We start from the raw sequence: 63705 nt of genomic DNA on the forward strand, positions 1-63705 counted from the left end.
CAAAGAGAAAGGTGAAATTTAGCACAAAGATGGCAATATTACCCCACAAATTTATGTATTTGTTGACAAATTTCCTCTATATAGATACCAGTGTTTCACGGGAAACAAACTTCTTGGATTCCCACTTTTTCCAGATCACAATATATTTCTAAAAACAGACTGGCAATTTTAATGATGATGTTTATTAGGGGGTGCAGGAGGGTGTGCGTATTATTATCCTGGGGATATTATTGATGTGGATTGCATCACTGATTTCGTGACCCATGTTAAAATATTGATGGATGTTCGATGTTCAGTAGACAGCACAAAATGGGCCATTCCATTTAAACTCCACACTACCCTGTGGAAGATTTTATTAAAATCTTCCACAGAGGGAGTATAAGTTTCGAATCGAATAGAGAGTTGGGTAGCTTCCATTTGAAATACTCACTCCCGTTGTGGAAGATATAGGTAAAACCATAATGCAGGGGGAGTATGGGTTTTAAAATGATCAACTCTGACCAATTACATTTGAAAAACATACTCCCCCTGTGGCAGATATTTCCAAAATCTTCCACAGGGGTAGTGTGGAATTTAAATGGAATAGCCCAATGCACATCCCTGTTGAATGAATGGATTGAGTCTGATATTGGTACCAGGCTCTTACTAGTATTAGAAACACAATTGAACTAAGTTCGAGAGAGACCAAATTCTGAATGCAATCTGAACTGCACATTCACATATATTTGTTGATCTTTTGTACCTCCTATTAACTATTAACTCCGTCACCTTTGCAAGCACTATACCATCTCAGGAGGCTTCAGGCTAACCAGATTTCCCACCGGGCTACTCCATTTATTTACCAAATTCATCCCTCAAATAGCTTCAAATATAAAACAACTACTTGGGCAGATGTTCACCATGGAAAAATATATGACCTAAATTTAGCACCAGAAGCTGTGCAATGGTATACATTTTCTGGTTCAATTTCATCCGTATTTCCATGTTGTCAGCCAAACCAGTACTGCATCTGAGCTGGATTTGCACCTAGGGCAGAAATACCAGAGATTTGGCGAGGTAATTTTTTCAAGGGGGTTTAGTTCGTACCAGAGTAGGTTAAATACAGGTGGTGTTCTGGCTCCCAAAGGTCGTGAGAATCTTAGCTAGATCCTGCAAGATTTGTTAAATTGTGAATGAAATTTGTCAAATGAGTTCATCACAAAGGTTACTGAATTTGTGTGCCAGTTGTAATTCAGTAGGCTATAGTTTAGCTAGACCAAGTAGCAGTAGGGTGTTTGGTTGCTGCATAGTAATAGTATCTCCTGGGCCAGATGATCTCAAACATGTTCATGTATTGGGACATAGGCCTATTTCTTTTATAACCCCGATCCGATCCGATTGTACTGGCTACTCTTTTAATAAGGCAAATAACAAAAATTGAAGGTCCATTCAGTGATTTGCTCATCTGGAGGATCATAAAAATCATCAAAATTCAAATTTTGACACTTTTTTAGTGTCATGGACAGGCTAGTAGGCAGGATTTTTTGGGGGGGGGTGCTGATTTTGAAAAAGTGAACTTTTTTTCAATGGGAGGAGGGCAATTTTGTGAAAAGTGGACTTTCTTCCTAAATTCTGACTTTTTGACCAGAAAAGCTTTAAAACTCTGATTTTTTGGCTCCCTACACTTGCAAATTCTTACATAGGCCTAGGCGTAGATCCCGGGGGATGGGGGATTTATCCCCCCAATATTTTGCCAGGGGGGATGCTCCATACAATCATCCCCCCAATGTTGATGCCTGAATATAGGTTTCTGATCAAATTAACCTCATATTTGCCCATTTTAGCCCCAAAAGTGCACATTTTTTGTAACATAAACTGATTTTGTCGCCAAAAGGTGCTAGATTCATTATACTTCAAGAATTTTTTTCCAACCCCATCCCAACAAATGTCAAAAAGAAATCTATGCCACTGAATTCTTACATTTTGGGACTTTTTGTATACTTTGCAAATTGGGGGGGAGGGGGTGCATCGCTGGTATAGGACTGGAGGATTTTGTTATGTCAGAGAGGGGTTGTCATGGTCTCATACAGGCACTGAACAAGTGCTACATTTACTTTAAATAGTTCAAGCTTTTTTGTATCACACATAAAGGATTTGTCGCCAAAAGGTACTAGATTCACTATACTTCAAGAATTTTTTTTCCAACCCCATCCCCCCAATGTCAAAAAGAAATCTATGCCACTGAATTCTTACATTTTGGGACTTTTTGTATACTTTGCAAATTGGGGGGGGGGGGGGGGGTGCATCGCTGGTATAGGACTGGAGGATTTTGTTATGTCAGAGAGGGGTTGTCATGGTCTCATACAGGCACTGAACAAGTGCTACATTTACTTTAAATAGTTCAAGCTTTTTTGTATCACACATAAAGGATTTGTCGCCAAAAGGTGCTAGATTCACTATACTTCAAGAATTTTTTTCCAACCCCATCCCCCCCAATGTCAAAAAGAAATCTATGCCACTGAATTCTTACATTTTGGGACTTTTTGTATACTTTGCAAATTGGGGGGGTGCATGCATCGCTGGTATAGGACTGGAGGATTTTGTTATGTCAGAGAGGGGTTGTCATGGTCTCATACAGGCACTGAACAAGTGCTACATTTACTTTAAATAGTTCAAGCTTTTTTGTATCACACATAAAGGATTTAAAGGAGTACTGCTTTTTCTTCCAAGCATGTCCCTTATTAAGTTGTAGTCAAAATGAAAAAAAAAAATGCACTAGGAAAGCAGATAAAGTTGATTTTAAATAAGCTGACTGGTATATTAAGCGAGTAAGCGAGGTCTTAGCACACCTAGGCTTATATATAGCATGTAATTACACACAGAATCAATGTTGTAGATCAATACACCACACTGCGGGTCAGATTTGTCCCAGCTCTCAAGCCTGACTTCTAAGATTGACTGAGTTAGCTCACAAAGGCTTTATCAGCAATAGCTGCCCTATAGGCACCTGACTATTTCTGCATTCAATATTGTACACATTTGTCACCTGGCAGCTATTTCAGATAGGGCATTCTTGCTCTAAAGCATAACTAAAATAGCTCAAGGAAGCATTTTTGCAACATCACACCTTTAGTACTTCAAGAGTGAATCTTTCAATCTACAGTATAGACTGGTGTATAAAAAGAGTTTCATATCTTTAACATTTTTTCTGTGGTAACACTCTGATTTTTTGTACAATTTAATTTGTTTCTTGTAATTGCCTCTATTATTAACCCTCTATGCAGTTTAAATCAGGGGGGACTGGGGGAACGTTCGACAAAATGACCCATTTTTTGTTCTTTTCGGCCACTTTTTGACAGTTCAGGCTGATTGCCCCCCACACACACACACATTTCAAGCCGGATTTACGGCGCTAATGGTTGTATTGATGATTGATCAATGTGTGTGTGTGTTTTTAAATAAAAGTAATACTGTTCCATCACATGGCATCCCTTCTAGTTTTCTGGGTCAAAGTTATGGCTTCATAATAGAGAATAACACAAAACAAACTTGACATTGGACTTGGAGGTGGGGTACCACTCTAAGGAGTGTGAGTCCATGGGTCTTTTGTACTTCCCTTTTGTATGTAACCCACTTGGTTTAAATATGCCCCATTGTCATTTGTAGGACACCTTGAAAAGCAAGTAAGCAACATGTTGATGTAGGCCAAGATTGTGACAACAAGGGCACTCTTGTGGTGTGTTTAATACAGTTGCTATTTTGTAAATCAATTCAGTAATCTTACCCCAAGGTATCTAATTGGCTAACAGTTGCTCCACCTAATGTCCACTCTCTAGATACACTTTTACCAAACCTATTTATGTAAGTACATCAACCCCAACCAAATGATTGTGTTGGTAGAAGTGTACCTGCTGCCAAGCCCAAACCAGAGATTACCATTCAAGCATACATAATCCTGTAGTTCAGACAGGTTTATTAAAGTGAGCAATAGCTTGGTGTTTGCATCATTGAAAAAGAGTTTGTTTTTCTGTTCATATTGGAAGTTGTTCTTGTTCCTGCCTGCCAAACTTTGCTGCTTGCTTGTACAGGTATGTAATAGCTATAGTAGTTTCTTTCAGGCTCTGTTGCTTTACTTTAGTAAACTATCCAGAGAGTCCAGTCCTTCAGGTCCATGAGAGCCACAGACTGGGCACAGACCCTAGAAGGGTCTATGGATGGGTTTATAATAATAGTTATTGTAGACCTGTACTTTTAAGGCCTGGGTTTGATAGAATTGAAAAAGCCCCTAGGCTATATATACAGCAAGTAAGTAGGTCATTATAATGTTACTATTTGTAAGGGCTATAATTACCTAGCTGGGGGGTTTACACCCCCCAGCTAGGTATTGTAATCGTTCGGGTTCTTCCGCTGGCAACAAACCACTGTAATCTTCCCGTTTTCTTCCGCTGGCAACAAAGTGAAATTGCACATGTTTTTTACCTAGCTGGGGGTTTACACCCCAGCTAGGTATTGTAATCGTTCGGGTTCTTCCGCTGGAAACAAACCACTGTGAAACCCTGACTTGATGCTATGTAAGAATTATTTGACTTGTGAAGATATGGTTTGGCCTTTTTGAATCATTGTTTTTAGCTGCGGGTGTTAGCTGCGGGTAGCAGCTCTATTAATAAGTCACCATGTCTCTCCGTCTGTTAGTCCGTCCGTCCGTCCGTTAGTCCGTTAGTAACAAACGCTAAAAAATGCTGTTACGTCTACATTGTTTGTCGCATGGCTATGATACTTGGTGAGGGGAGGGCCTATACCGCCCCATACTGGAAAAGAGTTTCAGTCCGAAATTTGGGAAAATGAGGGAAATTGAGGGAAGTTAAGGGAAATTGAAGAGAATTAAGGGAAATTGGGATTTTTTGAAGAGAATGAAGGAAATAGAAATTTTTGTTCTTTTTTTCCGAAATTTTTTTTTTTTTTGAAATTGTTTTTTCCAAATTATTTTTTTTCCGAATTTTTTTTTTTTTTTTCCAAAATTTTTTTTTTGAAATTTTTTTTCCGAAAATTTTTTTTGTGAAATTTTTTTTTTTTTTCCAAAATTTTTTTTTTCCGAATTTTTTTTTTTTCCGAAATATTTTTTTTTGAAATTTTTTTTTTTTTTTGAAATTTTTTTTAAATTTTTTTTTTCAATTTTTTTTTCCGAAATTTTTTTTTTCGAATTTTTTTTTTTTTTCCGAAATTTTTTTTCCGAATTTTTTTTTTTTTTCCGAAATTTTTTTTCCGAATTTTTTCCGAAATTTTTTTCACATTTTTTTTTTTCCGAAATTTTTTTTTTCCGAATTTTTTTTTTTCCCGAATTTTTTTTATCAAACTCAGTGACAATAAACTTGATGAGAAGAGTAACATTTTGGAATATTTTGCATGGATCAGGTCAAAGGTCAGCTGGGGTCAAATCTTCGAATTTCAATATCTGGACATCTGTAAGGGTAGGGCTCAATCTCGGCGACAACCTCATGACCAGGGGAACATGTTGGAACATTTTGCAGGGGGCAGGTCAAAGGTCAGCTGGGGTCAAATCTTCGAATTTCAATATCTGGACATCTGTAAGGGGTACGGGGCTCAATCTCGGTGACAACCTCATGACCTGTGGAACATATTGGAACATTTTGCACGGGGCAGCTCAAAAGACATCATCTGGGGCCAAATCTTAGAATTGCGTTATCTGGACATCTGTAAGAGGTACAGGGCTCAAACTCGGTGACAACTCATGACCAGGGGTGAATTATGGAACATCTTGCAGAGGTCTGGTCAAAGGTCATCTGGGTCAAATCTTAGAATTGCATTTTCTGGACATCTGTGAGGAGTACCGGACTCAAAACTCGGTGACAACAAGCCTCATGACAGGGGAACATTTTTGGAACATTTTGCAGGGGTCAGATACCTCCACAACACCAACATGCCCCAGCTAGGTTTGTGGTCTATGACCACCATTTGCCTCTAGTTCTAGTTTGAATCAACCAGAAGTGACTGCATGTGTGGACGTTCTAACCTATATATCATTATAATCGTTTCATTAATTGGGTAATTACGACACAATGACATTTACTCTTGGTTATTCTAGCAAATTTTCATGTGATTTGCTCCACATGTAGCGACGCCCTCAATTTTTCTTGAATTTCTACTTTTTGCATGATTGTAATGCCCAATAGTGTACTAAAATAACAAAGACTAAGTGCTTTTTTTAATATTTTTTTTTATATTAAATCTGGAGATCTCTGGTTTTATTGCAAGTTCACCAATCGAATGATGGCTAACCCGTCTCATGCATGTATACATGCATCATTGAATCAGTGATGTATAAACTGTGTGCATATCGCTATTCATCTTATGTCTTATTTATACGTCCCAACTGTGTGAAGCTCCGCTCAGTAATACATATGATAGGTGAACTAATATGTACGCATTGTAGGCACTGGGAATGAAATTGTCTTCATTTTACCTGATTTATTTGGCTTGAAAAAGGGGGCGATGTGATCAGTGAAAACTAACATTTGAATAGGAATCTATTCTGTATTCAAATCATGTTGTATTGCTTATTATGCTCAGGACTGATGATTAATTTGCTTGTAAATGTAATAATGCTAACCATTTGTATACAAAAAGCCCAGGGGGTCACTCCCATTGTGGCCTGTACACCATCCGCGATAATGAAAACGCGTACAAAGGGTAGTTTTTTGTGGGTAGGCACGATACGCGCGTAACACGTTTAGGGTGTCAAAAACATGACAAATTGGAAAAAGGGTAGCAAAATTGCAATTGCTAATACGCTGAAATGAAATTTAGGGTATGAAATTTGATGCAAGGAATAAAATCCCTGTTTAGGGTGTGAAAACATCTGTTTAGGGTATTGTTTTAGCCAAGGGTTAAATCCTTGTTTAGGTGCTTTTCAAAAGTTGATTATCGCGGATGGTGTACAGGCCACAATGGGAGTGACCCCGGGACAAAAAAGCACAAGTGTTTGTTTTTAAAACTGTTTTAAGGCAGTTTATTACATGATTATTCCATGTTTTTAACCTGTCTTACACCATTAACTTTTGCAATAATGAAATTATGTCAAATAATGAAATATGAGAATAGTTGCCTCAGTTTCGGGCTGAAAAATGGGACAGGTTTGAGAATTGACTGTCAAAGGCTTTATAGCAGAAACTTCATGATTATACATGTAGGCCTATATGATATGAAGGTATAAATCCTATCCAAAGGGAAATCCTTGCCTTTTATTGATAAGGATAATGCAGTGATACATTTCATTTTAATCCCTGCCTTTTTAATGCTTCAATTGAGGAGAAAAATGCTCATTTTGAATCCGATTTCTCACACACAGAGAATTAGTATTTTGTTCTGTGAAAGGCACAAAAGATATTTTGCCCTTCCCAGAACCCTTTGCAACATGATACATAACATCATTTCATCAAATGACACTGTCATTACATTTTACATGTTCCATTTGTTGAGAATAGACTTGCCAAACTTGGGCCAATAGTAAAGAAAATAAACATAATGTACAAGATCTGGATGAGAATAATGTTCTGTTCATAGTAGTTTTTGTCAAAGACCTTGCGATCCATATCGAGGGGGGGGGCGTTCGCTGTGAGTGCGCCCCAACGGCGCGACAGCGATCACGCAAACTGGTTGCGCGAGTACAATAAGATAGATGGCACTTCCACTACAGGGCTCCAGGCAAAGCCTTCTTGAATATTCATTGAGGTACATTCTGTCAATATTGACTCGTGTTGTACTATAGCAAATCAGTACAGAAAATTGAAATGGGAGACATGCATTATGGGAAGTACAATATATCTACTCTGAGTGAAAAGCACACACTGGTTTGCAATGTATAAAGGTGGTATTATTATTTACAGATATCAAGAAATAAATCCATCAAAATAATAGGAATTTATCTGCAATAACATCTTAATCTGTTTCAGTCTGATATGTGCAGATATGTGGTACATACCATGTTTGAAATTTTTGCCAAACTTGAAATAAGCACAATGCTGAATGACCAGAAACTTGTGAATTTGGTATCACTTCAGCAGGAAACTCCAGTGCCAAAAGTGGAGCTCAGTAACATACTTTTGCGTAATTGTGATTATATGTGATATTTCTTTAAAAAACCCAAAGTGAACATCAATATTATTAATACTACCGTGAGCCAGGCCATAATATGTCAAAACCATACTGGTGCTCGTGGGTGTCAATCCAATCCATAACAACTTCTTCAACTTTTCAATTGGTGGTCCCCAGACCCTGGTCATAGCTATGAAACCCTCATTATAGTGTTAAATTGTTGTTGAGGAAGTTGCTAGTTAGTCTAATTCTTAACATATGATGTCTTTTGGGTAAAAAACTTTGGGAGTAGCCTTTGATAAAACAGAATGAGTGCTGAGAAAATAAGCCTGGGAGGCAGAATCTTTGCTGCTATTGACATAATGATGATGCTAGTATGCTAGGGATGTAACCATGGTAAAAAAATGACCTCAATAATCATTGAACTCAAATGTTGACCTTAAGTCAAGGTGTATGAGTTTTTGTATTCCATATAATTATTCAAATGTCATTTCTAATCTTTTCTGAACAAATATATTGGGGTTAAATCGTTGACCCAAAAAATGTGAATGCAATCACCATGGTTGTTTTGTTAGGTCAGATGGTCAGATGTACCGGGAGGCCTGAACTTACTGATAACCAAAAGTGTCCATCACCAAGATCGCTAGCCCTGGGGCTTGGACCATAAGGAAACCGTCTCAAGACAAGGGAAAACACATAGCATTCCAATGTGTGGGAAGCACTGTATGTTATCTTATGTGGCCCAGTTCTGGTGGGAGTTCTGGTCCAGTGGCCCAGTTCTAGCCATCAGCTGGCAGAGTCCTGATCCTATATACGAGTATCATTTTGCTACATAATCTACCTGGTGCGAGAGCCGCTCAACCAGCAATAAATGTCCTGTATATTAAACACAAATCCTAAAAAGGATTATAGAATTGTGATGACTGAATGCAGTTTCAGGTTTAAAATCTTCAAAATACAAATATTTTGGAGCAATATGCATTTTTTGGACAAAACATAATGGTGAAAATTAAGAGTATAAATGTTCAGGGTATTTTTATTTTGCAGAATTTGCCTTGAAACTTGATTGAAGTGTTTCAAATTATGGTCTAATGTATATTTTCTAGCCTCTATCTAATATGCATATTTGCATAACTAATAATCTTAATTTGCATAAATGTTAATTATGCAAATTAAGGCAACCAAATCTGAAACAAATATTCTGTTCAATAAACATGCATTATGAACATTTATGCATTGTTTTTTATCAAAATATAGGCAAAAATTACATATTTTATGTGACTTTCCAAATCATATTAGCTCATTAACTATATTGATTATTGATTAATACAATACAAAGAAATTTAATATGTTCGTATTAAGTAAAATGTATGTCCGATTAGCTTCAAACAAAGGCACAATTGATCAGTGTATTTTGCCCTACTCAATAAATCTGTTTTTAAAAACATGCTTAGAGTATTTCAAAATGTCTTGTATTCCACAAACAAAATGCTTCTAACAATATGTAGGCCTACTTTTCCCCACATGAATAAATCAATTAAAAACATATGTGATGTGATCAAGCAAAATCAGTCGGAACTTGGAAATATTAAATTTTCAGTTTCTTATAGGATAGTAAAAGGCATTTACAAAGCTGCATTTTGCAGAAAACCCTATTGAAATTGAACAACCAGTTCCAAAGATATGAGCAATTAAAGAGTTTCCAAAACAAAAGGAAACAAAAGGATATATTTCCTTTGTTTGGCTATATCTCAAAATCAATATTTCAGAGTTGCGACTGATTTTGCTTGATCGCATCACATATCAAGAGTACAGCCCAGCCCAATTGAATTGGATAGCCAAGTTAGTGAATTAGGTTTGATTGAAACTGAATAACAAGTGGGCCATTATTACTCCCTGTATTACTGTTTAATTGGTCATATTATCCGGAGTTATACTTACTATATTTCCTTTGCAATTCTCTCTTCCTTCCTGTACATGTGTTCGCCAGTTTAACTTGCAATATTAATTCCATCAGCCTATAATGTATCAACATATCTAGCTGTTACATTATGTGTTGTGATGACCAAAATAAGTCACATAGTCATACCAACCATATTCAAATAACTTTCTATATATTTCATTGTACATTGTGTACATTATATGTAGATAAAACAACACATCAAAATATAATCTGTTTGGGTCAAAAATTGCTCTTAAAGAGCAAAATGTTGCCAATTTTTTTAAAACTTGGGCAGCACACCCCTTCAAATATTATTCAAATATCCTCCTCCACCACCCCCATGAACACACCAGATTGGGAAGTACACAATACTGCATGTTTCTTTGAATTCACAATTCACACAATATTGGACTTACATTCTCTTCCAGCAACTATATAATAGTAGTATTATAGTGAACAAATATACATTGTAGTCCGGCACACTGGGAAGATGAGGAGGCGCATTAATCAGTCTATAATATCGAATTGATTAATTCGAATTAAACAATTCGTTGATGTTAGCACTGGGTAGTAGCCATTACTACCAGTAGACAGGAAGTCTAGAAAGTTGACCTCAACGCTGTAGGTGGTCTTCCTGTACTTTTGAATGGGACAGCAGTAACCTTGGGCATGTTTTAGACCAAAATTTTGGATTTTTCAGATTTTTTTCTAAGTTTGTGAGAGCATAACAAGACTATCCGTCGATGGATTTTTATTTCCGTCGGTAAATATTTTTAAAATTAAGTTTTTCATAACATATTAAAAAGGCAGAGACCCCTGATGTATAATAAATTAGCTAGGTAAGTTTTGAGTAACCTTGATGAAAATTATCTAAAAAGTGCCTATTCAATTGTGTGGGTACGGTCCATCACCTGTCACTTGGTAGTCTTGTAACATGTCTAATGACGCTGTCCATGGCCACTCGATGAATTGTTTAATTCGAATTAATCAATTCGATATTATAGACTGTTAATGCACATTGTCTGTGATAACATCATTGCTCCTTAGACTTATCACACTTTCTATAATGGTGTACTAAGTGACTTCGCTTACTATGTATTAAACATTAAGCTGTGTATATGACCAAAGAGAAATTGTCACAATAAAGCATTGGCTCTGCTTTTTTTTGAGTGCACAATAATTGTGACAATTTCATTGCAATGGATCTATAAAGAAGATGTGACATATATGGTGCTAAAATTAACTTATTTTATGTTCAACATCAAAAATTAGCATATCACTAAAATTGTTTGTGGGGATGCATGGAAAATGTTAAACTTGTTTTAATGTTCAGTATGAAATATTAACATGTCATTCTAAGGAAGCATTTATTGAAGTTGATGGAGCTTTCAACATATTGCACATAGGGCAAGAACGTGAAATTAAAAAAGGAACATTGATTATCGCATGACACAAATGGCTCATGTGTGATCCTGTGATGAATGTATATGCTAATTCTACAGCGGGTTTGAAATCGATGACATTGTTAGTTTGTTTGGTGCAAACTTTGACTGACCCACATTTAGCAGCAATGCTTCCATTTGGTGTGTATTCAGTTCACAAATCTATGCCAAGGGTCAAATTCAAAGAGATCTAAGATGAATTAACAATAAAATGGTTACACTGGTTCATAAAATGAGCTCAACTTATTTGATTTAGTCATAATGGTCCATATAGTTCATGCAGGATATCAAAGAAAAATACAGCACTCATTTTTTTAATATTTGAAAACAATTAGTCTGTTTTTCACCAAAGTTCAATCATGATCCTTTTTTCAGCGAACTGGAAATAAAGTTTCTATTGCAGAGTTACAGGTTGTTTCTATTGAGCAAACTGTTGACGATGAATGTGATGTAATTTTCGGTGATTCAAGGGTAATATGGGGTTTTATGAGTAAACCTCACCATCAATGATCTTTTGAGGTGGTTAAAACTTAGTGGTAAATATAACTATGTTCGATGTAGAAATGATTCAGGTGACATCGGAAGTCACTGCATCACAAGCTATCAAAATCTGACTTTGAAGGTCATAAAAATATTTTCTGGACTTCCGCCCTCCCCACTAAATATGTTAGTGAACTCGTTACACTGTATTTGCAGCGCATAGAAACGACCCGGTTGATGGTGAGAGAATTAAAAATGCAGTGAAATATAAAAGCACAATAATGTCAGTGCCCAGTACACACCTGCAAGTTACATTGGACTGATAAATTATATGATTTCTTTTATGCAATATGCAAACCATTATGCATCAAAAATTCAATTAAAAAAATCTACTCTGTATTGAAAATATTTATGACTGGTCCATAAACCCTCTTGAATTCATTAAATAGGCCCTACTGCCATGTATATTATAATGCAGGTGATATTGCTGATGCAAATCCCATTAGGCCAAGTAAAATAGACCAGTTTCTTGTCCTCAACCTCTTTGCAACATTTTTAGGCAATTGCTATATTCCTCATTATAATTTCAAGTAGCCTATAAGTAACATTAAGAGAGCAACCCCGCTCATGTATCACTGTTTTCAGATGGGAACAGTTCTCATTATGAACTGGTAATATTATCTTGAAATGAGCTAATCTAGTGGTATATGAATTTGAAAAATGGGCTATGAAGTATGATAAGGCTTGATGTGACTAGCCTATACCTTAAAAAATTGTTAACCTATATACTAAAATGTTATAACCACTATATAGATATAAAAGCCCCTGGAAAATATTTACATGCCATTACTTTGTGATATATGAATATATTTAAATTGGTTTCTGAAACTTTTTTTTTACTTTTTTATTATTTTGTATTCATTCATATATATGACACTAGCTCCTGATAAACTAGTTAAAAAGAATGACTTGCCAAAATATCCAATTTGAAAACAGAGGGCACACTTCCACCACATTTAACAAGCAATATTTTTAAGTGACTTGGTTTTTACTTAGCTATCTTATTATGTTTCTATTTTGTGTTAGGCAAATCACCAAGCCATATGCTTTGAAAGCAAATGGATGCTGATAATTTAAATTAAAGAAACAATATTGGGCTATTCCAGTTGAAATCCATACCCCCTATGGAAGACATGGGGTAGCGCTTACTTGCGCCATGGGGTCATAGGCACATTGTGTTAGTTTTTGGCACACAAATGTTTAGAGGTTGCTAAAGAAGGGTAATTTGAACCCCTTATTTCTATTGTTTTGGATCCATCATAAAATCCATACAAATTTGAACTTGTTTGAAAACCTAGTACTACACCCTCTACCCTTTGGGGAGAGTGAGTTGGCACAGCAGTAGTTCCCTCATTTTGAGCTGATAGCTAAGTGATAGTGATAACTATGAAATGTTGTAATTTTTATCATTTTGTGAGAAAAAAAATCTGAATTTGTCAGAAATCTTAGGGGTAAAAGGTAGTCATTGGGTGATGTTACTGTTAAGTGAATTTTGAAAACACTGTATAACTACTGCACCTCTGCACCATTTTAGTCACAGGCATAATAAGTAAATGATGGGGGAGCATATTGTTGACACGCTGTGGTCTTCATTTTCTTCTTCAATACTTCTCAGTGCCCGATAAAGGCCAAGTGAGAATTGCCCATCCAAGTATAAACCCATATGCCACAATAATTATATATCTTAACAATATCTTGTATGTTTTTGTTTCTTGACAGTTGTGTACAGCATAGCTGTATGGCCTAGCTCCTACTAGTGATCAGTGTGAAACCAGAATACAGTGTGAACCTAACTATTGTGATTATTGTGCCGCTACTTCGTTAAATTTCCAAGATGGAGGTGGAATCAGGAAAACAGGAATACACTTTCGAGCCACAAGAACCAATGACTGGCAAAGAAAAATTTAAACAATGGTTCAAAGAAAATATGCTTCTGTTTTTCACAGTGACTTCAGTTGTTTTTGGTATTATATTTGGAATGGTGTTACGCTATGCAGAGCCATCTGATAATGCCATCCTGGCTATAGGTTTTCCTGGTGACATTCTTATGAGACTCCTCAAGATGCTTATTTTGCCACTTATTATCTCCAGTTTGATCACAGGTAAGTTCAAAGTTTATTTGCCGTAGAAGTGATGAACAGAATTAGGCTTAACTACCATAGCAATTAGCTCGAGATACTGTAGCTAAAATCTTACATTATCTTGCCGTATTTCAGGCAGAGCACCATAGGTAGAAAACCTGTTTTTTTTTCTGTGAACAATACTAACACATAATCTTTTCATGACTTCAGTGACCAACCTCGATGGCCATCATTTTTATTCACCATGTCCATTGAAGTGAGAGAGAATTGAATAGATGCGTGTTCATCACAATAAGAAATTAACACAATAGAAATTAGCATCTCATGAATGTGCTACCAATCTATAGAAATAAGAAAACCCACTTTCAGACGTGATGGGCTTGTGTCTGATAGCAATAGGTTAAAATAATTTTTGAATACATCGCACTGCACTAGCTAGTGCATTCACACGCTACCTCTGCATTGAACCATATCATGCTGATCAGCCGCAGCTGTAAGATTAGCATTTTTGAAAAGAGTGGTATTGTATTCAATCTATCAATCTATGATTGCAGACATACCCAGGTGATGAGTGCAAGCTGCCTGTAGTGCATGGCAATATATTCAAAAATTGTTTTCACTTATTGCTACGGTAGTTAATCCTGTTACATCATGACTTCTATGGTAAATTCTAAGAAGATCCTATCTGCATAGCTGCCCTATAGATATCTAACAATTTCTGCATTCTACAGTGTACACATATTACACATGGCAGCTATTACAGGTGGGCCCTTCTTGCCCTATAGACAATCCAGTTGTCAAACAATCGATTGCACACTTGTTTTTTTTTGGTTTTTTGTGTTTTTTTTCCTTTGTGTGACATCAGCCTCATAGGTTAAGGAATGCGTATCACTTGTTGAGAGTGAAAGTGTACAAAATAATGCACGCGTGCTGAGATGTTGATGCGTCTAATGCACGAGCCCCCAAAGGGGAGTGCATTAGACGCATCAACATCTCGAGTAACAAGTGATACGCATTTATAAAGTTATTTCATACACGAGAAAAAAATCCTGTGATTTTTTCGATTTTTATAACAAAATTGTCACTAAAAATGTTGGAAAATGCAAGCAAATATAAATGCATCAACCCATAAGTAAAATGAATGTGTCCAAAGCACTGCGATACTACACGGAGTGTGCGCCCGTGCAATTGTACAACATTTATCCACGGCTACTAATTTCCTAACGTTTGCTCTGATTGGTTCTCACTATCTTGGAGTGTATGAAGGAAATATAGAATTCCATATAAGCCTACACCCTTTAAGGCAAATACAGAGTCTATTGGTTGATGTAAAAAAATGACATTACAGAAGCTCCTCAGCTCTTACAAGACAAAATTGATTCCACTAAACTTAGTCCTATTCCAGTTGAAATCCATACACCCCATGGAAGACATGACCTTAATCTTCCACACACAAAGTGTGAATTTCAAATGGGGTTACCTGAATGGGTGATTCCATTTGAAATCTACTTTGCCACTTGCCAGTGCAGGAGATTAAGGTCATATCTTCCATAGTGGGTGTATGGATTTCAACTGGAATAGCCCATTTAGACATAAACCCTATGATGTCAGCCCTGTAGAATTTGTTATTACTTAGAGTATGTTATTGTTGTGTGTTTTCCTGATGCCAAGTCTCTATACATAGCAAGTTGGAGAAATATCTGTGGTATGGCTCATTTGAGATGAGTTTTATCCAAATAAATTCACTGCAGTTTGGTGACAGGTTGGAAGTGTGCATAATAATAGATCATGACATGGCCGGGTAAAAAGGAGTGTCCCTCCTCATGTTTCAGTTTGTTCTCATGTCAACAGTTGAGCACAGGAAATTGCTTGCTTTGATGTATGAAAAGAATAATCTACCAAGTCAAGCCCGATGTATACTCCACATCACAGCAGTGATATCACGACCACAATGAAATAATTGACCAAGTTAAGTCTGATGTATATGCCATGTCGCAGTCACGATACAATGACCAAGATGAAATAATCTACCAAGTTAAGTCTGATGTATACACCATGTCGCGGTCACAATACAACAACCACGATGAAATAATCTACCAAGTCTGATGTATGCTCCACAAACACTCCATGTTGCGGATGCTGATGAGCCAATGTTCTTTTCTTCATCATTTAGATATTTTAGTTGTAATCCACACCCCTATGGAAGACATGGCCTTAGTAACATCCACACAGGGGGGGGGGTGTAGATTTCAAAGTAGTTATCCATTCAGGTATAACCCCATTTAAAATTCACACTCCCTGTGTGGGAGATTATCGTCATGTCTTCCATAGGGGGTATATGGATTTCAACTGGAATAACCCATTCTATATATGATCAGATCAGTCCAGTCCATTATATCAGATGGTAAATGCAAAATCATTTTAAATGGTCACGCAAATGCTCCTGTAAGTCATGCCTCTTCTTGCTGCTGTCGGATGCTGGCAGCCATGATATATAAGATTTGTATACCTTTTTCATAATTTTTAACCGATCTCATCAAATTTGGCCGCTATTGAAAGTTGCCTCACCCCATTTTTCCCCACCCTGAAAAAGTCCTGGTTACGCCATGACTAATGATCCTATTGCTTGCTTCTCAGGTTTGACAGAACTTGATCCCAAAGAATCTGGCAAGATGGGATTACGAGCTTTACTCTACTACTTTACTACAACATTTATTGCTGTAATTATTGGAATCATCATGGTCCTTAGTATCCATCCAGGAAGGAGTTCACTCAAAGAAGAACTGGGAGATGGAACCTCAAAACCAGAAATCACAACATTGGATGCCTTCCTAGATTTACTAAGGTAATTGAGGGTTTAGTACAAGAATAGCTGCCCTATAGTCATTTGATAATGTCGGCATTCATTCTGTAGTATACATCTCAGGTTTAGTACAAGAATAGCTGCCCTATAGTCATTTGATAATGTCTGCATTCATTCTGTAGTATACATCTCAGGTTTAGTACAAGAATAGCTGCCCTATAGTCATTTGATAATGTCTGCATTCATTCTGTAGTATACATCTCAGGTTTAGTACAAGAATAGCTGCCCTATAGTCATTTGATAATGTCTGCATTCATTCTGTAGTATACATCTCATCTGCATCATGAGCAAAAATCAAACTTTTTTTAGGGATGCACCATTGCACTTCAACGGGGTTGGGAAATTTTTGAAAAATAAACTTCCCCCACTACATGAGCAAAAAAGAATTTCTCTACTATCACTAAAAGAAAAGGTAAACCACCTTGCCCAAGTGCAGAACATAATGGCACTGGTACCACCTTGAAGTCCAACGATGCATCCCTTATAAAAAGTGAGACATGTATCTTAAACATTATTGAATAAAAATTCCTTTAAAAGGAATAGGGTGGGCAAATGAAAAATTGTCAAGAGAAATGAAAGAATGAGTAAGTCAAGTTCACAATTAAAAATAGGAAAATATGACACAACATCGATTTCCAATAGGGAATAACACAAAACGTATAAACAAAGTTAAAAGAGTTTTTAACTTTATACATTTATACGTTTGTTCTTCCCCCATTGGAGGTTGTGTCATATTTTCCCTGATTTTAATCTGATTTATTGCTTATCCTTTGTTCTCTGCTGGTCAGTTGGAACAGATTTTCCTGTTTTTATATTAACCCTTCACATCATAACACAAGACGCTTTTATGTTAACATTTTATATAAAACATGGTTATAAAACTTTTGTAGATAATAGTTATTTAAAACATTTTCGTAATCATTCCTAGAGTTGTTTTTTTTATCATCAGATAGAAAGACTTCTGCTCATCTTCTCTGGTGAGACAACAGGGCTGGGGTATCTTTCCATATCAAAGTTTAAAAATCTGCCATATCAATTTCCTCAATATGTTGTATTGCAACTTATGAGGGGAAATGTTTGGTTTTACAATATTTCGATATTATTTTTTAACTTTGTAACTTTATTATGATTAACATAAAAGTTCTGTATTTCAAAGCGTCAAACTATATCATTATTTTGTCCCAACAAAAATAATCCAGGGAATAAAATATTCATTCATATGTTTATTTATTTTATTCAACCTGGGCCATTTCTACTGGTGCACATGCATTCTAATAATTTGTCTATAATACCTTATACAAGCATCATCAAGCACTATTTGTCACAAGATTTGAAAAGTAAATAGCCTATATGTACACACTGAACACAATGCACATACAAGCTGTATTTAAGTACATGCCGTAGCTATCAGTATAAAATGATATATATGACCTTCACGATGCTATTAATTTAGCCCAAAGATTAGGAAAACTAGCAAAACTGGTGAACTGGTACTGTTCAAATAAAAACATCTGCAAATCTTGCTGCAATTTCCAAATAGTATTTCTATTACTTAAATAATTATTTTTGTTATTTCTTTTAATACAAACACATTACTGCCTATGACGACTTTATCATTATTACTTACATATCAAAATCAAGTAATAATTACAAAACTCGCCGTAATCTATCACCTCTGTGGGTGTTTGGGATATAACCGGCACGAATATTTTCTCAACACTGCGGCATGTCAAAAAGTAGGTCAATAGTCAGAGAATACAGGGTGGGTGCGGCACGCCGCACCCACCCAAAAAGATAAAGAACCACAATTGTACTCAAGTCAATGGGGGAGGTTATCCTCAAGTCACCCAGGGGGTGATTGTCCTCAGGTCACTTGGGCTGGGGGATTTTCTTGTCCTCAAGTCACTTGGGCTGGGGGGATTTTCTTGTCCTTAAATCACTGGGGCCGGGGGATTTTCTTTGTCCTCAAGTCACCAGGGGGTGGGGGATTTTCTTGTCCTCAAGTCACCAGGGGGTGGGGGATTTTCTTGTCCTCAAGTCACCAGGGGGGTGGGGGATTTTCTTGTCCTCAAGTCACCAGGGGGGGGATTTTCTTGTCCTGAAGTCACCAGGGGGTGGGGGATTTTCTTGTCCTCAAGTCACCAGGGGCAGGGGGATTTTCTTGACCAGGAGTATATTTTTATTTTTAATCAAATAAAGTAAATTGTTGATTATCACCTTAACTTCATCCAGTATTCATCAAACATTGATTCTGGTACAAGTTTAAAACATTTTAAGTGAAATAAGCATGGATGTAAGAATTTCTTGCCGTGGGGAGTCACATCATATTACATGTCTCACTGCCCCTACTAGATATTGACAAGGTAAGGTAATTTAAATCCAAGTAAATGCACTCACTCAGTTGAATTCATGTTGTACAACTCCTTGTTTAAGGCAATTTCATATTTTTAATAATGCAAGCTTCACATTTTAAGAATTGATTTTTAAATCAGATTCAAATATTTGCACAAATGTCAAGCGTTAATGCCGGAGGTTGATCATTTTATTGTTGGCATTTAAATGTTTTCTCACTCACATCAAAGATAGAATGGCTGTTCCAGTTGAAATCCAAACACCTCTATGGAAAACATGACCTTAATATTTCACATTGGGGTGTAGATTTCAAATGGGATCCGGTAGCCCCATTTGAAATTCACACTCCCTGTGTCAAAGATTAAGGTCATGTCCTCTGTAGGGGGGGCATGGATTTTAACTGGAATAGCCCACTGTAACTCCAAGTACTACATGTTACTTGATGGATGCATACATTCTTGTCAAGTTTTATCAAGAAATAAAATAGTAGCAGTCCCTATTTCTTTTGTTTGGTTTTTATTCTAAAATCTGTATGCTTGGTTCACAGTGTAAGGGCAAATGGTAATCTCAGCATCCTGTGTACACAGCTTTTAAAACATTTTTCATGTTTTCAATGTTGTTGTTGTTTTTACTTGTCAGAAAAAAGCATTAGAAAGTCCAAGAAAAAAAGTGAACAAGACTAAAATACAAACCAAGAAAACCCACACAACAGACAGTCTTTTTCAACAACACCAAACTGCAAAGCACTTTCGTAGCTGTATGACAAAACCTTGTATCTTAAAAAAGTGAACTGTTCGGGAGGGCAAAAAAACATTGCTGTCTTGAAATTTTAGCAGTAATGGCTGCCCTCCTTTGTCAAGATGTTTTGTATGCGCTTTGCTAGAGTCATAATAACTCCAAAGACACAAATGGAGTTTCATGGTTTGATTTTTGCACAATACTTTTAATAACATTTCTTCCGCTATTGGATGAAATATGTAATAACAAAAACTTGTAACTATGTATTAGGCCTATATCTTTTGATATTATATTAGATGTGAGGTTTTGTCATCAAATAGCCAGTATGAAGCCTGGTTTGCTAGCTACAAAATCAGTACAAGATCTTAATTTCACTGACAAATCAGATACCAGGTTTTGTCATTACAGCAACGTTATGTTTTGGGTAAAAGTTTCTGAGACAACTCTATTTATTTGTTGTAGGCTTGATCATGAACTTCAATGATATAAATTAATTTTTACCTTATTTTATTTTTCCCTGCAGGAATTTGTTCCCGAAAACCTTGTGCAGGCTTGTTTTCAACAGGTAAGGGCATGTGAGAGTTTGTGGAGTGGGGGGGGGGGGGGGTGTCTATAACCTAAACAGGTATGTATGTGCAGCAAGCCCATAGCCAGGGGTGTGCAGGTTTCCAAATGCAGATCTTCAGGAGAAATCTTCATTCTGGCCAAAAGTTGACCTTTGTTCCCTCTATAATTGATTTAGAGCCTATATTTTGGACAAATGTCACAGAAAGTTTATGATTTGGTGTATGTTTATCTTAAATTTTGACATTTTGGCTCAATTTTACTGCGTTTTTTACAGACAAAGTAGTTTTGCCAATATATTGGGGTGACCTTGTGAAAATTTGGGTCAGATAAACCTTGGGTACCTTGGATGGTCTGGCTCAATTTTACTGCGTTTTTTACAGACAAAGTAGTTTTGCCAATATATTGGGGTGACACCCCTACACTGCCTGGCTTTGGGCCTGTGCTTTCAGGTATAACATTGTGAGAAAGCTTGCTTAGAGAAGGCGTGCTTTTTCAAATTATTATGCTCCTACCCCATTACTGTGAAGTAAATATTGTAAAACATTTGCACATTTAGCTTCATTTTGAACTTCAGGCCATCATGATATAGATGGGGTATGCTTTCCAAATTCTTTTCTGGGTCACATTGTCAGAATCCCAGCCCTACATCATCACTTAAAGCAATAATGTAACATTTGCTGAGGAGGATACCATCCTGGGATGCCACCCTTAATGTTGTTCAAAATTTGGATTTTTACATGATAAATGTATTTGTTAAACTAACAACCAAAATCAAGGCTTTAGATACTGTAGTTGGGACATATTTTCAGTTTATTATTGGATTGTAACAAGCATTTTGCAAAGCTACATTTTGCAGTAAACCCCATTGAAATTGGAAACTATTTCAAAAATACGAACAGTTAAAGAGCTTCCAAAACAAAAGGATATAAAAGGAAATATTACATTTGTTTGGTTATACTCCTGATGTCTCTCATGGAATGGTCAATCTCAGGAATGCATAAGTCAGTCATGCAATTACAAGGATACACCTAAGGCTGTTGAAGAACTTAACTTGGTATTTGTGAATGATGACCCCTCATAACCTTTCATTCCTAGATATACAAACCTGTTTGAACCAAGGATATTACACTCAAAGATTACAGACTCAAAATACTGTGCTATGGCATATCCAACACACAAACATGGTGGGGTGGGTTCTCTTTGAATCTTACCTCATTGGTTTGAACCCAGTATCTCTTACCCACCTGTTATCATCATGGAGGTGTTTGTGTTGCCATAGCGATTGGGCATGACCAGGAAGGAAGGGTACTTTCACATGTTTATCTGACCCAAATTTTCACAAAATGGTTAGTAATGTAGGGCTTGGGGCATTTTTCTCTGTATACTGTGTTTGTTATGCTGTCATCACAGACCCTGAAAGTCCCCATAGACCATGGAATGGTGATACCCAAACCACTATCTATGTCCAAAAGTAATTTAGGTGAAGTTTGCTGCTGTTTCCAGTAATGTACCTGTCAAGTGATGTCCTGGCCCCTGGGTACCCGGAATGGCCTGGCCCCTGGGTACCCGGAATGTCCTGATCCCTGGGTACCCGGGACGTCCTGGCCCCTGGGTACCTTGGATGGTCTGGCTCAATTTTACTGCGTTTTTTACAGACAAAGTAGTTTTGCCAATATATTGGGGTGACACCCCTACACTGCCTGGCTTTGGGCCTGTGCTTTCAGGTATAACATTGTGAGAAAGCTTGCTTAGAGAAGGCGTGCTTTTTCAAATTATTATGCTCCTACCCCATTACTGTGAAGTAAATATTGTAAAACATTTGCACATTTAGCTTCATTTTGAACTTCAGGCCATCATGATATAGATGGGGTATGCTTTCCAAATTCTTTTCTGGGTCACATTGTCAGAATCCCAGCCCTACATCATCACTTAAAGCAATAATGTAACATTTGCTGAGGAGGATACCATCCTGGGATGCCACCCTTAATGTTGTTCAAAATTTGGATTTTTACATGATAAATGTATTTGTTAAACTAACAACCAAAATCAAGGCTTTAGATACTGTAGTTGGGACATATTTTCAGTTTATTATTGGATTGTAACAAGCATTTTGCAAAGCTACATTTTGCAGTAAACCCCATTGAAATTGGAAACTATTTCAAAAATACGAACAGTTAAAGAGCTTCCAAAACAAAAGGATATAAAAGGAAATATTACATTTGTTTGGTTATACTCCAAGATCAATATTTCCAACTTGCAACTGATTTTGCTTGATCACGTCACATATTACAATATTGCTAGTTTACCTGTTTGCCCTTGGTTTGTTTATCCATATCAAGATGATCATGTTTGGTATTATTCTTTTCCCCTGTATTATTTCATTTCAGTGTAATTTAAACAAATACAATACATGTGTCCATGATGATAGGAAATGAACTTGATGTGTTAATAATTAGGTCACCTTATGATGGATGACATACCAATCATGTGTTGTCAGCCCAAGGATATTATGTAATAAACCAGGTTCAGTAATGCATTCATAGTTGAATGACCAGTACCTATGACATTTACAATGAACCATGCATCTATAATAACCCAGTTTTCAATCAAATTAAAAACAAAATAGGTTCAGGATTTCATATTTTTATATTGATGACTTTTCACTTAGATTTCACTGGTAACCATGGTAACATTTCACACATACATTATGGTTCCTAATAATGGGTTTGATGGTCTCCATGTACCCTTTCTCCTCTTCTTCATCATCTTTCTCCATCTTCTCTTGATCCTCTTCATCTTTTTCTTCATCTTTTTCTTGATCCTCCTTATCTAATCAAGTGTCAACTCACCCCACCTCCCTGTGCACCTGTTTCATGCTGTTTCACCCATTGCTGTGTGAAGTTCTCCTCCAGCAACTGTTTCATGCTATTTCACCCACTGCTGTGTGAAGCCCCCCTCCAACATTTTCCATCAGTTTCTGTATTCTGTTGTTGTTTCAATGGAGGTGGCGATGTCATCTTTCCATCCCTGTCTCCATCTCTTTTTCTGTCATTCAATTTATACAACGATAGGGCAAGTTTGAAATGTAGTTACTGATCACTGAACACTAGTGAACAGCTTTGATCATGAGTGAGATAAGATGTCCTATATATTATGTTTGGATCATTCCTATAATCAGTGGCGCCGCCATGGGGGGCATGGGCGGGGAAATGCCCCCAGTCAGAACTCTTGCCCCCTGTTGCCCCCCAGTAAAAACCAAACATTGCTAAAATTTCTACTTTTTACGGCATTTTTGCCCCAAATTTGTTGATTTTGCCCCCTGAAATTCACTTTGTCCCCCATACCCCCGAAAAATTCCTTGCGCCACCACCGCCTATAATACCTAACACTCTTCCAAATATTTGGAATCTAAAACACAGTTGAAAACATCAAACAGTTCATAATAGAGGAGACACAATATAAACACACTCCATGTTTTTCAAAGCGTTTCTACAATTCAGCAGCGCCTCACAGTTGAATTAATTATTAATCACCATGCTACACAGATGCCATATTTCATTCATTTGATTTGGATATCTTTGACAATAATTTTGCATCATTAAGAAGTGTTCATGTTTTAACATGTTGAAAAAATTATTGGCTATAGTCTGTCTCATCTCAAGTTGAGAGTAACGCCATGTCGGATTTCGTAGTGGCAGGTTCAAATCAGGCACGCTAACCTAATCCCGGGCCTAATCCCGCAGGCGTATACACCTGCGTAGAAGGGCGATTTGTCCATACGCTGGGGAAGCAACCATGTAAACGCACTGATTTGAGGCGCCACTACAACATGGCGTTACTCTCAACTTGAGATAAGACGCACTTCATGGTGGCAATCAGGTGCTATATTATAATGTTAATGAATGTGAAAACTGTATTCTTGGGGTGTACTTTAATTAGAATTTTTTTTTTAATCCAAATAATTCAACAAAATCAATGTAATATTATGAAAAAAGTGGGTTTCTTGCTAAATGCTTATCTTTGCCATTCAAATAGACCAATGGTTCTAAATTATATGTTAGCGGACTGTAGAGGGCTAGACACATTTCAACAATCTGTGTTTGAGGGCCAAATACACCTATGTTAACCCTAACCCTACCCGTGGTTTTGTTGCTATCGGAAGGGAAAGAAGGAACGAAAAAGGAGAGAAGATGAGGAGAAAAGTCACTTGGCACCCCCGGGATTCGAACCTCGGACCCCTCGCATGCCACGCAGAAGATCCCCAGCGTGTAGCCACACAGGTGATGTTGGCCCGGGCCAACGATTCCGTGGGTATATATGACTGCGTCATCAAGTCCCGTGGAATGCATGCACGCAGAGCGGTTTTAATAGTGAGCTTTAGTGAGACCTAGTTGGGTTAGGGTTAATGCTATACTCTGTGTGCTACCCATATGCTTCAACATAAAAAGTTTTGAGATATTTTCTAAAAATATCAAGAGCTATCTTTAATAAGAGCCACTGAACCAATACTACTTTGTACTCATTTTAATTCATTTCTCATACTGATTCCAAATATGGTCATAAAAATTTACAATTCTAAAATGTGTTAATTAAAATAAGATTGAATCTTGTCACCATCTGCAGTGGAAACCTTAGTAACTAGTACCTGTGAAGTTAAATTTCAAACACATCCTATTTCATTCCAGTGGTTTGCACTTCCCTGTTCATTCTGGCCACTGCATTGAACTTTTTTGCTGATGTCTCTCATGGAATGGTCAATCTCAGGAATGCATAAGTCAGTCATGCAATTACAAGGATACACCTAAGGCTGTTGAAGAACTTAACTTGGTATTTGTGAATGATGACCCCTCATAACCTTTCATTCCTAGATATACAAACCTGTTTGAACCAAGGATATTACACTCAAAGATTACAGACTCAAAATACTGTGCTATGGCATATCCAATACACAAACATGGTGGGGTGGGTTCTCTTTGAATCTTACCTCATTGGTTTGAACCCAGTATCTCTTACCCACCTGTTATCATCATGGAGGTGTTTGTGTTGCCATAGCGATTGGGCATGACCAGGAAGGAAGGGTACTTTCACATGTTTATCTGACCCAAATTTTCACAAAATGGTTAGTAATGTAGGGCTTGGGGCATTTTTCTCTGTATACTGTGTTTGTTATGCTGTCATCACAGACCCTGGAAGTCCCCATAGACCATGGAATGGTGATACCCAAACCACTATCTATGTCCAAAAGTAATTTAGGTGAAGTTTGCTGCTGTTTCCAGTAATGTACCTGTCAAGTGATGTCCTGGCCCCTGGGTACCCGGAATGGCCTGGCCCCTGGGTACCCGGAATGTCCTGATCCCTGGGTACCCGGGACGTCCTGGCCCCTGGGTACCTTGGATGGTCTGGCCCCAGTACCCGGGATGGCCTGGCCCCTGGGTACCCGGCCTACACAAAACCATTGAAGTACGAGAGTGATCATGTAGATGAGGCTCTTGTGTCATAAGCAGGTCTATAGCACCCCCACATTGACAAAAAGGTCCACATGGGAAAATGTAAAAATGTGCTCAAGAAGTTACCAACTTTGTTGGTCCACCTTTCTCATATTTTGGCAACTTGAATTAGGAAAATTAGGTCCACTTTTCGGAAATTCTGCACCCCCTCAAAAAATAATCCTGATCATAAATTTTCCCCCTCTCTGAAGTATGAAAGTGATAATCTTGTAAGATGAAACACCTCCAATGTGGCCTCTTTAAATATATGAAATAAACATAATTTTGAGATGTTTGTCAGACATATTTTCCAGTCGCGTTGAATGGAAAATCTACATGACATGACAGTGGGATTCATAAAATTGGAAATCATTTGATCCATTTATGGAGCTAGATTGCAGCACTTTATGTAATTGTTCAATCACGATGCACTAGGTTTTAATCTTCTTCCCTAAAAATAACATTTCTATTAACTTGCATAGAATCACATTGGTGCCTGTGCCTGCTTAAAGATTGTAACAATATTATAAGAAAAAGCACATTTGGAATGATTAATTACCAATTAAACATATTTTTTTGTTATTGTATTTTTCCCCTCTCTATGTGATGTTTTAATTGTTCCACTTTCATTGGCCTGGTTTTATATTTTTAATTAATCAAATACACCCACATTTTATTTGCTAATGAATGTGCTATTCCAGGTGAAATCCATACGCCCCTATGGAATACATGTCCGTAGTATGAATTTCAAATGGGGTTACTTGAATATGTGACTCAATTTGAAATCTCCCTGGGGGTACTCAGTAGGAGTACAAAATGACCATGCATGGACGTGCCGCAAATATGGGTAGCATTTTAAGCCTTTTGGTATACAAATGACCCCTTTTTCTAGGCCAATTTTGGTATTAATGGGTCCTTCAAAATTTGGAGGAAAATTGGTAAAAACCAAGACAATTTGGGTTAAATATGGCAAAAATTGTGACTTTTGGTATATTGATGCATGGAAGATTGAAAATTGGTTATTGATGAATCCACTTTCAAATTCTCAGCGGCGCACCCCTACCAAAATCAAACTTGAGTACCCCCGGGGAAATCTACACCCCTTGCAGGGCCGTTGTAAGCGGGGCAGCCGGAGATGCCATGGCCGCCCCACTTTTTGAGAAATTTGTTATGTTTTTCTTTATATCTTTATTTCAATTTGGTTATATATTTGTATTTTGGCCATCCCACATTTGTCATGGCCGCCCCACATTTTACAACCTTGCTACGGCCCTGACTCTATGTGTCAGTGTGGGAGATTAATATGCCCCCTATGGAAGACATTGGGGGCATATGGGTTTCAATTGGAATAGCCCAATGCATTATGAATTAATAGTAAACCTTAATCAGATATATCCTTAGAGACCCTTACATCAGTTTTAGTTTATTTTTGTTGCCTATTTAATAGTATGATCTTCTTTAAGTACCAAGAATCATGGAGCCAACATACAAGGTTGATAGTTGATGTTATTACAGTTTACCCATACTCTTTTCATTTACAGTACAGTATAATGTAGGTATTAGGCACTGGGTGTTTGGGTATGAGATTATTTCTATCATAAAATGGATGTTCTAATTGTTTAATAAGTGTATCATCATGATCATATAGGTTAGTGAACTCTACCCTCTGGTTATGTAAAGTCATAATATGTGTACATCCATATCAAAACGATGCACTTGTCCGCTGCTAAGATATGTGTCTCATTTCACATAATAGCTGGTAATCAAGTACTGGCCTCATCTCAAGTGCAGATCACTTCAAATCATCCCCAAGTCACATGGTTTAGGAATACAGAGAACATTCCTTACACAATTTGACTTGGGGATGATTTGAAGTGACCTACACTTGATATGAGTCTGGTATTTATTCCTAGCTATTATTTGAAATGAGACACATGTAGCAGCCGGCAAGTGCATCGTTTTGATATGGATGTACACATATGTGATTTGCTCCACAGCGACGCCCTTAATTTTAAATTTCTACCTTTTGCATGATTAAAATTCCCAATAGTGTACAAAAATACATGTAAAAGACTGAGCCTGAAGTGCTAATAATTGCAGTAAAATTTAAGTTTTTATATTAATTTCGGAGATCTCCGGTTTTATTGCTGGTTCACTGATCATGTGTATCATTGAATCAGTGACATTATGACACATAATAACAGTGTGCATATCGCTTATATTTGTTGTAGGCCAAAAAAATAATAGATTTGTCCCATGTCCCATGAGAGTTTGAAATCTAATGCGGCGGTATGCATTTTTTTAATTTTAAAGAAATTGAACAACACCGATTTTGGGTATTCTGACCTTGGAAGTGTTCAGGCTATGTTTAGCTGGAATTCAGGCTATCTAGTGTTACAATTTCAGAGTTGCGGTGTGATGAAACAAAATTGAAATTGAACATCGATTTTACAGCTGATTTTGGCAAACTTTCGTAAAAAAGAAATTCAAAATAAAATTCAACTTCTGCAATTTTGTGCACGCGGAGAATATGAGAAAAATCTTATTTTTTTGCCTTATATTTTTTCCAACTCTAAAATGCCACATGGGTCAAGACAGCTGAAGTAAATCCTAACCCTATAAATCCTAACCCTATAACCTTACTCTATTGTTTTGGCATCTTGAATTGATGCCTATTGTTTATTGTATAAAATCCTGCTGAAACATGTTTAAATAATATTAATATAAGTCAGTATTAAATAATTGACTGTGATGAATATTAAATTGAAATCCAATGAAGGAAGCAGGTAGTTCTACTCATAATTTCAATTAAGTATCAGAGTAATACCCCCAGGCTTCCATATAATGTTTGGTTTAATTTAGCATTAGATGAACATGAATGAGGCCAAACTCAGGTATAAAATCAGTTTAAATATCCCATTATAGCTACATTAGCAACTCTCATTATATATATAGCATTATTAATGAGTCAGATAATGGAAATGTTTAACTTATAATCAACAAATTCACTTGCAATTACAGACTGGGAACCTATGAGTTGTTTTCACTCAATAAATCCAACCTATTAATGACCAAATCATAATTTTAAGTTTTCAAAGCCAATAGCAGCTTTAGATATTTGAGTGTAGGTTGTTAGTGTTAATAGCAAATAAAATTTCATTTCTATAAAAAAAAATCACACGTTCAATCCTATTGAAGAAAACAGCTTGAAATGATAATTGTTGTCTTTTTTAAACTTTTTTTCTTGGCCTCACAAGATTGAATTACTTGAATCATATAGGTGAAAATATGTAAGAAAAGTGCATACTTTGTACAGGGTATACACAGACTGTGGTCAAAGGTCAAGCTTAATAATAATTTGTATTTCTTTCATTTTACTTTAGGCACAAACTTATTATGAAGACGTAAACACCACAGAGAAAGTGCTGAGGAATACAACAATATCTCTCAATGCAACAGAGGATACCACAGTGGCCTATGCAACAGCAGCGTCAGTAGCCGGCAATGCAACAGAAGCGCCACCAATGTATGACATAGTCATTACTGGTACAAAGAGTATAAGGAAATTGGCATTCAAAGATGGCATGAACGTAATGGGTAGGCTATAATTCTAATCACCTCTTTCAGTAAAATAATGTTATTTTGCTAGTGTAAGGGAAAGAAGAAACAAAAAAGGAGAGAAGATGAACAAAGAAGTCTCTTGGTACCCATGTAATTTGAATCTCTGACCCATTGCATGCCACACAGAAGATCACTGACCTGTAGCCACAGGGGTTACGCTGGCCCAGCCTGCGATCCCTTGGGTATATATGACTTGGCATCACATGGAATGAATGCATGCATGTGCACTGTTGTTCATAGTGAGCTTTTGTGAGTTTCAGCCTGGTTGGGTTAATGAACAGTGTACAAATATGTTATACTCCACGGACACCAGCAACAGAATTATCTGCCTTTAGGAATTAATGTGATTGGTTACAAAGAGGGCTATATCTACAACAGTCTGTGGCCCTCACAGACTTACACGCGAGGCCAGCCCAAAGGGTTGGAAGGAGGTTGCTTACACAACCCAAAAGTAGTGCTGAGCTATATCATAGTCATACACTGTACAGTGCGATATTTTCGCCAAGTTTTTTTGTCACAATTTTATCAATTCTGGATACACATTTATAAGGGCATTCCGTGATCCACAGCATCATCCCTACACTTTTCTCAAAAAAGTTGAGATTTTTATATCACTGGAAACCTCTGGCTACATAATGTTTATGTTCAAAAAATTTCTTGCAGAATAATTAGTTTAGCAAAGATATTGTGAAATTTGAATTTCGTTCTGGTGTACCAGAACGAAACTATATACAACACATTGTCTATGGAGCAGTGTAATACACATAAATGATGCATAACTTGCAAACGCAAAATTGGAATCAACTGAAATTTTGGGAATAAGCTATTTTCGTGGATAGCTACTGAAAAAATTTCATTAAAAGAGGAATTTGCTAGGATCACGAAATACTCCTTTAAGTATTGTGTGTAATAAATATTTTCGCAGGCTAAAAATTTGCGGCTGCCTGTTTGACCAAACAAAAACTTCCTGCAATACAGTAGTAGTATTCAAAAAGTAAGATAAAAATTACAAATTGAACTTGACTGGACTCTTAAGTGCTTTTCCACTCTAAGTAAAAGTCACTGGAATATTGTAATTTTTTTAAGGGGGTACTACACCCCTTGATAAATTTGGATCTATTTTTGCATATTTCTCAAAAACTAATAACACAGTGGTAACAAAATTTATGTATATTATAGGGCAAGGAATCCAATTACTACACTGGAATTTCAGTGACCCAAGACAAGCGATTAGTTATTTATGATAAGAAATAAGGTATAATTAGGATGTACCTCTTTTCATATCATAAATACTGAACCGCTTGTCTTGAGTCACTGAAATTTCAGTGTAGTAATTGGATTCCTTGCCCCTATAATATACATAACTTTTGTTACCAGTTTGTTATTATTTTTTGAGAAAAATGCACAAATAGTCACAATTTACCACAGGGGTGTAGTACCCCCTTAACTTAACCTTTTGTCAATTAACCTACGGTTGCCTTGATGGTGCTGGGGGACACTTTTTAGTCCCCACCCCACCTTTTAGGACACAAAATCACTAAAAAAATACACTATGTGGGCCATAATCACCCACTTTCAGGAAAATTGTCAGAATTTTGCATCTCCTCAAAATTTCACACAAGTTGACTAATTGCAGGGTTGAGCCTGGTTCCATCAGGACCAAAGTATGTCTCTACATGACGTGACAATTTAAACAAACAAATGAATACAAATTGAAGGAATCAACCAGCCCTGTAACAAGTAGGATATCAAAATGCGCTGAACAAATTTATATATCCGAAGAGTTCTTTAATTGTCTCATCAAGTTGGGCTTTCCTCTCAAAAAGCATTGTATTTAAATTGGAAGAATATGTTTTGTGAGCAGTTTATTAACCCAGCCAACAAAAGTGTGCCTGGATTCATGGTGCTCATCAAAGAAACCTCCTACCTTAGCATGTTTCCAATAGCCAAACCACAAGGGAACACTACGCCATCACTTCACACTACACTTGTGAATAATCATGACTACGCATCACTTTACTAAGTGGCAAGTTTTAACCCATGCTACACTTAACACAGTGTAACAAGATGAGACTTGAATATCAGGAGCAAATTAACTTGAGTTAAGTCGATTCCGTGTATGATAACTCACAAGTAATGACTCAGTTGAGTCACTTCAGTGTATGATAAACAAGTAATGACTCAGTGGAGTCACTTCAGTGTATGATAACTCACAAGTCAGTTGAGTCACTTCAGTGTATGGTAACTCACAAGTAATGACTCAGTTGAGTCACTTCAGTGTATGATAACTCGCAAGTAATGACTCAGTGGAGTCACTTCAGTGTATGATAACTCACAAGTAATGACTCAGTGGAGTCACTTCACTGTATGATAACTCACAAGTAATGACTCAGTTGAGTCACTTCAGTGTATGATAACTCACAAAAATGACTCAGTTGAGTCAGTTCAGTGTATGATAACTCTCAAGTAATGACTTCTTAGGCAAGTTGGATATATCATGTATTGAGCCAATCAAAGATACGGTAAGAGTAGTCATATGGCTGGAGGGGATTAAGCTTAACTTTGCTCAGAGATCTAAAAACTCTATTTTGATTGGTTACTCAGATGATTACATCATGTAATTAACCAATCAGGGTCACTCTAAAGCTGAATTTATAGTCCATCGCTGAGCGACGAGCGATTGGTATTTGACCAACAAGGGAGCGCGCTTTGCCCCACGCAACAAAAGCGTGCTGCCTCATTGGCTAGAAACCAATTGCTTGTCGCTCAGCGATGGAGTATAAATTCAGCTTAAGGTTGGTCTGAACCCTGGAATTCTGAAAACTTTCGGGCCTCATAACTGCTAAATTATTAGTCTAAAGAACATAAAAGTATACATTTTTAGAATGGAAATGACTTGATGAATTCATCTGTGAGGTCCAATTTGGGCCAAAATGCTCATTTTTGGAGAAAATCCCCCAAAACGTTTTTTTTTTTTTTTGCCCAAATTTTTTCGTGCAACGTAACAAAAAAATTGTTTGGCCAAAAACTTTTTTTTATTAATTTTAAAAACTAGATAAAAATATCTAGGGACCATTTTTTCATTTTTTTGAATTTTGACCAACTTCACCAAAAATATTTGAAATTTGGGCAAAAATCAGGCTTTTTTATGGTTTTTTTGACAATTTTGCATTTTTTGACCATTTTTGGTGCAAATTTCTCAAAGTTGGTCAAAATTCAAAAAAACAAAAAAATGGTCCCTAGATATTTTTATCTAGTTTTTAAAATTAATAAAAAAAAATTTTGGCCACACAATTTTTTTTGTTACGCTTTTTGGGATTTTCTCCAAAATGAGCATTTTGGCCCAAATTGGACCTCACAGATGAATTCAGCAAGTCATTTCCATTCTAAAAATGTATACTTTTATATTCTTTAGACTAATGATTTAGCAGTTATGAAGCCCGAAAGTTTCCATAATTCCAGGGTTAAGACCACCCTTAAGAAAGGAAATACTGTTAACTGAGCTTAAATTAGCTAGGGCGGCACTATTAACATACAGTCCATTAAACATAACAAAATTCAATAGAAAACAAATGATGATTTTAAAGTGTATAAAATAAGGATTTCAAATCTTGAATATCGAAGAAAGTTATTTTGTCAAGTTTCTGCTCATTTTGTGAGAGCAGGTCACATATATTGGAAATGATACTAGTGATTCCTGCATCCTCCTTGGAGATGATACTAGTGATTCCTGCATCCTCCTTGGAGATGATACTAGTGATTCCTGCATCCTCCTTGGAGATGATACTAGTGATTCCTGCATCCTCCTTGGAGATGATACTAGTGATTCCTGCATCCTCCTTGGAGATGATACTAGTGATTCCTGCATCCTCCTTGGAGATGATACTAGTGATTCCTGCATCCTCCTTGGAGATGATACTAGTGATTCCTGCATCCTCCTTGGAGATGATACTAGTGATTCCTGCATCCTCCTTGGAGATGATACTAGTGATTCCTGCATCCTCCTTGGAGATGATACTAGTGATTCCTGCATCCTCCTTGGAGATGATACTAGTGATTCCTGCATCCTCCTTGGAGATGATACTAGTGATTCCTGCATCCTCCTTGGAGATGATACTAGTGATTCCTGCATCCTCCTTGGAGATGATACTAGTGATTCCTGCATCCTCCTTGGAGATGATACTAGTGATTCCTGCATCCTCCTTGGAGATGATACTAGTGATTCCTGCATCCTCCTTGGAGATGATACTAGTGATTCCTGCATCCTCCTTGGAGATGATACTAGTGATTCCTGCATCCTCCTTGGAGATGATACTAGTGATTCCTGCATCCTCCTTGGAGATGATACTAGTGATTCCTGCATCCTCCTTGGAGATGATACTAGTGATTCCTGCATCCTCCTTGGAGATGATACTAGTGATTCCTGCATCCTCCTTGGAGATGATACTAGTGATTCCTGCATCCTCCTTGATAATCCCAAGATACTTACAATCACATGGCAGAGATGAGTCTCCATAGAGCTAAAGCCATGGTATGATTGCAGCATACTGAATACCTAGAGTGTTAAATCATATGAATTATACATCATCATTTTGTGTGTGTGTACCTCAACTTGAATGATTAAAGATGTTATAGCTCTAGGATTTCAACTTTAATGAAGTCCCTGGACCCGGCACTTTTTATGCTGCTTATTAGTAAATCAACCCTACTGTCTTTCTTAGAGTGACATCATGACCCTGATTGGTTAATTATGTGATGTAATCATCTAAATAACCAATCAAAATAGATCTTTTAGATCTCATAGCAATGTTAAGCTTAATCCCCTCCAGCCATATGACTATTCTTACCATATCTCTGATTGGCTCAATACATGACATAGCCCTCTTTGTAACCAATCAAAATAGTTCTTAGAGGCTCGCTTAGAGGCTCGGCTGGTAGTGCTCATGGGGTTAATAGTACAATTGCTTTTTCTTTAATTTTAGCCCCTTGATGTTTGATGCATATTTGTAAGATTATGAAGAAGGGTTGGGCTTTAATCATTTGAAATGGAACGGATGTATCGGGAAGGGAGAGCATGCCTCAGTGGTTAAAATTCTCTTGTCTCTGGTGCATGAGGTCTCTGGTGCATGAGGTCCTGCGTTTGAATCCCAGTGGTGGAAAACTTGCGGGTATTGACCTGGGAAATTAGATTTAATTGGCAACATCTGTAGATTAGATTCAGACTTCCACTCATACTATCATTTAGAGTTGGGTAAACGAACCACAAGAGAATTCCGTCCTTTGGAGGGGACATTAAACTGTCGGTCCCTGACTATCCCAACCTGTCCTGGTGTTCCAATGTACTACTTTATCTTCAAATAAATAACATAACAGATACTGTTTGGTGAGGCAGACTGCTACCCAGGTATCCAGATGTCATATTGGGCTAGTCCATTTGAAATCCTCACTCCCCTGTATCTTCAAATAAATAACATAGCAGATACTGTTTGGTGAGGCAGACTGCTATCCAGGTATCCAGATGTCATATTGGGCTAGTCCATTTGAAATCCTCACTCCCCCTGTATCTTCAAATAAATAACATAACAGATACTGTTTGGTGAGACAGACTGCTACCCAGGTATCCAGATGTCATATTGGGCTATTCCATTTGAAATCCACACTCCCCCTGTGAATAATTTAACTAAAGTCTTCCACAGATGTAATATAGGTTTCAAATAGAATAGACGAGTGGGTTACTTCCATTTGAAATACTCACTCTAGTTGTAAATATAGGTAAAGCCATATACAGGGGAGTATAATTAACCCTAGCCATCTGTGGAGACTTTTCTTAAACATTCCACAGAGAGAGTGCAGATTTCAAATGGAATAACCCATATACTTCACTCATCATGCGTCAGTGCTACTAAATATCCTCATCATTTTGTCTTTGTTTCCATGGTTTCATTGCAGGCATCATTGCATTTTGCATCACATTTGGTATCTTGTTGAGTGCCATGGGTGAGAGGGCTCGAGTCATGATCAATTTTTTTGCCATCTTAGCCGACATCACCATGAAGATGGTCCATATTATTATGTGGTAAGAACAGAATATTGTGATGTTAACTTGTATGATAGATGTCATGTGAATAGGGGCCAGTCAGGTGCATTAAAGATATATCTTATGTTTGATTTCATTAAATTTCATTGTAATAAATCAAACAAAAGATAGATCAGAATTCTTTGTTAAAACAGTTTGGACAATTTTTTCAACATACAATTAAAATGACATTGCATTTGCAGAAGGGATGGTTATTGATCAATCATAAAGAGCATGTGTGTGATTTGCTTTTCTGCAGAAGTGATCGGTATAAATTCAGCTTAGGTCTTTTCTGGAATAATGCACCTGTACAATGCTCTTTTGCAGGGGTTCTCGATAGGTTGCATATGGGCAGTGTTCGAAATTTTGGTTGTCCGTTTGCCCGGGACAACCAAAACATGCACCGGACAACCGAAAGTAATGCTCTAGTTGTCCAGCGGACAACCAAAGATCTACAGCCAAAAGTCACTTTTTCAGCATGTTAGTTTGCTCAAACCTGACACAACTGATGAATTGTTAAATATTTAAGTATAATTGTTCATAAATTGACTACACTCACTCCACTTTATTGGTCACATGTAGTTGCTATATACAGATTGTGGCAGCTTATGGACAACCAAAAACTTTGGTGGACAACCAGAAATTACAACCTGGTTGTCCGTGGGACAACCCCTTTATTTTCTTAATTCGGACACTGCATATGGGCCACATCTGACCCGCCGACCAATTGTGGTTGGCCCTTTTGACAGCTTTGAAATGTACAGTAAACAACTAACTTGACTAAGCACAGCAAAACAAGGTGTATTTGGCCCTCAAACATGGATTAAGATCTTTGAAATGAGTTTGGCTTCCGTGGCTCGCAAGCAAATAAAATTGAGATAATTGTAATGCCCGTACTTCTTACTTTGCTACTATGGCAGGTATGCTCTGATACCATAGTCCAGATCGGGGTTCTCAATTGCTTACAGGCCACAGAGAGCCAACATCATTTCAATGATTTGTATTTGAGAGTCAAATTCACCTTGTTTTACTATGTTTACAGTATATGTCAGAGCTGTCTGTGGGCCAACCACATTTGCATACTTGTCATTCGTTCAGATTTAATCTGATTTGTTCAGATTTTGGAGTTTTGAAACTTCCAAAAATTTAAACAATCAGATTTTTCAAATCTTCCAAAGAACAAATTTAGGCAATAGAAAAATAGCCCAATACATGAAATGTTGTAATATCTGAATAATAAAGTCTAATGTTTAATGTTAAAATCACCTTTCGTGGGTATTTCCAAATCAATAACCGGGTCCTATCCAAGGGGGCACAGAGGGAGCTAGAGTGTGTGTGTGCACCCTGTGGTTCATGCCTAAAACATGTAAAACTGGGTATGCCCTTGTGGTGTTTAGATTTTGGACTTTCTATTGTTGGGAGGTATAAAATTGGTCAGTGGGCTATGTATGTAGCATGTGGGCCGCCTACTGAGAACCTCTGTCGTACCCCATTCCTAGATTTGAAACCAGGATACAATTTTTTTTCCTTCAAAACCACAATCCTTTGTTTTGTCTTTTTTTATTATTAACTTTGAGCACTTTGCAGACTGAATTTGCCTTTTCTTGTTTCTCTATTTCTATGGTTGAGTCAACAACATGGGATATTCCAGTTGAAGTTCATACACCCCCTATGTAAGCCAGGACCATATCTCCCAAACATGTAGTGTAAATTTCAAATGGGGTTACCTGAATGGGTGACTCCATTTGAATTTTACACCCCTTGTGTGGGAGATTAAGGTCTTGTCTTCCATAGGGGTGTATGGATTTTAACTGGAATAGCCCAGTATTTTTCAGGACACATCCCACGCTAATATAACAAAGCGCTGAGGAACTAGAATGATTCAGTGAGAGTGTGGAACTGGAGTGATTCAATTCTATAATTCTTCTGTAATTAATATTTTAAAATATTTTTTAGAATTTTAATAAAGGAAGGTACCATCGTATATGGTTTAAACATACTCAACTGTCCATAAATAAGCCTAAAAAGTAAATTGTACCTTGTTGATAGTTGACAATGCAACCACAGATGCAACTTGATATGTGTTTCCATATGTTGTTACCATTTGGGACCAAATAATGCACACTTCACTTCTTACTTTTGAAATTAATATTGATAGTTTTTGATGCATGAGCTCAAGATATTAAATTTTAATCAATTTTGGAACAGATTGGCTGCATTAAGAACATATCAACATTATTTAATTATTCATCTTCATAGTGCATACTTATTGGCTTTTGATCTATAAGATATGCTCTGAAAGGCATCAACAACTTATGCTTTTCATCTCATGAGGTTTCAGTTTCTTTCCATTTTAAGTTACATTCAAAACCATTTCATTTTACTTTCAAATTGTTTTTTTTTTTAAATATTGTGTTGTATAAAGAGAGATAGCAGCCTATCTGCTGTGCCCTAGCAGGACATCAGTCAATATGAGACAATAAATAATAGTTATATTATAAATGAAGAAGGGAATAATTAAACTGAGTATTCAATCTATTAAAATAAAGCAATATTTTGTCATTTGAGAAAAATGATTCCAAATATGTCATGAAAATGTTAAATTCGGATATTTAAAAAATTTTTAAAAACTTGTCATCAGCATTGTGTATATTGGTCTTTTTTTGGATATAGAGATGAAAACCTAAGCTAAATTGTGCATGTTGTTTGTTTCAGGTATTCGCCCATTGGTATTGCCAGTCTGATATGTGCTAAAATATTGGATATGGATGACCCTGAGGTGGTGTTCAGACAGTTAGGGCTGTACATGGTGACCGTATTAGTAGGCTTAGTCATACATTTGGGAGTTTTGATGACTATATTTTTTGTCATGACACGGAATAATCCACTGACATTCTTTAAGGGAATGTTACAAGCATGGCTAACAGCTTTGGCTACATCTTCCAGGTGAGTAAAACAGGTCTATATGGGGAACCTGAGTTTCTTTTCCACAAGTCAATTTGCACGAGGTAATTGGTGTGTTCCATAACAATAGACACAGATCGGAGGTTTAGCTATTAGCTTGTGGGAAGGAATTTTGGTACAATATGACTTCTGGTAGAGAAACCCAGGATCCATGCATAGAAATAGTGGTGGGCTATAAATGAGTAATGTTTCAAAAACCTTATCTACAGTTTCATTGGGCTATTCTAATCCATACACCTGCTATGGACGACATGACCTTAATCTCCCTCACAGTGGGTGTAGATTTCAAATGGAGTGACCCATTCAGGTAACCCCATTTGAAATTCATACTCCTTAAGAGCATGTCTTCCATAGGAGGTGTATAGATTTCAACTGGAATAACCCATTTGAAGCAGCTCATCAACAAAACAGGATTTGAAACATTTGCCAATCATGATGTGTGGAATATATGCTAAACATATATGTTTTGAGTGCAAAAAGCACGGAAATTAATGTTGCGTGAAAATTTCCACTTATACAGTATTCAAATGAAATGGTGCTGGTGATTAATCCTACTGCCTTTCTTAGATTATGCATGATTGGTTCATTATATGATATAATCATCTGTGTAACCAAACAAAAAAGAGCTTTTAGTGAGCATAAAACTAATTGGCAATATGCTTGCATTTTGATTAAATCCTTGACTATGTTTCTTTGTGCAGTGTTGCAACTATAGTGATTAACCCTGCTGCCTTTCTTAGAGTACCCACAATTGGTTCATTATATTATAATCATCTGAGTAACCAATCAAATGTTTCTTTATACAGTGGTGCAACTATGCCCATCACCTTCTGATGATTAACCCTACTGCCTTTCTTAGCGTACCCATGATTGAGTCATTACATGATATAATCATCTGAGTAACCAATCAAATGTTTCTTTATACAGTGGCGCAACTATGCCTATCACCTTCTGGTGATTAACCCTACTGCCTTTCTTAGCGTACCCATGATTGAGTCATTTCATGATAATCATCTGAGTAACCAATCAAATGTTTCTTTATACAGTGGTGCAACTATGCCTATCACCTTCCGATGTCTGGAAGAAAACAATGGTATAGACAAGAGAGTGACGAGGTTTGTCATCCCTATAGGTGCCACAGTTAACATGGATGGTACAGCATTGTACGAGGCTGTGGCTGCCATCTTCATTGGACAAATGAATGGTATTCCACTCACGGTGGGAAAAGTTATAACAGTAAGGTAAGAAATCATGTGAGAAACTCTTCTTGCAATATTTACATTGGTAAGGTTTCTCTTTGGTGTGAATCCTTTCATGTTTAGTCTTGTGAATTGCTTGTGAGAAACTCATGGTGGGAAAAGTTATTACTTCTCTGCCTGCCCAGATGGACTTTAGGTCATACTTCCATCTGATTGAATGCGCAGGTCTAATTATAAAGCAATATTGTAAAGCATATGAAGATATCAGTGAGGAGTGACAGTTTGAGGCAAATCATGGGGAATAAAACAATTTTGGGCTTATCCAGTATTGGGATGGATATCTCCACAAAGGAGTGATATCGGAGTCAAAAGATATCAGAGTGAAATTACAATTCCAAGATCATAGTTGGTCAACAACAAAAGATCTCTCCGTTTTGAGGCTACAACATAACAATGGAGTAATGCAGTCAACCCAAACTAGTAGCCACTTGGTCCTGGTACTAAAATAAAAGTTCCCCCTTCACAGCCCATAAGGATGCAAGCTTAGGTCATTACCCTGTGCCTGATCAGCCAAACGAGAGTTCAACCTCCCCTCCCAATTTGATAGCCAATCCCAGTTTGCAAGTAAGGAACTAACTATTTTAAGAAGGTACAGAAGTATATTTTCACCTGCTGGTCTAATGGAGATTTTCTCTGTTACAGGAAAGAGTCTGTGATAATTAAGCTACACCTAGTGTTCCTTAAATACTCTAAATTCTGATCTGGATTCATATAATTGTGTTGCATACCAACATATTACGGAATACGCTGTCTAGTAAATGAGCGGAAGTGGAAAAGTCACATTAATATATAATATAAAGATACATATCTTTATCCAATCTGGAGCGTGCATACAAATTATAGGCATCGTTTATGTACATTAGGGGTTTTAAAATCACTAATGAAAAATACACTGATTTTGAGATAAATGCAAATGTTGGAAATCTTTTCTAAGCTGTAGGCCTAAAGCTTACCAAGACGGAATAAAAAGAAGAGATGGTACAACGTAAACCATAAATTCTTTAATGTTTTGTGATGAAAAGTACAAGACAAACAAGGCACGGTCGTGTAAGGGTGTGGGACCTGATGCATAATCGGGAGTGTTTCAAATCCCGGTGCTGGAGATATTGTGTTGTGCCCTTAGACAAGGCGCCTAACGTCTATTGTCTCTCTCCACCCAGGTATTTATGGTACGGGCTTATGCTGGGAAGGTAGAGGAATCTGCCCCCAAGTTGCTTTGAAAGACAGATAGGCACTCCGGTCTGTACCGGAGTGTGAAACTCTTTGATGAGCAATTTATAACTTAAATGCATTTTTGTTTGTTTTTGTGATAGTATAACAGCTACATTGGCTAGTATCGGCGCTGCTAGTGTACCCAGTGCAGGCTTAGTAACTATGCTACTTGTCCTGACAGCAGCTGGCTTTCCAACAGGGGATGTTAGTCTTCTCTTAACAGTGGATTGGTTCCTGTAAGTATTAATGCTTTGCATGCTAGCCATATTATAGGCTTCAACATAAAAAGTCCAAGTTATGAAACATTTCCTCAAAATATCAAGAGCTATCATAAGAACCACTGAACCAATACTATGCTTGTTTGTACTCATTTTAATGCATTTTTCATGCTGATTCCAAATATGGTCATAACAATGTACAATTCTAAAAAATTTCAATTAAAAGAAAAAAGCTTGTCGTCTGCAGTTGACACCCATGTGGAGAGAGGTATCCTTTTGCCCAGTGCCCATTATGCATTTGATTTTAAAAATGGTGGACAAGAAATGTCATTAATTTGTACCCATATGGGTGAAAATACAGCTTATTTATTTAGCAATGTCAACATGGAGTCATGAGCAGAAATATTTTCCTACATGTTGACATATAAGGTAAATCTCAAGACATATCACATTATCAGACAAAAGGGTTCTATAACCTGTCTTCTACATGGAACACTCAACGGTTCTATAACAAAGCAAAAAGGGTTATATTAAGGGCAAAAATGGTTATGCAAAGGGCAAAAGAACCTTCTCATGGACCTAAAATATCCTTCAGTTTATATAACTTCTTGAGGGTTTCATATAGAGGAGAAAAAAGGATTCTTTAAGGTCATTTATAACCTTTATTTGTGAGAGTGCACCTGCTTGATTATGCTGTGAGTAGGTGTGAGAGAGGTTAAAATCAAGATGGGTAAAGGGTAATCATCAATTACATTCATGTACTCTGAAAGAAAAGAGAACAGGGAGTGACCGGGATACAGATTTAATGTGTTATATTCCTAATAATGATCAGTGGTGGCATCAGCTCTGCAGAATAACAAGTTTATGACCAATATGAAATGCATGACTCATAACATGAAAATGAATTTAGTGCAGAGTCACAGATGGTTATGGAAGCATTTATGCTAACTGCTAGGATGAACCATTGGACCTCTTAACAAATTGCAAGAAACCCAAAATGTTTCTTTCAGCTATTTACAGAACCTTTTTCAAGTGTAAAATGCTCCTTGCTTGCCTTTGCATAACTATTTTTCATTTGTCATGAAACTATTTATGGACATCTTGACATTTTTAGGTTCCACTTAAAAATGAAAATCAATAGAATTTGCATAGAGATTGCATTATAAGTGTACCTCTCTTTCAAAAAAGTCTAATGATGTCATCAAAACTGTGTTGATGTAATCAACAAAGCATGATGATGCAATCAACACTATGGTGATGTCATAAACAAAATATGATGATGTCATTTTGGTCCATATCTGTGTGACAGTAGATTACATCCAATCACAGCCCAGTCCTAACACTCAAAACTGTACTGGGTAACCATCCAATCACAGCCCAGCCCTAACACTTAAAACTGTAGTGGGTAACCATGATCATTGATCATTCTTCTAATTTTACAAATACCCCCTTTGCAAGAGTTTTTCTAAGGACTGCAATTTTAAACCCCCTTTTTCAATAAAACATAATCATGTTAATATCAAACTAAAATGGATGTGTAAGGCCAAGTAAAAAAAATATTTACATGTATATCGTCCCTGCCCTCTTCATATTTTGCCACCACACCAATTTTTTTTGTTATTTGTTATTTGGTAGAAAGGTTTAACAAAGAAAAACACTTACAAGGCACCTAGAAAATGTCACAGTAGCTATTTTAGACATGGGGGCCATCTTGGAATAAAATAACATTATAAAAAATAACATAATAAGGGTCTCCCTCACTGATCGTTGAACAAGTCCTGACGATATTCAGATTATTTGTTTTCCTTGGCCTATCATTCAAGAACCTTTTAGTTTGCTATCATCACAATGATCATGATGTATTTGCCTGCGTATCGGCAGACTCTGAAAAACAATGATATAGCTGAACTTGTCGCGATTTTTGGTTATTTGTTCGAAGTACCTGGGGTCCATGTTGCTAGCTGAAAATAACCCTTCTCCACAACATTTACACACCATTGTTTTGAGTCAGCGGGGACCATATCCAAACCTTTCTAGAAACGAAACCATTTGACCAAAAGATACCGGTAGTTTAGGAGTTTACTATTTAGTGGAGCATGTTCCACCAACTGATTTATGAATTGTACCATTGTAATTGCAGGGATCGATGTCGTACATCTATCAATGTGTTAGGCTTATTCATACGGTGCAGGTATTGTATACAAGCTATCCAAAGCAGAGTTGGATGAGGCTGACCGACTAGAAGAAATAGAGAACAACCACAATGAACTTGACAGGGCAAATCATGACACATCAAAGTTAGATGGTCAAGCTCAAAACGCCCTCGACTTTGAGAGTGAGAAGAAACCAGATGGTAATGCGAGAGAGTCAGAATTTTAAGAAAGAAAACACTGGACACCAGCCAGCCAGGGACTTAGTGTATTTGGTACATTGTGCTTACAAAACAGTGTGTGATTTGAGATGGAAAAATAACACGGTTGGATACAGATGATAACATGAAGAGACGCTTTTGAATATTCATGATGTAAGTGGCGACTGAGTGGATGCATGGCAAGTCAAGTCTTGACAAGCTATGCATGTAAATCATTACAAAATGATGTACCACCAATCCACCATAATAGGAGACTTGGTCTGTGCTAAGAATAATGTAATACAAATGGGCCAATAAACAAAAGAAGAGGTCCCAGTAAGGTAGTATACCAATTGTGACATCAACTTGGCTCTAATAGCATCAAACGGGAATGGTAAGTTTGTAAGCATCTTGGTTATTTAACAATAAAGGAGAAAAGAGAATAGTCATCCAATTACTAGTCATGAGTTTGTTACAACATCAACCAATCTTAAGCACTGTAGATGTTATCATATTTGGATGACTAAAAGAACTATGTAAAGGCATGTCATGCAATGTAAGTAATCAAATACACATCGTTACTATGTAACACAAAAAAACAACAATTAAAGAAGAAAAAAAACTTTGTATTAATGTGTGTACAGTTGATCTACCATTTTCTATTACAAGCAATAAATAAGTGGTAGTGATATAGTCTGGTCTGGAGTTACTAGTGATTATATAGCAATACCTACCTACCCCAGCCAGCCAGCCAGCCAGCCGGATCATAGTGATATTGGTAGCACTGAGACTGAGCTTTGTATCACGTTGGCACTGGAATTGTCCCACCTGTAATAGTGCCGTAGACCTTTGACCTCTGTAAGTATTTCTAGATGTAGAATAGCTTGAACAAAACAAAGGATTCTCCAAATAAAAATGATTAACTTACAAGTGAATTTCATTTAGTATTTCTTAGTATGAGATAATTAGGAATTGTAAGTCTACATGCTAGGTTGCTATGCAGTGCATGGTTGGTCCTGATAGACATGTGCATAGCTGTCCTAGCAGTAAGTCTACATGCTAGGTTGCTATGCAGTGCAGGGTTGGTACTGATAGACATGTGCATAGCTGTCCTAGCAGTAAGTCTACATGCTAGGTTGCTATGCAGTGCAGGGTTGGTCCTGATAGACATGTGCATAGCTGTCCTAGCAGTAAGTCTACATGCTAGGTTGCTATGCAGTGCAGGGTTGGTCCTGATAGACATGTGCATAGCTGTCGTAGCAATAGTTAAGTTGTGTATATTTGTACTTTTCCTAATATCTTTAATAGATCATTTTTGTTTGGAATGTCACCAGTGTTTTTTTACAAATTGTACAGTAACTATATATATTATATATATAAAATAACCATGAAACATGTAATATGTATTTAAAAAATGTGCTATACTGATAATCTGTATGCCAAACAAAATGAAAAACAAAATGGCTGAATGGGGTTTTGTATGATATCTAATACTAACAAACTAGATGATGGCAATTGACATGGGTATGATCTGGTGGTAAATTTTGTACAACACCCTTGATATTGGTAACCTTTGATATATGAATTAATGTAATTATTATTATGTAATATTATCGTACTTGATTGTGGTATTAATCAATATTAACTGTACTTGTAAGGACCGTGACCTGCCCTGGCAAGAGGTGCATGGAGATGCCTTTTTGCATGAGTGGACATTTTCTGATTGTGGTGCTAGAAATTAACTCTATCAACTACTCCATATTTAAGTGACCTTTGACCCCTTTGTGCACATGTACATAGCATTGACAGTTTTCAGTTGTGTCCACATGTTCATGATAGAGTGGAAGGTCAACGTTTAAAGGTTGCACATTATCGGTGATTCAAATTGTAGTGTGAATGCTTGGAATAGGTAAAGGTGTTAAGAAGTCAAAGAAATGTAAGAATGGTTGTCAGTCAATAAGGGTAATTATTTTTGGGCTGGGTTTTACTGCCTATCTGATAATAGCTAATAAGTAGTCAAAGTTGCCATGTCTAATTTTTAAAGGGTTGTCAGATGATATATAAGGATATTGCTGTTAGCAAAACACTACATTATCGATCTTAAGAATCACAGAACCAATACTAGGCTTGTTGGTAGTTTGGTACTAATTTTAATGCATTTTTCATGCTGATTCCACATGGTCATGAAAGTTTACAAAATGAGCTAACTTGTCATCTGCAGTTGACACCTGCATGACGAGAGATAATACCTGTGTGCCTGACAGGTGAGGGTGTCATGCCTGACAGGCTATACCCACCTGTCTGCATGGTGAGGGTGTCATGCCTGACAGGCTATACCCACCTGTCTGCATGGTGAGGGTGTCATTCCTGACAGGTGAGGGTGTCATGCCTGACAGGCTATACCCACCTGTCTGCCAGGTGAGGGTGTCATGCCTGACAGGCTATACCCACCTGTCTGCATGGTGAGGGTGTCATGCCTGACAGGCTATACCCACCTGTCTGCCAGGTGAGGGTGTCATGCCTGACAGGCTATACCCACCTGTCTGACAGGTGAGGGTGTCATGCCTGACATGCTATACCCACCTGTCTGCCAGGTGAGGGTGTCATGCCTGACAGGCTATACCCACCTGTCTGCCAGGTGAGGGTGTCATGCCTGACAGGCTATACCCACCTGTCTGCCAGGTGAGGGTGTCATGCCTGACAGGCTATACCCACCTGTCTGCATGGTGGCAGTCATTTTTAATAGAATAGTGTAACACATTTAAAATATACTGGTAATTTATTTGGTTTGGTCTCAAGTGGTAACATTTTAGAATTGCCAGCCTGACTCGCTAGTGTCAAAAAAAGTTAAGGTACAAAGGTACAGTCTTGGGAGCAAGTTGATTGACACCAACATACTGGCATGAAATAATAACAATATAGAAACCCTCAATTGACATTAAACCCGTAATGTCAATGCCTTTGTGTATTATTGTAAAAATGTGTTTTATATAAGATTCTATTAAATCTATGTACCTTTTTGTATTGGAGAATGAATTGCTCTTGTAAGAGCCTATTTCCTAAGGATAACGTCTTAAAAGAGGGATGTAAAGTAAGAGACAACTGTAGGAAAAGAGCTGTTTTTGTATATTTATTATCTGCAAACAGCATTGAGTCATCATAGAGAATAAATGCAACACTAAAGTTCCAACAATGAGAATACTCACTGCATGAAAGATGAGTAACAACCTTTAGGTAAACATGCGGAGTGGATGCACTGTGAGGATAATGTCATAAGGTATAGTCTTGCTTTCAATCAAGTGGACTTAGGACTCGCATGTTCACACTAGGCACTGCATACACTCCACCTCTTACCTAAAGGTTCCAAGTATGAAATGTTGAATGACTTGACAGATAAGTGGCATATTGAAATGTGGAGCAACTGCTGAATGCAGCATACATAATTATACCTTAAATCTATCCCTAATCATTCATCCTAACCTATAACCCATAATGAATGTATGCTGTATTCAGTGGTAGTTCATGAAATGTCATGATAGTCTGTCATCATAGACTATAATACAAAACATGTAATATGTGCATATTGTAATGATAGTGTATCATAAGACTATACAAGACATGTAATATGTGTACTATAGTACATATTGTAAGGGCAAAAAAAATTAAATTGTCGTATTGGAGTAACCCGCCCTACCCTAAAATTGGGTCTGACCCTAGACTATTTTTTTTAAACCCCAAAATAAACAACAAACTGCTGTGCAGTGCTCCTCTTCAAAAAGGAATACAGCTAAAATAGAAAATTGCGATTGTATAACACAGATGTACAAAATAAAGCAATTTTCAGAGTTGACAAAAACTATTTTAACTATTTTGTCATTTATTTAACTGCGATATCAAATAGGCCTATAGTATATATATTCAATATAGTACAGGAAGTGGAAAAGGAAAAAACGAATCGGCCTGCCCTACCCTATTTTGCAGTGACCCAGTACTCCAAGACAACAATTTTTTTGGCCTAATGATAGTATATCATAAGCATGGAAGACTACAAGACATGTAATATGTGTACTATAGTGTATAATGTACAAAACGGCATGAATATGGATAGTTTTGATTAAGTTGATATTGAGTGTTTTGAAACAAGAAACACATTTCACAAGTATGTACTCCAATTATGCAAACATGATCATCCTATTATGTAATAACAAAATAATGGGTAGTTGAGTGGCTCCTAATGGAGTATCTGATGCAATTCAATAATTATTTCAACTATGGAGTTAATTTTAATTTGCATTCAGATTATCGTTCCATAACAGTCAGTGTCCCAATAATCATGACAATTTGGATTCCATTAACCCTAACCCGACTGAAACTCACTAAAGGTCGCTATGCACATGCATACATTCATTCCATGTGATGCTATGACACAATCAGCCAAGTCATACATGCCCAGGAAATTGCTGGGCCAGCGTAACTCCCACGGCTACAGGTCGGTGATCTTCTGTGTCGCATTCAAGAGGTCCGAGGTACGTTCTAATCCTGGGAGTACCAAGTGACTTCTCTGTTCATCTTCTGTCCTGTTCTTCTTTCCCTTCCAATAGCAAAACAACCAAGAGTTGGGTTAGGGTTAATGAAGGAAATGATAACTAGCTCCTTTTTGATGAGTACATTGAAGTATTTCAGATATTTTTCTTACTGTAAAAATGAAAATTGTATCAATCAGAAGGTAATGGTTAATATTGGCACTAGTCATTTCTTGAAATGTGATATTTTATGATGAATTTGTGATCTACCTGTTTTTGAGTCTCAAACAAATTCAATGCAAATTTGTGTGTACAGATTTCCCAATTGTAGGGATCTAACAAAGATAACATGAATGGCCATTTACAGGGTGTCTCATATTACCTAGCTCGAATACAGGGTGATCCATGTATCTAAGAGTTTTTGTCAAGTATTGTGATATCGCATGTGTTTATATTTTGGTAATTATGATGAATAATTGTATTTCTCAAAAATTCTTGGAATTTCGATAATTTTTCAGGAAAATGTTTTTTGAGATGAGGTGAATGTAAAGAAAAAAATCTATTAACTTTTAGAATTAGAATCTTATTATAGAGATTAATGTGAAAACTTTGTCATAAATATTGTGTATTTTCATGTTTGTATTTGTAAACAAATGAGAAGAATTATTCTCAAATGGCCAAGCTTTCGATTAAATTTGATACATATTTTACACTTATGATTGCATTTTACACCATACTAGTTGCATACGTAATGTGCATTCATGTAGCATGCAGGGTAATAGTTAGAAAGGCATACAGGGTGTTTTGAACAATGCAGTTGATGTATTTTTGCTATAAGAATATACTAGTATACATTTTACACAGTTATGTTTTGTACACAGTTGCATCTCCGTCGTCTGTCGTCAACACTTGTTTGTTTCACCTTTCATACAGCTAGCAATGGGCTAGTCCAGTTGCAATCCATACACCCCTATTGAAGACACCCACACAGGGGGTGTAGATTTCAAATGGAGTCACCCATTCAGAAACCCCATTTGAAATTCACACTCTTTGTGTGGGAGATTAAGTAATGTCTTCTATATTGGTGTATGGATTTCAACTGGACTAGCCAAATTATTGTAACTTTTGCACTGGACTAGAAATTGCAAATAATTGTAGATTTTACCCTGAAAATGAATAGAATTGTTCTTTTTTGGACAGGTGTATACCATAGCAGAGAATATTGGGCTCATCCATTTGAAGCCTCTACTCCCACTGTTGAAGATTTTGTACATTTCTTCCACATGGAAAGTATGAATTTCAAATGGAATTGGCACATTTACCAACTCTATTTGAGACTCGCACTTCCTCTGTGGATTGTGGAATTTTCAGGCATATGGAGCTGACTAATGTGTTCATTCCATTTGAAATTTATACTCTCCCTGTGAAAGATATTTCTAACAACTTCCACAGGGGCATTGTGGATTTGAAATGGAATAGCCACTTTAATAGCTGCAATGTTGACTTTGTTGATTTATGAATAATGACCATCCTAAGCAATGTAAAGCACTGTTTTATGTGAGCACAATGTCAGCAATACATGATTATTTTCTGCCGTGTCTGTATACCATCCTGTGTACTGATATATATCATTATTTTCTGCCGTGTCTGTATACCATCCTGTGTACTGATATATTATCACCATTGATGCATAATTCAAGAAAATAAGACAGAAAGTTGTAGATGCATTGTGCAAACTAGAGGATACAAAATGGGCTTATTCAGTTAAAATTCATATGCCCCCTATGGTAGACATTCACACAGGGAGTGCATATTTTAAATGGAGTCACCCATTCAAGTAACTCCATTTGATATTCGCACTCCCTGAAATAAAGGTCATGTCTTCCATGGGGGATATATGTATTTCAACTGCAGTATCCCAATATGGAGCATAGATGTGCAACCTTCACAATTACATACATTGATGTGATCACTAGTAGATGTCATTGTTTAGAACACTTGTTAACAATTGTACAGCAATATTGACATACCAGACATAATCTGCCTCAGATCATTGTGTTTCTATAGTAACTCGATCAACATCTTTGCTTATTTTCTTGAAATTATTTCAATATTTTAGACAATAGTAACTGTGAATTGCTTGTTGCAAAATGCAGACAAACAGTACAAAGAAAATTACATCAGCTTTGATTCTAACAATTGAAATATTGTACATAACTTAGATGTTATTCATCAGGTCTTACCACTATAAGAATTCACATAATTATGTGACCTGCTGCCACAAAATGATTGCTAAGTCGCAAGTTGGGAGTTTTGAGATGTTCCAATGTGAGTTGCTGTTCTTTGTATGAAGACGCCTGTATATTGGGTGGTATTGAGAATTGAATACAGAGTACAGCATATTATGTCTCTATTCACAAAGGATATACCACTGACTATACATGTGTGTTCAAACAAAGAACAGCAACTGAACAATTTGAAGGTCTTGAAACCTCCAACTCGCAACTTTACGCTCTTTTCGTGGGAACAGGTCATTGTTGTAATGACAGTTTCAAGACAACTAATGTTTTGTTAATACCATGAATTTTAGCTTCACACAACTCCACAACAAGCTGTTTGCTTAAAGACATTGTATATACATATTGCTGCTTAGAAATAGTGTGTCATTAGACATTTTTATATTAAGACAAAAAAATGTAATTATTGTTGCTTCAACCTCTTCAGTTTTTCCAGGAAACAATGCTTTGTATGAATCCTCACCATAGTAAAAACACATCTATATATATATCTATATATACACACATAGTAAAGTGACCTGAAATTTGTTCATGATTTGTTTTTCAATTATATATTCAGTTGTCCACTGAGCATGAATTTCAGAAACTTGGCACAGATTTATACAAATTTGAAGTGTGTACACATAATTATATACAAAATTTCCATTGTTACTTTCCATCACTTTCTGAAATTGTTTGTCATAGCATCACATGGATTCAAATGTATGGGTTTCTCACATAGGCCAGCTTATTATCCCCAGAAATGTACATAGTCATACTGATTAAAGTAAGGGATGAAATCAAAACTTGACTGCCAGTTGACCAGTGGTTGAACTGCATTCCATTGTTTAAAACAATAGAAACCAGCTCCAACCACCCAGAATTGGCAGTTGACCGCCGGTTTTGATTTCATCGCTAAGGTGATTTATGACAGATGCTAGAAAGAGCATGTTTTTATTAGAAGAAATGTAATATGGTGGACCTTGTGTATCCATGAAGAACTGGTCTTCAAAAAGATAACATCAATCTTAAATGCAAAGTGTCAAACTGGCATGTACAGGTCATGCATTTCTGAACCAAGCCTATGTAGGTGAGACAGCAAGAACATATTGCTCAATATAAAATGCATCCTTCTATATAATTCAAGGTTTTAGTGTCCTAACAACCATGTTTTTACAATCTTTTGCATGATATTAATAAAAAGTAAGTAATTGCTTTGTGCTATAGCCTTTTGTAGTGGCTGTATTAGGGTAATTAACAACAAATAATTCTATCAAATTAATGGACTGGCTAATCCAGTTGAAATCCATACACATCCTATTGAAGACATGACCCTAATCTTCCCACAGGGGGTGTAGATTTCATATGGATTCAGCCTTTCAGGTAACTTCATTTGAAATTCACACTCACTGTGTGGAAGGATAAAGGCATGTCTTCTGTAGGGGTGATGTGTTTCAACTGGAATAACCCAATGCAAGTGACAGCTACTTCATAATTTATGTGCATAATGTTCTTGCTATCACACAGCACATTGTATAGACATCATTTTGCTTATTCCCAAGTTAGATGGACAGAAGCTTCCTTGTAAGGAGCTGATAATCTCCAATGATGTATGTCATATTTGCATACTCAAATACACCTGTTCCTCACACATTGTCCAAGTAATATATCATTCAATTTCACAAGGTAATCACAACTTTAGTAAGTAAATGTAATTATTGGCAATTAAAGGTAAATTTGAATATGAAACCAGTAATTCTACATAGTGGCTTGCTATATCAGGAGATATAGTAACCTCATATGACTGTTGCTATTTGTGTAGTAAACCAGTAATTGTACATAGTGGCTTGCTATATCAGGAGATATAGTAACCTCATATGACTCTTGCTATTTGTGTAGTAAACCAGTAATTGTACATAGTGGCTTGCTATATCAGGAGATATAGTAACCTCATATGACTCTTGCTATTTGTGTAGTAAACCAGTGTACCTTGTTATGAATACTGATGGTGAGATGTCAATAAAGCATTGTGAAGGAAATCATTGGTGTGTTATCCGTTTTATTCAAGTTGTGTGTCTCAGACTCTATTCACGACCTGTTCCGAAGACCTGTAAGAGATACTTGTTTTTAATGTGACTTCAAAATCCAATAACCAGTTGCAGAATTGCACCCAAATGTAACAGAAATATGCCCCAATGTTACAGATATGCATCCAAATGTGTCAGAAATACACCCAAATGTAACAGAAATTTGACCCGTCTCAGAAATACCCCCAAATGTCTCAGAAATGCACCCAAATGTAACAGAAATATGCCCAATGTCACAAAAATGCACCCAAAGGTCTCAAATACAAAACCCAGATAAATGGACAGTTCAACTTGCAAGGCTGCCTTTGGCGTCTGCCTGCATATTAAAGCACAATCTTTGAAAAAGAAGGTTATTTGCTATTGGAATGGAATGAAGGAATGAAAAAGGAGAGAAGATGAACAAAGAAGTCACTTGGTTTAAACAGAAAACCCGTCAGATAATCCAGCCAAACAGCTGTGTGGATATGTCAAGTCACTTAAGATGGATAAGATAGGCATTCCTGGTTTGTGGAAACAAGCTGGTCAGTCAAACTAAACAGAAAGTCAAAGTACTTTCACAACAATAAAAATCCGTCTTCACTACTGAGAACTTGGCATTTATACCAGACAAAGGACCAAGTAGTATTGAATCCATGACTGGCATTAAAATTAGTGCCAGTGGAGTTGAGAAACTGCTGGCTGCCTTGAACCCAAGTAAGACAATTGAACCTGACAAGGTATCTACCTGAATACTCAAGAATTTGTCATCAGTACTTGCGCCGATACTGAGTGACATCTTCAGCCAATCTTTAGGAACTGGTGAAATCCCGCCTGACTGGAAGACTGCAAATATATCTGCCATATACAAGAATGGCGAGCGTAGCGCCAGTGCGACGTGCAAAGTGTTTGAGCATATCCTAGCCAGTAACATCAGGTAACATCTAGATGATAAAAACATACTCTCTTCATCTCAGGCTTAGAAAGAATTACAGTTGTGAAACCCAACTACTCACAACAATTGAAGACCTATTCTGGGGATTGGATAAACGGGAACAGATTGACTGCCTTATTCTTGATTTCTCAAAGGTGTTTGATTCCGTGCCCCACCAACGCCTTCTATAAAAAACTGGACTGGTATACAATCCGAGGAGATACAACTGGATTAAGAACTGGCTCACAGGAAGAACGCAATCAGTGGTAGTTAATGTCCTCTGCTGTTCATCCTTTATACTAACAACATTGAAGAAGATCCATCTAGAATTATAAAACTCTTTGCTGATGATTGCTTGGTCTACAAAAAGATTAAATCCCAGACTGATGTTGATAACTCCATGCTGATATCAACACCATGGTCAACTGGTCAGAACAGTGGCAAATGAGCTTCAACCCAAAGAAGGACACCCGTCTTCATGTTACGAGAAAAAGAAAAGTTATCCAGCATATGATGGGATCAGACCTAGTTGAACTCGACCACAGTTCCTACCTTAGATTAGAACTCTTCTCTGGATTGAAATGGAAACACCATGTCAAAGCTATCGCAGGCAAAGCACACAAAACCCCCAAAGGAAGTAAAGAAACAGGTGTACATCTCATTAATAAGCATGAAAAGACCAACCTTAAAATATGCTTCTTGTTGCTGTGACCCACATCACCAGAAAGAAACTTCCCTGGAAGCTGTGCAAAAAAAAGCAGCTAGCTTTATTACCAGCAATTTCGGTCGAAAAACTAGTTTCACTGCTCTGATGACTGACTTGGAACTGCCAACACTGTATAAGATCCACCATCAGGAAGCTAAGGCAGAAATTCCCAGCCATTACACAACAACCAAGTCATCAACAGTTAGGACAAGGAACTTTTAGCTTCAAAATGGCAACATTTTTCGCGCACTTCGCACGCATTTGTAAATTTTCAACCCCATCCCCAATGTCAAAAAGAAATCTACGCCACTGCAATGTGCACACTGGTTTTGAAATGCCACTGTCACCATGGTCAATTTTTTCAACATTTGAGCATATTTTATGTGGCATAACTGCCTGCTCTTGCGTCTACCAGGAGTCTTGATAATATAATCTACTTCACCCACTTTTGACTCTACCTCACATGGGTCATGATATTTGGCTTGCAATGGGTCATGTCCTGGAATTGGAAACAGTACTAAAACTTTGTCACCTGGTTTGAACACTCTTTCCTTGGCATGTTTATCATACCATTGTTTCATTTTGGCCTGACCCTGTTTCAAGATTTCTTTGGTGATATCAGTTGCTCTGTTAAGCCTATGCTTATTGGAGACATAATCCATTGAGCCACTTTTCTTTCAACAATTGTAAGGATCCGTATACCATGCATACTGTGTGTCCAAACACTAACTCAAATGGACTAAAGCCTAAAGTTTCCTGAATAGCTTCCCTAGCAGCAAACAATAACAAGTGTACTCCCTCATCCCAGTCCCTCTGTAATTGCAAACAGTATGTCCTGATCATGTTTTTCAAAGTATGGCGGAACCTTTCTAGTGCACCTTGTGATTCTGGATGGTATACTATTGATACATGACCTGCTGAAATACTCCAGAAGTAAAGTTTGATCCTTGGTCAGACTATATGGACTTGGGGAGCCCCACAAATGTAAAAAACCTGGTCAAAGCCTTCACTATAGTCATTTTAATATTTCTCAAGGGTATGGCTTAAGGAAAACGTGTTGACGTGCAAATAATTGTCATGAAGTATTGCTTTAATACCTGACTTAGTCTTTGGTAGAGGGCCTACACAATCAATAATAAGCCTACAAAATGGTTCATCAAAGGCTGGAATTGGCTTCAATGGAGCAGAAGGTATTTTCTGATTTGGCTTCCCTACTACTTGACATGTGTGACATGTTTTGCAATATTTAGAAACATCTTCTGTGAGTGGGCTAACAGAAATGTCTCAGAATTCTTTCATGAGTTTTTCTTTACACCCAAATACCCTGCCATTTGGTGCACTACCTTCCACTCTTCATCGGCAGGTGCATCAGGTGGGCGCCATTTTCTCATTAGCACACCATCTTGTTTGTAAAAACAAGGTCTTCTATGCTCAATGCCCTTTGATCGATCTCTTTGAGTTCTGGGTCATTTTGTTGATCCAGAATTAGCTTGTCAAGACTTAATGGGTCTCACATGGTTCCCCAATTTGTTCATGCTCAGAGGCTGTGTCATTTTAGGGGTCTTTTTATCCACTGGAGGAGGAAGTTTATATTCTTTCTCATTCAACTTTGACACAAATGTGTCTTCCAAACTGTAGCCTAAGTCGTCTTTTTGGTTGTCCTCAATCGTTTCTAACGAGGCCCTATTACTCATTGTCCGTGTCACTGCACATGCAGGAAATATCTCCTTTTCCTCTCTATTATCATTCTGTAAACAGGGTTTATCTGTGACTATTGGGTCAGGAAAAACCATCCCCCCTGCCAAATCATTTCCTAGTAGCATAGACACTGGCAATTCGTGTTACAGGACCAGCAACGAAGTCAGATGTCCAATTAATTTTGTGCTATCCTCCCGAATCATAGCGCGTGCACAACTCGTGTCTTTTACCACATACAGAGGCAAACCGAAAACAATTCTATTTCTTATTGCATCAGGAACTACAGAAGAAATACCTGCATGCGGTCCATTCCTACAGGAGGAAGTAGACAAGTTAGATCTATCAAATTGTATGGCATGCAATTTACTGTAAAATAGGCGAATTGAAACACACCAAATCTTGTTTCAGCATTCAAATTTACAGCCAAGAACAGATGCCCAACCAATAGTACAATTACAAATACCACCAATCAAAATAAATATTGCGGAGCCTGCCAAAGTGGAGCCCACCAAAGTAGATGATGCCAAAGTAGATATTGCACAAGCTAAAAAAGAACCAATAAAAATACATACAACCTATCCACACCACTGTTTCCAGAAATTAGCGTAAAAAAACTACTGCCAGGCAACTATGCATTCGAGGACGACTACTATAGAAAAACAATAGGTAAAAAAGGAAAAACACGCATCCAACTACATCTACATGGTATAGATGACAACGGAAATAAAATTGGTCTCCAAAACAGGTACTCTGCATACGGCCCGTCGATAGAAAAGGAAATAAGCAAGATTGATCTTGAAAATACTATAGCACCCATCTACTGCACAATTGGTGAAGGCGATAATTTCCACATATACCAAATAGGCAATAACTAGCTTTGTGCAACAAATTACACCTAGCTGTACAACAAATTGTCAACTAATTACAACTAGATATACAACAAATTACAACTAACTAACTAACTGTAAGCAAACCAACATATCTAGTGCTTTCCAGAGTGTTTTCCAGAGTGACTCCAGAAATGTTTAGAAATGTTTAGAAAGACACTAGAATCAAGAAGGTTTTCTGGAATTCCCAGCTGTGCTGCACAATTAGCTTGCAACTACGTGTACATTGTAGCTTCTTCTTTTTTGAAATCCCACAATTCCAGAATTATTTCTAAAAACATATTTAGAGTATATATATCTAGAAATGCCACCAAGGAAATACAAAACAAGTATAGAATAGGGGCTCAGAGATTGTATAAAATTGGGAGAGAATCAACCAAAGAGCAACCAATAGTCCAAGAAGATACAGTTGGCAATGGACCCATTAGCACCGGGCCCATTGGCACCAAACCTAATAACACCGAGCCCTATATACGAGTTGTTGCAAACACCGACAAAATAGATAATGTTGCAGCACCATAATAAAACATTTTTTCTACCATCTTTGTAGCCTCATAAATTTATTTTGACATGTCTGCTGTTGTATTTGCACCTGTCTCTAAGTCCTCCAGTTTTTCCTCGATATTCTCTACATCGCTTGCTACACTTTCCACCTCTTCCCGTGTTTCCATTATTTTGCTGCCTATATTTTGTAGAGTAGTATCTACACTGAGCTCAAAAAGAAACTTATAATTTTTTACAACTTGTGAATCACAAGGTCATATCTTAAAATATTGTCAATCAAAATGAACCAAAATTACACACAAGATTACTTTAATACTCTACTCAAAACACATGTCAGTAACCAAGCAGTTGTCCAACTGACACAACAGCAAAATCAAATGCACTGTCATGGGACAGCTTCCTGGAAGTTCCTCCACTTTCACAGCCCAACATTTGGCACCCAGCACAAAAAAATTGTGAGAATGCACGCAAGATCCTTGCACAGATGATAAAACGGTGCTGCTTTCTGCTTTTCATACACTTTTTTTTCGTGAAACAGGGCTGGGCTGTGAATGTGGTCCAGGAAGCTGTTCCATGTCAGTGCATTTTGCTGTTGTGTCAGTTGGATAACTGCTTGGTTTCTGACATGTGTCAAGAGTAGAGTATTAAAGCAAACCTGTGTGTAATTTTGGTTCAATTTGATGGACAGGATTTCAAGATATGACCTTGTGAAAAATTAAAAGTTTCTTTTTGAGCTCAGTTTATATTGCGTAGGGTGTTTTGTATTTGAAACAATAGTTGGGTTTGTATTTTTGCAGGTTGTTCTACATTGGATTGTACATGTTGCACATGGATATTTAGTCTATCAGGCAAGATGCGATCTGTATTTTGCAGAGGGACATCCATTCTATTGGGGTTGGTGCTAATGGGCTCTGTGTTATTAGGTTTGGTGCCAATGGGCCCAGTGCTAATGGGTCCAATGCCAACTGTATCTTCTTGAACTATTGGTTTCTCTTTGGTTGATTCTCTCCAAATTTTATACAATCTCGGAGCCCCTATTCTACAGGGTGTATCAAAATTAAGTATACAGTTTGAAAAATGCCGCTAGGTTAAAAAGTATAAGGTCTATGGTCAAAATTCTCTAGTTGATAACTTAATCAACATCTTGTCTTCCTATAGCTGAGAAATAACTGGTGTGTGACCAATAATAAGGATTTGGTGGCTACTTTTGTGAACCGAGTACAAAAAGCAGTTGCCCGAAGTCAATTAAAATCAAAACAACATACAAATCTTTTAAAAGTCTCACCACTTATTTTACTGTTTACAGTTATTGACAGTTTTAGTCTTAGTCTTTCATATGCCCACAATTCTTCTGTATATGCAGATTTCGGCTCTTCTCAACATGGCGTTCACACCACGTCTAATGAGAGGTCTGCCCTGCCTGAGAATGTAAACTTGTGCAATTATGCGTCTCTAAAGTTCATCAAGGTCTGCAGGATGACTTGTGAAAGCATTTAATGCAAACTCTGCTCCATCGCCAATTATGAAATCTTCCAGGAAACGTAGAGGACGGGCAAGAAGCCACTGAGAGAACACAGTGCGACGTTGGTGATCTACATGCTGAAGTTGATGTCTCCTTATCGTCTGATAGGGATGAAATCGCAAGTCATAAACGAGTTATTCTGTTAAAGGTTATCCAGTTATCTGATACTTCGCAACATTTTTGTAACTTAGCGCCACGTGAAGGGGGCGTACATTTGGGTACTGCTGACGGAATCTCCGAAGCACTTCTGCTGGACTCTGGGTGCGATGATACACTGCAACAAGGAAGGCCCTTTGCTCTGGCGTGTACTGTGGAGTATTCATTTTATTGTTGCTATTCACCTTGTCAAGTAAAACATAGCATATTTAAGGAGGTATAGTTGCCCAGATTTACCAAAAGTCACGTGTTATGTAACTCACACATGCACAGGATTGGAACCCTAACAATGAGGACAAATGATCTGCACACCTGCATGTTTCTCTTGGCTGCACAATAATAACACGCACCGGGCATTTACGCCCAATTGACTTCGCGCAACTGCTTTTTGTACTCGGCTCACAAAAGTAGCCACCAAATCCTTATTAATGGTCACACGCCAGTGATTTTTCAGCTGTGGACAAGATGTTGATTAAGTTATCAACTAGAGAATTTTGACCAAAGATCTCAAACTTTTTAATCTAGCGGCATTTTTCAATCTGTATACGTAATTTTGATACTTGTTTTGTATTTCCTTGGCAGACAGCTGCCCACATAAGTTGCGGATTTCTTCCAGCTCTTCTTTCGTAAGTTGTTTTCGTGGTGGCATTTCTAGAAATGTACTCTAAATGTTTTTTTAGAAATAATTCTGGAATTGTGGGATTTCAAAAAAGAAGAAGCTACAATGTACATGTAGTTGCAAGCTAATTGTGCAGCACAGCTGGGAATTCCAGAAAACATTCTTGATTCTAGTGTCTTTCTAAACATTTTTGGAGTCGTTCTGGAAAACACTCTGGAAAGCACTAGAATATGTTGGTTTGCTTACAGTTAGTTAGTTTAGTTAGTTCTAATTTGTTGTTTTTCTATAGTAGTCGTCCTCGAATGCATAGTTGCCTGGCAGTAGTTTCTTTACGCTAATTTCTGGAAACAGTGGTGTGGATAGGTTGTATGTATTTTTATTGGTTCTTTTTAGCTTGTGCAATATCTACTTTGGCATCATCTACTTTGGTGGGCTCCACTTTGGCAGGCTCCGCAATATTTATTTTGATTGGTGGTATTTGTAATTGTACTATTGGTTGGGCATCTGTTCTTGGCTGTAAATTTGAATGCTGAAACAAGAGAAACTGTTCTGTCTTTGTTGCTGGATTTGGTGTTTTTCAATTCGCCTATTTTACAGTAAATTGGTGCCATACAATTTGATAGATCTAACTTGTCTACTTCCTCCTGTAGGAATGGACCGCATGCAGGTATTTCCTCTGTAGTTCCTGATGCAATAAGAAATAGAATTGTTTTTGGTTTGCCTCTGTATGTGGTAAAAGCATACTGGTAGCATGTATATTCACCTTCTTTCATTTTTAATGTTTGGATTGTGTTCTTAGGTTCAGGTGGATCAATTCTAAGGAGATATGAGGCTTCAGGAGGTACAGTTTCTTCTATGTTGTCAATCAAACTCTTTAGACTACTAACCCAGGAAGAGTCTACTGGTTGTGAGGGTCTACATGAAATTTGTTTGCCCTCACTATTATAGAATGTTTTTTAAAACATTCTAAGCTAAATTGTGGGTGGACAGGAAGGCAACGATGGAAAATAATGAGTAGTTTCTTCAGTACAGCAATAGTTATTATCTACAATAACTTTCAAATACCGTACTATAAGTGATGAAGCCCAATATACTCCATCTACTGTTTCTCCTGTGAAACTTAATACTACCATTCTGGCGCTGGTGAATTTACCATTGGACAGTCTAAAACCTAGTACTATTATGTTTGTAATTTGAAGTGGTATTTCGACAGGTTTTAGAGGTAGGTAGTTTTAACTAGATTATGCATTTGTCTCTTTATGTCCTCGGCATGAGTTTTTCTTAGTACCGCTTGTTGTACAATTTCAAATTCTTTGATTCTTTTATTGATATTCTCTTGAAGCTGTCTTTCCTTTTCTAATTTCCAGTTTGCAACTTTTCCACTTTCTATAAGGTCTAATAATCTAATTTTTCTTTTATTCAATGAAAGAGTAGATATTTCTCTGTTTGTTGGAACTTCAAGGATTTCATGCCTTATTTTTTCTATACCTATGCTGTTCTTTGTTTTTTTAGTACGCCAAAGTTTGTTGGTGGGAGTAGCTGTTGTAAGCAAGGTGGATCTTTATGGACTTCAGTTGGCTGTTTAGAGCGGGCTGATATGGTTGGTGCATTCTTAGCATAGCATCTGAGTTTATCAATAGTTATTCCGTCTTCAGATATAATATTAAGAAGTAAAAAGATTAAAACTTTCAACTGCACTCACCAGGTTATTTCCCAAATATTTCAGAACCAACTGGGGTTCCTTCCTCAGTGGGTGATGGTGTGTGAGATGCTGCTGAAATCAGTATTTCTAGAAGAAGAACTAGAGTTGCCAGTTGGTTTCACTAATTTCAGCAAGCTGTTGTAAACTGGAGATAGTTCGTACCCCTGCGAGGTGTTTATTTTGGGCTGCGGGTCTCTCCTAATGTGGATCGCGTCGCGAATTTTCCTTGTATCGTTCCTGCTGTCCTTTTCCAAAATAGTAACTCCGTCCAAGTCAATATTGTGACCGGACTTGGTATGAGCAGATACAGGAGAATTGGCGCTTGGAGCAACTGATTTATGCTCCTTAAGTCTGAACTTAAGTTTCCTTCCGGTTTCACCAATGTAAACAGAGCTACAATCCGTGCATGGAATGTGGTATATAACCCCTGTTTGATCTTCTTTTTCAGTGCGGTCCTTAGGTGCTACCAGATTCTTACGCAGCGTGGTGAGGGGTCTAAAGGTGGCAAAACCCCATACTGCTGAAACACACGGCGAAGTTTCTCACTGGTACCCTTGACATATGGCAAGTTGATATTAGCTTTGCATTTGGTGTTAGCATTCGCCGCAGAAGAGTTATCTGTTTGTTTTCTCGGTTTGTGAGCTTTGTGAAATGTCCAACGCTCGTATCCACAATTCCGGAGCGCGGACTGCACATGCGAGATTTCTTTCTCTCTGTCTAATGGGTCCGTAACTGCGAAATCCGCCCGGTAGAACAAGGTCCTGATTACGCTCAACTTATGCTCTAGCGGATAAGATACCCATGGCGGCGCCATGTTTTTGTTTGAAGAATTGTCCGTGGAAAACAAAATAAGTTGTAATTATACAAAACTTTAACAGTCGAAGCACTTGTTCGGCGTTAAGATATGTCCTGGTTTTCCACAAAGTATCCTCCTCTAGGCATACGCGAATTGCTTCAATAGCGTTGTCTTCAGGTACACTGGTAAACAATGAAGTGACATCGTAAAAAACAATCAATTCATCCGGGGCAATATTGAGGTCGCTCACAAAATCCACAAATTGCTTAGTGTCTTTAATGTGGTGAGGTGTTTTTCCAACCACCGAACTAAGAATGTCAGCCAAGAATCTCGAGGAGTTGTAACTAACTGACCCAATGCTGGAAACGATGGGTCTTAGAGGTGAGTTTTGTGCACTTTTGGCAAGCCATATATCTTAGGCACATCACACTCTGTTGGAAACAATCTTTCTTTTAAAGCAAAGTCAATGGCCCCACAAGACTTGAGATCATTAAGAATCACTGAAAGCTCCTTTTTGTATTTTTCAGTAGGATCCTTGCATAGTCGTTCATAGGTGTTATCATTGCTATAATATTGTTCTTCTGGATGTCAAGAATGTCTGTGCGAAAGATTGGGCAATTTTTGAAGCCAAATTCTGAAATGGACCACTGCACTGCTTTCTCCCAATTGTCTATGTTTTTTACATCAAACTGTATCCCTGCAATTTTTCCTGTTTTGGTGTTTGCATACCATCCGACATTGATTGTTTTGGTTGGTTTGTTTGCAATTACGCAGCATCTGTCAATTTGTTCTGCTAGACAAAGCCATTGGTTTGATGCTGGTTGGATGAAGAATAGATTTGTGCCTCTAAACATTTCAAGTACTTCTTGCATAATGTTATGGGCTACTGTTTCTTCACTTCTTTCAAAAGCATACAAGGAAATTTCAACTCTTATGCAGCCTCGTTCTTGTACTTTGTGGTGTATAAATGTTTGCTTCATGTGTTCATTGCTGCAGTCAGCATAGTCTGCAAGATGGCCACCAAATTGGGATTGTACTTCACTTGCTTCGAAATTAGATACTATTTTGTTATAAAGTTTGACGTGAATTGTTTGACCATTTTCAGAAGAAATCCATGTACATACGTTGTTGCCTACGGATGATGTGTTTTCTATAATTGTTGGGGTGTCATTGTCAAATGCGGATATGAAATCACCTTTGTTGTTGTAGCCCATACTCATGAATGCGCATGAATTTGCAGAATGGGTGCGGCACGCTTAATTTTTTTCTGCAACCATAATGGGCCGCAATATATCACTAACCGCATAGTCCGAGGCAAGGTTCATTATTGTCAGGGTGAGGGTCTTAGGGTTAGGGTCTTATGGTTAGGGTTATAGGTAAGGGTTAGGGGTTATGGTAAAGCCAAGAATTCTCCGCGTTGCGGAAATTCCGCGAAAATCGCGGAATTCGGAGGTAAAGCGGAAAACGCATTTCTGAGAAAAAATATAAAAAATAAGCAAAAATGACATAGAAAAAGA

The 63705-nt window shown here is 37.3% G+C and overlaps 1 protein-coding gene across 1 annotated transcript; it reads left to right on the forward strand.

Annotated features, from left to right (window-relative positions):
• The first annotated feature begins 13841 nt into the window (after positions 1-13841).
• Positions 13842-52640, forward strand: LOC140166603 (excitatory amino acid transporter-like). Its single transcript, XM_072190104.1, is given in 10 exon segments — positions 13842-14117; positions 16734-16951; positions 20573-20614; positions 29486-29699; positions 35673-35799; positions 38515-38745; positions 39810-40004; positions 41336-41470; positions 43593-43626; positions 43628-52640. Coding segments are annotated over 10 exon segments (1668 nt in total). The 5' UTR covers positions 13842-13849; the 3' UTR covers positions 43832-52640.
• Positions 52641-63705: the final 11065 nt, after the last annotated feature.

The sequence above is a fragment of the Amphiura filiformis genome, chromosome 12 (assembly GCF_039555335.1).
Source record: "Amphiura filiformis chromosome 12, Afil_fr2py, whole genome shotgun sequence".
Classification (NCBI taxonomy): Eukaryota; Metazoa; Echinodermata; class Ophiuroidea; order Amphilepidida; family Amphiuridae; genus Amphiura; species Amphiura filiformis.